Source organism: Danaus plexippus, chromosome 25, assembly GCF_018135715.1.
Source record: "Danaus plexippus chromosome 25, MEX_DaPlex, whole genome shotgun sequence".
NCBI lineage: Eukaryota > Metazoa > Arthropoda > Insecta > Lepidoptera > Nymphalidae > Danaus > Danaus plexippus.
In genome coordinates, this window is record NC_083553.1 from 4,593,050 (window position 1) to 4,665,138 (window position 72,089).

Consider the following 72,089-nt stretch of genomic DNA (forward strand, 5'->3'; position numbering starts at 1 on the left):
AACAAAGGTCTATATGACTTTAGAAAAATGTTGATTCTGTAGGTGGTAGAACCTAGCTGTAGTTCTACTTTACTAGTTTTGTAACTACAGATCGAACATGGGCTGGCTCGACCGGGGAAGTACCACCCTCTCACAGAAGATCGGCGTGAAGTAGCCTTGAATGGCTGCATTTCGTCCGATGACTGAGAGAGCCGGTGGCCCTTTCCCTATTCCCATCTTTTCCTGCCATTCCCGTATTCTCCCCTTTCCTATTCCTCAAAAACCAAGGTTGGCAATGGACATCCGCAAAAGAGATGTTGCAGATGTCCATGGGCGACGGTAGCTACTGCCCACTAAGTAGGCCGTCTGCTCGTTTGCCACCTTTAACATAAGAAAAAAAAAAACAAAATCATATTTACTATAAAATTCACAAGTACAACCATCGTATTGAATCATTACATGTGTGTAATATCCAAGGCGCTTATCAGTCAGTGATTTGCAAGTGATAAAAAAACAAATAAATTTTATTTTCGAGAGCACAACGTCCGTGATGTCTTTTTGATATGGGGCCAAATAAAACTTTTATTTTGCTCAATTTTGTATAAACATCTTATTTAAAACAAAAAAAAAATAAACAGCACTAAAATTCTTTGAAATAATTTGCTTCAACATTTTCTTATCTGCAGATATAAACTGTATTTAACATACCTAATATAACACTTAATAAAAGCACTACAGTTGTTTTTTTTTATCAATTGATTTATTATACTGGTCAATAAATAATTTGAAAAGTGCAAAGATACGTTTCAATAGGGTTTTTTACTCTGAAACGGAAACTTGATAGTTATTTATTGCTTTCAGATAAAAAAGCTTAAAATTTTAATGGTACACCATTTCATTTTGAAGCTATTGTAAAAAGTTATCTTTTCACAAAGGTCCAGCAGTAACGTTGTTAAATAAATTAATAGAGGACATAACTTTGAGGACTATACACCGGCCCTAAAGTACTGAATGATGATAGAAATAGATTATAACGAAAAACCCTAAATACCGTCTCATTTTCTGTTATTTTAAACAAAAGATTTTAAAATTGATTTAATATTATGACAATTTATAACAAAGAAAACTAATTACGAAACTCTAATGTTTATTTCAGTTTCTATTAAAATTAATTTGTTTGATTGTTAAAGATTTGTAATTACTATTTCACTCCCTCTGCTGTTTCATGCTTTTTAAAAAATAAGCCTTGAATAATTAATTATTTTATAAAATCGTTTCATTTTAAGCGGCAAAATATAATGATCAGTTCTGATCCCTCGCTTAAGTTTCTTTTTATTGTACATAAACAGTTCGGATAATGAAATTTACTGACTACGAACTCGCGAAATTCTTAGATCTCGTTAGGAATGAAGGACGGTGAGTTTGGGACCAAGTAGGCAAAGAGCGAATAAAACGAAAGACTTGTTAATCATAATTACGCACTTAATAAAATTCATATTTGCGTATATGAACAAAACCAAGACAAAAGTTTATACCTAGATCGCCACAATGAAAATACACTTGTCCTTCATCTGTGGTTGAATAAAGAACTTTATAGCGTATATATGGACCGCGTCCTTAAAAGCCTATTGAACTTATTGGCTTGAGAGCAATGACTCAAGCTAACACTGTTTCTATTCTTCAAGAAAGGAATATTTCTTACAAGCTATTTAAAAATAAATTTATAGAGTTAAGGGAAGTAATAACGTAAGTATAATTTCCTATTAATCAAATCAAAGAGGATAACGTTTACTGTGTGTATAATAATTGATAAAATATATAGTTGTCGTGATGGTTTGGAAGTTAAAGGCTCATCTCTTGTGCATGTGGGTGTGGATTCGAATCCTGGCAAGTACCAATGTGTTTTTTTTACCGAATCATATGTTCTTTATAAGAGTATTTAGACAGGGCTGAGAGGAGGTGAATCAAAATATCGTGAAAAATCCTGGATATATAATTTAAGTTTGAAATCGCCAATCCGTCCTGAGCAAACGTGGTGATTAATACTCTAACTTTCTCCATCTAAAAGAGGCCTTTGATAAGCAGTGGTCTCCGATAGGCTAATAATGGTCATGATAAAAGTAAAAACATTTTGTATTTTACTTGAGAAATCTGAATTAATAATCATATTTATATTTAGAATAATAGCTTTTATATTATAAAAGGATTAAATATTATATATATATTAACTGCCTTTCTCCATCAGATATTAATGCAGTTGCTAAACTCACAAGAGAGCACTTAATAACATAAATGCAATTCTTATTCTATTCCCATTTCCCACATCTCATTTTACACAATCATGAAATTCTACATGTGACTAAAATACGCTCACAAATATATTTGATACTTGTAGTAAATACTGCTTTTAATTTTATCTTATCTGTCTGTTCCGAGTTCGGAACAACTCACAACAGTAAACAACTTAGAATTATATCTGGTATTCATCATTCCTGCACAAAGTTATACGTTAAATAATAAAGTAAGTCTGTAAAATACGCTATGCTATGTCTGTAATTTACGCTATGCTATATTTAGGCATTCATTTATTTTAATATCTACGTACGTAAAGTAAAACATTTATGAAGTTTGGATGGTGAATAGAAATTTTACAAATAATTTGAAAGCTTGTAATAAATGTATCTGATGCCAATGACATGCAAATTTAGAGTCAGAAAATATTTTTTTTTAGTTAATAGAAATACGTACGTACGTGCGTAAATACGAATGTTAGATTTTAGTTTTGTTATTTACTGAGAATATTTTTATGCACATGTACATTTTATTTTATAATCGAATAAAATTATAAAGGTTACCATTACATAATATATATTTTGTCTCATGTATTTCATTATTATTTTTCATTCAGTGAGCTTTTGTTAATCACATCTTAAGAAGGTTAGACAGACATAATACATAAACTGTAAATTTGTTAAGAGTCGACTTTTACTTTAGAAAGCTACGTATATATGACCCAATTTCGTTTATAAGAAAATACAATAGTTGTTCATTTTTCTTTTTCGCTTTGTTTAGCAGTCTGTTACGTACGCGCTACATATTATAAAATAAATGAACATCGCCGGGGCAACATCGTTGTATGGATAAAATATCATATAACGAGTGACGCCGCTGACTCCGCGGAACGAACACCAAGCCGTGTGAACCAGAAGATTCCTGATACCACACAAGCTATGGAATGGCATTGCTGTCCTAGCATCGGGGCAATCATGTAGTCTTAGGTATAGGGTATAAGTTTTAATATGTAATTTTTATTATAATATACATATAAGTAAGTTTCGCCGTTTTCCTGGAACCTCCGGTTGCCACCTTATATAATTAGTCTGTAAATCAAATAAACAATATTTAAAATTAGGTACAAACACACTTTATCCTGATTAACAAGTTACATCTAGTAACAATAGTGATTTACTTTATTTGAACACGTCTTATTTTGTAGTGTCGGTAAATGATTATAAACATAAGTCGGATTTTTTTTTTTTAATTTAGAATATAACAATGTAACTCTTTACAAAATGAGACTAGTATTTCATGTGTAACAATAGTTCTCCATACCTAGGTTTTATGAGAATTGAAATACAGAACGATTCGGGCTAGATATCCATAACAATTAAAATGTTACTTTTTATAACCCATAGAATAATAATCCAATTGTTGACATGGCTTTGAGTCATAAAACGAACAAAAAGTTGGAAACCACATAATTCTTACATCAACAAAAGGTTCATGGGGTAAATATTACCATGAAAGCGTCGTAACAATACAGCATTTGCAATATTTTATATTCAAAACTATTTCTGGTAACAGTAGTAAACGTGTGAATAACGAAAGAACTTTAATAAAATAGTGATGTGCTATTTTCTCATTGTAGGCATGTTAATATTAAACAGTTAATTTGTTTTTAAGCGCCTATGTAATTTTTTTTTATTGATACATTTAGCCAAAATCCCGTTGTTTGTTTTATTTTTAAATATATTAGAATAGATCACTTATGTATTAATCTTGTCCTATATAAAATAGAAGGTAAAAATCTATTATGTATTTCTAAGAGATTTCCACCTATATATTGACTCGTCACTATATTTATGGAACCATAAGGCGTAGAGACTTGAAATTTGGTTTTAATATTCCTTTTTCTGAGTAGAGGTCAGCTAAGAATGGATTTTACGAAATTCCACCCACAAGAGCAGTCGTGGTTACGCTAAACGCTTATAGTTGCGGTAATGCTTACAGTACCTCGTTATGTGCACGAAAGAACTCAGGATACAATGACATATGGACGTCATCATAGATTGCTAGATTTATTTATGACATTCACGTGCAATCCTGTGGTCGGAAGGGGCCGTAAATAACGCAGATTTTAAGTGAAGGTCAACAGTCTCATGATGGACATGACATCGTAGTGAGGGTTTTTAATGTAAAAGTGAAACATATGATAAAACCTCTTACAGGAGGTAGTATTTTTGGTGACACGAGGTGTCACATGTACACCATCGTATGGCAAACACGTGGACTCCCTCATGTTTATATTCTTTTATGTTTAGATGAGAAATGAGACCAGAGTTTTTTGACCAAATTATTTGCGCTGAGTTGCCTGATTCAGACATAAATCCAGACCTTTATCAAGTTATCAAGACAACAATGGCTCACGGTCCATAAGGATATTTGAATTTAAATTCACCCCTGTTTGGTTGATGGTAAATATAATACCCCAAGACATTTAAAAAAAAACTCAAACAGAAGAAGATGGATATCCCAAGTATCGTAGACGACCCCCGGCAGGCGGAGAAAAAACTGTCAAATTTGACGGAGTTGAAAACGACAACCGACAGATAATGCTGTAAAAAGTTTACAGTGAAATATTAAATTCTATTATATCCGATTTTTGGCAGTTGTATTTCTTGATATGCCCCAGGTGGTACTGGAGAAACGTTTTTAATAAATTTGCTGCTTTTGAAGATCAGGAACGAAAAAAACATCGCTATAGCCGTTGTTTCTTCAGAAATTGCTGCGGCTTTGGTAGACGGAAGTAAAATAACTAACTCAGCTTTTAAATTACGTCTCCATTTAGGTTATTCTGAGACTCCAGTTTGTAACATATCCAAACGAAGTGATACGGCTTATATACTGTGAGAAGCCAAAATAGCTAACTGTGGATAAAGTACTGGAGGATAAAAAGTACTCCCATAATGTTGGTCTGCAATTAAAATTCACCAAAATTATGTAATGGTACCAGGCTTCAAGTCAAGGTCTTACACAAAATGTCATTGAAGCCATGATTTTCACCGGAAAATATTAAGGAGAAACTGTATTCATTCCAAGGATTCCTCTAATTCCATCAGATTACCATTTCGAATTTAAACGGCTGCAATTTCCTGTCAAAATTTGTTATGCCATGACGATTAATAAGGCAAAATGGCAGAGTTCAAATATGACTGGTATTGATTTAAGAAATGACTGTTTCTATTATGGCCAACTATACGTGTCATGCTCAAGAGTAAGTACACCTGACAGCTTGGGTATTCTTCAACCAATGGGAAAAACGAAGAACGTTGTATATAAAGAAGTTTTAAATATTTATTTTTTACTATATTCATAATTATTTCTTTTAATTGAATCCATAGGATCGAAATATAAACAGTAATGCAATCAATATATATTATAATTTAAATTATTTTTGTTGGAGCTACCGCTTAAGTGGTTTTTAATTCAATTATTTTAATTATTTTATCTATGTATATTATAATTCCCTTTTACTGTTACAAAAGATATGGTTATCAAGGTTTTAATTTTGTTCAGTGTTTATTGATTGGATAGAATTATAAACTAAAAAAGAATAGATATGATAAATAATATATTTTAATAATTTTCAGGTTTATTGTTTAGAGAAAACTATGAACAATGTGTTTTTTGAATTCTAATATACGTAGCTAATATACAAAATTAATGATCAAAAAAATTCTTAAACTGAAACTAATAACATTGTAAAAATAAAAACTATGCTAAAATAGAATTTGTTAGCATTGTGCTAAAAACTTCATAGTTTTAAATTTATAACCAATGTTTATTTAGAATTTGTTAAAAAAAAAAACGATTAGTCAAATTACTGTCTTTATCTTTAGCACGACAGAGTATTCATGCCTAGGTTTAAGTTGTTCATATCAGATCTATATTTATATGTATTTGATATGTGTAACAAATTCTAAACCTGATGGCATCGATACTCACGAGTCACGTCGACCCTTGGTGTAGGCCTTTAGGGATCCCGCCATGTAAAATAATGGGAAGGCATCGTACGACACAGTACCTCCATGGTGATGTGGAAAGCTCATTTATTGTTTCAACTCATGTAAATCGATAAAAAGCTAAGTATTTAAGGGTGTGTTAATTTCGTAGAATCTGTTAATGATAAATACTTAGGTAGCTAAATATCACAATTTACTATTTTTTTTATTTGGCTATGTATTGTATGCCACACGAACGGCTAGTATAAATGTATATAGAGGTATAAGTTTTAATATTTAATATGACGTATTAAATGCAAATAATATTGCTAATGTTAGAAATCGTTTGATTTTTTTATGTATAAGAAAGTGTAAATACAACAACAACAACAAGTTAACATGAAACTAAATTTTTCTATCAGCATTTTTACTATGACATTTTTAATAATATACAGGGTTACGTCACAAGGCGCCATCCATAAAGTACGTCACACGAATTTTATGATTTTTGAACCCCTGCCCCGTCCTTGTCTCAGGTTGTAACATTTTTATAACCCCCTTCTTAATTTGACGTCACAAATTATTTTTTACATTAGATTCGTTCGAACTTCCTTAAATCTATTTAAATCCTTACAATGGAAAATTCTCGTGAATATGAGTGTCTCAACGCCGCTCTAGAAGTTAAATGACGTTGCTTAGAAGATTATCTCATAGCGAGAATGCAAAGTTAAAAATAAATACAAATCAAGTTCGTAAATTTTTAAAATTTTCAATTCTAATCCAAACTTTGCGTTGTAATATTATAATTTTTTATAAGTGACGTCACAAAACTATAGGATGTCACACTTCTGTGATACCCTCCCTCCCATTAATGTGTGACGTACTTCATGGATGGCCCCCGAAACAAATCGTCATTTATATTTTTTTTATACAAATCAAAGAGTCTTAATAACTAGAGAGTTGGGAACAATTTAAAATTATAGACACAAAACAACAGACTGAATTATGAAATAAAGTTTCCGATAGTGCTTATTTTCTTCAAGCGTCTTTTCGATGTTTTTTTTTTTTTGTTTGTTTGCGGCAATGCTCATAAAGTGAAGAAATATAGCGGAGAACGTAAATTAGTTGACCTAGATGACTCAGAACAAAAATGCAAGCAACATTTTGTATTTCCAATATTAATCAATTCTTTGTTTAAATACAATTGAAGTTTGTCATAGTTAATAAAACTATAAAATACTTAAAAATGGTATCAACTTTATGTTAGTGTAATTTAAATATAGAGATAAACAATCTCAAAGCGAAACTTCGCGGTTTTAAAAATATATATCACGTTCCAGCGATTCTCGTGAGGTTTAAAAATGTTTTTTTCCTTTCTATATTTGTCTGTGCAGACATCATTACTAATACTATTAACAGTAGATTTTTTTTTCTCAATATAAGAGTACTCTAGTTTACATATATGTACTTTACAATATATTCATATATAACTTTACCATAAAACTGATTCTATAATTTTTTTTGAACATTTAAAACTATTAATGGAATCTAAGACTTTTTTTTGAATAGGCGAGCGTCAAAGGCAACAGTGTGTGAACACACAATGGACAAACCAGGCAACAACATTCGGTTCGATAAACCAAAGATCCTCACTCGTGAAGACAAGTACATAACAAGGTTAATCCGCGAAGCTTTTGAAATTAAAAAAAACATCCTAATTTCAATAGAGAAGATGGCTGGAATATAGCCAACACCTGGCACCCCTTCGTTTAAAATATAAAATCCCATGTCCGAGACCACACCACAGGAGTACTCGTAACACTGTAAGCGTATTCTGCCGGCATTCAGAGTGGTACGCCAGAAAATTAAGAAATGGTTGGTGGTAGATGACAAATAACAAGACCGACTGACAGACATTCACATCTCCTTTGCCCGTGATCACGGGCGAAACAAATCGTCGAGAGTATGTAGTTTTTAGAAATAATAAAATACGCCTAGTAATCCGATAATATTACTTTCATTTAAATTCAAAACATTTTTTTTTTAACTTGTCAAAACTTAAAAACTTTTTTCAACATTTCCAGCGAAATTTCTTTTATTATAACTTCAAAGTGTTACGTAAAGTAAACTATTATTAATTTGTAACTTTGTAAATGGGCAAAGTTGAAAATTTATTCTGTTACTTGAACACACTCATCTTTGATCTCTAGAAATGTATTTGAAAGCTAAATAATATATACCTTGAAAAATATGCTTTATGTTTATTACTAATACAGATACTACAAATTAAATATACCAATGATAAGTGTGATAGACATTTGTTATTGAAAGTTGTAGAGCCATCGATCATTTCTATTGAAAATTTTAAAACATACTTTCTAGATATTTTTTAAACTGTAACATAAATAATATTTTTTTTGGACTGTAGATATTAAGAACAAGTTTCAAAGAAGAATAGTTTTTGAATTAGTTATGAACCTTTTATGTTTATATCTAAAAAAACGATTTATCAATAGCGACCAAGACGAAATATCTCGCTTCATTTTACATGTAACCAAATTTTTATTAGCGGTTATGACAGAAAAACTATAATTATTTTGATAGTTACAGAAACTCTAATCACTTGCCATTCAACCACCACCTTGAGAAGCCTTACATACTTTTTTTGAAAGGAACGCAGATTTTATGTCATATAGACGTTTTCTGACAGCATCACACTTCAAACACCCTAAATATTTTACGATCACTTGCTGGTGGATACTGAAGTGAACTAAATGATCTTTATCAGTGCTAAAAAATACTGCAATGTTTGAATATCTTAGTCAGCTGCTGATTTGCCCTTACTGCTTTACTTTTCAACACAGTTGATGTTATTAAGATAATTATATTATAAGATAAATGCCTATCCTTACAACCGTTATAACAGTGGTGGAACAAGTCTGCAGACACTACCTAATGAGATGCTACATTTCTTTGCATCTCATCGTGGCTACAGGTTTATTTTACTACAGGATATTCGCCAATTTGCTCGGACACTACAATTATTTGGTTACTCAGATAACAGCACAGTTGCATAGAGGTATTAATCTAGGTCTCAAGCGAGCTGGAAAGAGAGGCTTTGGTGGAGAGTTTTATTTTACACTATAGACAGACAGTCTCCGAGTGGAACGATGATAAGTCTGTGAAATTCAATACCACCCAAACACAAGAGTGTCTTTTCACCGACATGAGGATACCATTTACTCTGACATTATCTTTTCAGAAAATATCCTTGGAAAACCTTGATTATTTTCAGCTATGTAACTTTGGTAACTTTGGTTACCTTAATTAACTCGGTGATTTAATTTGCTCGGTGACGTTGCAGAATTACGGCCGCACAACCCACGGCGACAACTTCTTTATTTCTAGAACGCACATGTCAATTTATGTGTAATACTATTGTCACATTTTGGCAGATGGTCCCAAATGTAATCTAACGATTTTGGTCTCCTTAGGGATACATGCAAGAAGGATTATTGGTGACCAAAATTAGATCTAAAACAATCTTGTTAGCATTGAAAATAGGCGTATAAGCAAAACTAGCTTTTTGGCACTTTCAAGAACGGACGGTCAGCAAGGACTTAATTACAAAATTTATCCCACCCCATCCCATTTTTACCCACGGAAAGCCAGAAGTACGAAAAACCTGTATCTATTCGATATAGAACTTCCAGAGATACAAATAACGTTACGCTTCCTTTTTCTCATGCACATAGCAAAAAAAATTAATTATTTTGCCTGGGCTTGTTTTCCTCTCACTTATAATTTGGAGGTCTTCAACGATGGAGTTAATAAGCAAAGGATAGTAGCCAAGTAACTTCTAATTCGAATATATAAATATACGTTTATAAAAGAACGCTATATGATGAGAATATGTGTTTGCAATAACGACCTACAAAGCAAACAGTTTTCAGTAGATTGTTATGAACATACGGCGGAATCTAACTGAAGCTGGAATATTTGAAAGTTCTACAAAATGCTTTTGTATATTTATTTTAGAAACTTGAAAATAATTTTTCCATATTCACTAACAGTGTTGACTTCCGGCTACGCTTTTGTGGACTCAATCTCAGTACTTTATTCCATATTACGTATTTTTGCCAAATTTAAATAACATATCTTTTATTCGTTTAGATTGTTTTATTTATGTAGTGTTTTATGATTAATTTACACTATTTAATATCTGCATATATATCTTAAAATTCAGTTATTTACTACCTCGATTTTCGGAATATTAAACTCGTTTTCAACTATTATGTGCAAATCAAAGTTTTTTGTTAGTATCTATTGGTGGTATGCATCTGACGTAATAAATGGAAATGACAATATTTAAAAGTATTTTTTAAATAGCAAAGTCTTTATTTACGATAGTGAAGAATTTTTTTAATTTATTTTTTTAAACAAATTATTATCAGAATATAATATTAAAATGTAATTGTATATTTTGAGAACCTTTTAAAATACATTATCGTTAAGACCTAAAAAACCTGATATATTAATAAGTTAAACTTTACAACGAAAATTTCAGGATACCTGATTACCGTAAAACTTAAGTGCAGCTGTTTGCAACTGAGCAATAAGCTGAAATTGCAGTCAGTTACACATTTCGCATAATGCAGTAACTAGATAACAGAACTAGACGTTGTTATAAAAACAGACATCACATCGTTTATTCAACAATTATTGAAAATATTAATATATTAAATAAGAAAATGCACACACTTGCAGCTTTTTATTAAATAATCATAAAGATCTATCACAGAAAGCATTTCGTTGTTATTTTTTATAACAAACCATTAAGGTTTTATATCAATTCGTTGTAAATTATGTTAATTAGAACATTTCTGAGAAATTTTCCAAAAAAATACGCCGTAAAATTACCAATAGTAATTGAAGCGGACCTTTTTACACTAGTCGCTGCACAACAAATCAAATATAAAATAATGACATCTAAGACTTTCGCGAGATTTATTCATTTAAATATTTTCGGATATGCTACGCGGATTTTATTATTCTAAAACTACATAATCCCGACGTTTCGGTTACTTTTCAGCAACCGTGATCACGGTTGCATTACGATAAAATAAGGTACATAAAATAAGATTACATATAAAAATAAGATTATATAGACATAAAATAAGATTACATATAAAATACCAAAGTCGCAAATTCAATTATAAAGAGGTGTACAAATTACATTCAGTGAAATTATGTTTTCAAGCAAACCTTTACGCCATTAGTGTACAGCAAGAGGACGTAAACACAATAACATGTTTGTCGGTTAATTTAATTATGTGAATAAAACGATGATAATGGTACAATAATTTTAATAACGCTTTAAAAATATATACTTTTATTGTATGTTACTAAACAAACATGTTGAAATTTTAAAGGAAACAATGAAATTATGTAAGCAGCAAACCTTACCTAACTATTTTGTCGGTTATAACTATATAGTGTAGAGTCTTAAAAGCCTTTGCATTTAACTGAATTAAGAACATCGTTGAAAGTTTCTTTAGATCTTGCACGAATCTTTTTTATGTACGAAGGTTATTGTAAGTAAAAAATGTATATTAACTTCAGCGTACCCCAAGATTCGATCCTAGGTTAAAAGATTTTTTTTTAAACGCAGAGGTAAAAATGATTACGAAATAATATCGTTGTTATTAAGATAATTGTATATTTATATTTTATATCTTTAGGGGATAAGTGCAAAAGAAAACAATAAAATAGTGTCTGTAATTTAGACATATAAATCATACGCAGTAAATTCTTTGCACGTTCTGATCCCCTGCACAAAGACGATTGGGTAACTAAAAGCACCGTTCCATCAGATATAGTGAGACCCCACATCGGATCAATATATTAATCACTTAGGAGAGACTCAATTAGATAAAACACAGTACCTCACTCTAGGAAGGCTTAGGCTTAGGCTCTAGGAAGCACCTAGGAATTTGACCAGCTCATTCTCTAATTCATGAGACGAAATGTACCTATAAAAAGATGAATCCAAATCAGTTCTAGCACTTGTTAAAAATTTTATAAAAAAAAATTAATCTTTCCACTCATATTCAATATTTCCGATGACGTCATGCAAAACGGCTGTTTTAAGTTTTGAGTATGTTTTAAAAAATGTTTTTTAAAAATGAAACTTAAAACGCCATTGTCCTGATTCAAAAACAAACCAAGCGCATTTTATTCAAAGAATTTTTAACGTAAGTTATCTATCTTTGTTTCTTCATTTCGTTTTGAACCCGAGGGAGTGATGAGAAAAGACTTCTATCAAAGTACAAAATTTATTTATAAATTATATTTACTTTATAAAACTACATTATTACTAACTTTAATCATTAATAACTTGCTTATATTAAATTTAAACATTGTATACAATGTTGTACTTGTTTAATGCACTTTTAACAGAGGTAATTTAAAAAACCAATGCGGAACATTGAGAAAAGCCGCTTCGAAACGATGTCTTAGCGCCAAGCTATAGAAAAAATTCTATTACAGCTCGTATTTAAGCTGTGCGTCAGCTTCTTTGCAGTTTCTGTCGTATATAAGCTATTGTATTTGCATAAATTCCTTTAGCACTAATATTCTAACGGCCATACCTACGCAACGTCGCTTACCCGTTACCACTATAAGCCACTATTACCACCAAATTTTATTATCTTTATTTTCCTATACATAGTTATTCTTTTTTTTTTATCACTCATAGAGTTTTCGAATTATGCTTGAACCAGCCGGCAACAAGCGACTCTGATCTCTCTTACGAGTTCCTATTTAAACGGTCACGCACTGCTCTAAAGCGTTCTGTCAATCACTTTAAACTTAAAAGTATGTATATATATATATAAATAAAGCGCATATAAGCAGAAGAATATTAATTTTCCATTCAATATTCACCGACAATAAATCTATGTACACATAATATAAATTGTCATCCGTCTGTATTAAGAAATATTTGGAGTCAAAAATGATTTATAAATAGAAAACTATAATACACTACCTCGTTAGTAATATAAAATGTTGGCAAACAAAAACAAATGCTCGTATAATTTTGTTAAATTATTATTAAGACGGAGTTATCAGTTTACAAGAAGTGGTTTTGAAATTCTGTCGCCGTTTAGACTGACATGAGGAAGTATTGACCATTGTTCGAGATACAGTTTCAGTCTTAATTTTTAATGTTCAGCGTTACTTCCCGTAATATCTTACAATATGGCTGAAGCCAGTATTTATAGTCTTCAAATAAAATTGACACTCAAATGTTGCCATTAAAAAATTACTTTGGTTCAGTATTATAATTAATTATAACGAGTCATAGAAAAAATTCTAAGGATTATAGTATATTATAATTAGTACGGCACAGATGGCGCCACTTGTAACACCATATCAAAATTCTGCTCCACAAAATTTCTACCGATTTAGAAAGATATAGAAGTGTTTTTTTTTTTTTTGAAAATGTTTTACTTTGGTAATTTAAAGTTTAAATAATTAATAAAATAGCAATGAAATGTTTGAGATCGAAACCTATTATACTAACATGCACTTATAAAACATTAACCAATAAAACAATTAATAAGATGCGTAACGATTTTAAAAGGGTATTTTTACATATTCATTTAGTGGAGAAATGAAAACTATTTGTATCATAACTGATAAATTCAAATCATCACCAATGTATTTTATCTGATGATTGTACTTTAATATTTAATAAGTATGTTGCCAGTACTTTCTGATGGATTATAATGACAGAAAGTGATGTTTTACAACCAAGTAACGGTCTTATCGGCTATAGACTTAATTTAGGTTCCGTACCCGAAGGTTGTTATCGGAAACTATGTTAACATCCGGCTTTCCCGTTCACCTTTGAGATATGTTACATAATTAATAAAAGGGCTTGGAAAAATTTAACTTATATAAAATAAAAGGACGTTTTCATATGGGAGAATTTTATTTTCTATTAGTTTTCAAATTTTAACCTTATTTCAATAAATATGATTCCAATGACTATGTTGAAGTTCATTTAAATAATAAGATCCAATTTTGATTTTTTCGGAATTAATATTTCCTAAAATATACTCATTAAACAAATAACATTTTAAAAACTGACAGATAACTTATTTCATACTAAAGAAATGGATGAAAAATAAAAATGATATCCATTGACTGATCATATGTTTAAAAAATCTGGAAATACTACGTAACTTCTTAAGCTGTACCAAAAAAATTTCTTCTCTGTAGGTATATCTGACTCGCGAGCCGGATCAAAATAAAATAGATTTTGTAACATTATATGAATTAAATTTATGACAACCTAACGACAGTTCAAAGAAGAAAACATCAGAAATCCACATTCATTGGCTGTATGTATCATTCATAATATTCGTTTCTTTTTAGTGTTTGAGATCCATCATACAAGTTCTCATGTTGACATGAAAATGTCCCTCGAGGTGCAGCCTCAGGTCATGCTAAGTTATTCATCAAGAGAGCATTGATGCGGAGAGCCGCGAGGAAAACTCTCACTGAAATAAAACCAACAAAAAAAATGATTCTTAGAACATCAAACACTCTCTTTGTTCTCACATAGTTTGAAACTTGAGCGGAATTTAAAGTTAGACTTCTGCCACGTACTGAAATTTATAGATACATTCAGTAAGCTTTAATTTCAAATTAATATTAAAAATAAAGTTTTCTTTTAACAACATTCTTTTTAATATGTATTATTTATAAATTAATATTTGCTTGTTTGACTTTTTCTAAATATCAAAATGATTATACGAATTAAATTCCAGGTCAATTCCAAAAAAGATGTGATCATAAATGGATTAATAATAATGAGATTTATCGATTAAAATTAATTTTAACATTTCAGCAATAATTCCAAAGAGGAAAGGCATATATAATAAAATAAAAATATAAGATCTCATAGCACCTCACTATTTTATTAACGTTCTTTCGTTATTCACACGTTTACTACTGTTACCAGAAATAGTTTTGAATATAAAATATTGCAAATGCTGTATTGTTACGACGCTTTCGTGGTAATATTTACCCCATGAACCTTTTGTTGATGTAAGAATTATGTGGTTTCCAACTTTTTGTTCGTTTTATGACTCAAAGCCATGGCAACAATTGGATTATTATTCTATGGGTTATAAAAAGTAACATTTTAATTGTTATGGATATCTAGCCCGAATCGTTCTGTATTTCAATTCTCATAAAACCTAGGTATGGAGAACTATTGTTACAGATGAAATACTGGTCTCATTTTGTAAAGAGTTACATTGTTATGTTCTAAATTTAAAAAAATCTGACTTATGTTTCTAATCATTTACCGACACTACAAAATAAGACGTGTTCAAATAAAGTAAATCACTATTTTTACTAGATGTAACTTGTTAATCAGAATAAAGTGTTACTTACCTTTAAAAATTGTTTATTTTATTAAGAGACTATTATCTGTGGAACAAAGCTAGGAAGAGAAATGAACAACAGTTGTATTTTTTTAAAACGGAAATGGCTCAAATGTATATTCATAGGGTATTCCTGTAGGACTTTCTAAAGCGGAACTCGACTATTAACTTTCAGCTTATATATTAATTCAATTTTTTACTTAATGTGCTTCATAAATATCAATGCTATATTATAATGAACTTATTATTTATCTTTGAAAATCTGCCCTAGCGATGAGGGATGAAGTTTTCGGGGAAAGACTGTTGATTTGCAACTTTCAACAAATACAAAGATTCAACTTAATTACAGTTACCTATCTCACCGAAGTCTTTTGTAGTTAAAATTAAAATATATTTTCTAGGGCACATCGAAAATGCTTTTTGTTCTAAAAATATAAGAAAAAGAGAGATGAAGTATAGAGCGTTGTGACATAGCAATTGACTTAAAACTATAAACATTCATTTCATTGTTAATTAAACTTTTTGAAGACGTAGTTAACGAAAACACAAGTAATAATACAGACTTAAAAATTATATAAAGTTAATTTAATGGGGTTCGGTATGACATGTGAAGACACATTATATATATATAATGTGTCTACTAACAAAAGTGTTTGGATGAAAGTGTTATAAAACCTCTGAGAAACTGTTTCTTTTTATAACTACTCCTGCAAAGACGCCAACAACACTGTGATTTATGCAATATTTTATCTTTATGTTCGAATACGTTGTATTTAAATGGAATTATTATTGTATATATCGGCGCAAGCAGCTTCAACGACGGATGCAACATGAAAATAACTGGCACCAATTATTATAACACCTTATTGGTCGTCGTTACTATTGTTAAAAGTAAAACGAAATCAAAGAGAATAGAACTATGTTTGAATTCTGGTTTAAATATGACGTCTGGACGCACGACGGGGGACTGCAGAGTTCAGCGAGTGCGGATCATCAAGAATGTGATTATGAAGAACCTTCGAGAAATACAAGAACATTTAGAAGAATTGAAGTTTCATTTTAAAATATCTGGAACGTACTGAAACAAGCGACATTAGAGACGTCAGCGAGGCTGGCGTCCTATCTTTAAAACAATGAATTTATAATAAAATCCGATATCAGAAGTGGGATCGCTCCTGTGATCAGTTACTGCCGGTCTTAGTGTATTTGTGAATCCTGATCCAGCTCAAGAAAATAATCATCCGGAGAACTTGCGTAATGAAGAACGCTCCTCAGTCTTTCATGCAAATGATGTCAACAATGCAGAGCGTGACCGAACGTTTGCTACTAAAAAAAAAAACAAGGGATACGATTAAAATTACTAACAAGATTTTTTGATCCCGGTGATAGTGTGTGTGTTCGGGATTGATTCAAACGCATCTTTACGGCTGTAAATACGTACCAAATCAGTAACTACGACATTCGAATTAAAGTCTTTTAAAGGAGCGAGCTAGAAAGTGTGCAGACGATTGGTTAGTTGCAACATCTACACAAGAGGCATTACGTGAGACCATAGCTAACATTTGTTATTATCCTTTGAGCTAACCTCGTGTCCATGATGTATTCTGAAGAGAACCATGAGATTCTGTAGGGAAGGCTTGTGGTACCGTGACAAGACAATTATACACCACAGATCTGGAGAGCGTGACCTCTGAGCTAATCGCGTGTTACCCTTGAGCTAACCACGGGTCCTTGATGTATCCATAAGAGAACCATGAGATTCCGTAGAGATGCCTTGTGGAGCCGTGAGAAGACAAGTCTACACCACAGATGTGGAGAGCGTACCTCTGAACTAATCGCGTGTTACTCTTGAGCCAACCACAGGTCCTTGCTGTATCCTTAAGAATACCATGAGATGACGTAGGGAGGCCTTGGGAAGACTTGAGTAGAAAGGTACTCACTCGATCTATAAGAACTTGCATGATTTTAATATCAAACTACTGAGATTATTGCTTTATTTAAAATTGACAATAGACATACTCTTCACAGTAATATTTGCAACATGTCTGGTTAACGGCAGTGCCTCTACAAAAATGATGCTGTAATTCAAACGAAAGCATACTCGACTCCAAAATCCTGATCAAATACATCTATTGCGAATATAACTAATTTCTGTTCCTTTTCTGCTAACCGTGGTCATGCGTTTGAATCGTGTTTCCGACGGGAATAAGGAGATCACGCCGAATTTTAATTTAATACCAACTGGTAAATGTACTCTTAAATAAAATGCAAGATCGCAGTGGTGCGTTATACAAGAATCAATTGCAAATGAAATCTCTGGGTGTAGAAAACAAATCGTAAACTATTTGCGTGGATTGAGATCGGACCTTACTATTTCAATGAATAGTTAAATAGTTATTAATGTAGAAATAATTTTCTATAGTTCCAAGTTTTGAAACGACTATTGATATATTAACCGGAGCAGATTTATTACGTGATAAGAAATACATGTGGAAAATTTAGTATCCTTGCCGATATTTTGCACATACGAACAAGTCAATTATGCTTTGACAGTTTAGATTACAATTCAACAATCAGTCCGTTTAAATCGAAGTAATGCACCAACACATTCAAAACAGGATGGTCGAGGCGGAGAGAAGATACAAAGCTAGGTTTTTGAGAGGTCGAGCTACGATTAAAAGATTCCAGAAGGGAGATATTGTAATAATAAAAATATACCCCAGATATCGGATATCCCTATATTTAAAATTTTGTGAACTATACAAAATCCAGAAAATAATTGAGAATGATTAATATCTTGTAAAGTGATTTTAGACAATGGATGACTTCGAAATGTGGCACATGATCAGCTACGAATGTGGCACATGACCAGCTACGATGAGACTTCACAGCATCTGAGGGACGACACAGAATTACTAAGCAAGCAGTTAGGTGGACGGTTTGCCTACCTAATAGTTATCCGGTGAGCGTATTTCATTTTGTTCAAATTGCTTCATTCAAACGCATTACCATTAATCATTGCTAGCAATGTGATTGTCTAACACTTAGTTTGAGATATATTACTATAAAAGATGCATTTGGCGTGCGGATCCGAACCATAACAAAAAAAAAAAATAAATAAATAAAAAAAAAATAATAATAATTAATAAAAAATAATATTGTAGACGGGTGGAGACGTCTTACGCCAAACAAATAAAGAAAGAAAAAAAAATTATGTAGACGGGTGGAGACGTCTTACAAAAAAAAAAAATAAAAAAAATAAAAAAATATTGTACTGGTGGAGACGTCTTACGCCAAACAAATAAAGAAAGAAAAAAAAAAAAAAAAAAAAAAGTTGTAGGCGGATGGAGACATCCTATGACATATGTTATGAATGTTCGTGTGACGCCCCAAAGCCATAAGTAGATTAAATAATTGGACCTGATATTATGATTTCGTCTCACGATGAGTCGTAATAAATAACGTAACCCATACGACAACAACAAATTTGTTAACCATAACTATAACAATATAAAGTTATCTAGGTTTACTGTGGAAGTACCTAGACTACATAAGTATCTCTCTGTTATCACAGAAAACAATGCAGAGCACGCATCAGTATAACCGTATCGGCATGACTTCGGACGATGAAGCATCAATTCTTGAACCTGGCCCATCTACTCTACGAGACCTGCAACGGGTACGAGAACATAACGAAAGCTAAGCAAGAGAGAACACATCACCAGGCAGGTGCAGAGCACGCACCGCCTGCCAGAATGGCCGTATCGGCGCAAGCAGCTTCAATGACGGATGCAACATGGAAATAACTGGCACCAATTATTATAACACCTTATTGTTCGTCGTTACTATTGTTAAAAGTAAAACGAAATCAAAGAGAATAGAACTATGTTTGAATTCTGGTTTAAATATGACGTCTGGACGCACGACGGGGGACGGCAGAGTTCAGCGAGTGCGGAGCATAAAGAACCTTCGAGAAATACAAGAACATTTAGAAGAATTGAAGTTTCATTCTAAAATATCTGGAACTTTCTGAAACAAGTGACATTAGAGACGTCAGCGAGGCTGGCGTCCTGTCTTTAAAACAATGAATTTATAATAAAATCCGATATATATCATTTATTTATCAAATCTAAACTGTCATATTTATCAAAGTACTTTCCATTAGTTGTTATCAAATATTTAAAAAAGAATTGGTAGAGAATACTTGTTTGAATACTGTACTAAAAGGCTATAGTGTTCTGCGGTCGGTTCAAAAGGTTTAACTCTCTTCAGCGCTTGTTATAGTGGAATAAAATTATTTTTATTGCACATAAAAATGTACGCATAAAAATAGAAAAACTGAATTAGATCAAAAACATTTTTGTATCAGTCATACGCTGGGTATTTGATATCATTTGAGTTATTTACAATTGGCTCTTGATTATTAATTATAATCAAACAAAAATGATTATTTGTAAAAATAGACCCACCACTTTTGCTTTCTAACCAGAACTACTGTAACCCTGTAGAAGTATGGCAGGAGTATATAAAATTGAACCCAAACTTCAATTATCTATTTGGTAACGTGTTTGAAGCTCTCCTTATTGTCTCCTAAACAGATACAATTAAGAACATTATCCAACATTCATACTAAAAAACAAACGCCTAAACAAAATTTATAATTATATCCCCAGCGTTTTATGCCTCTATATTGAAGTTTCAATGCTTCTTATTTATCTGAAGAAGAATATTGTCTATGCGTTTCAGTGACGTAATATAATAAAGTAAGTAAAGGTAAGTTCAAATAGTAGTTTCTTTATCAATATGGAAGTTATCACATTCACGCATTAAATCTCATGTGTTGTTCATATTTAGCTCTTGATACAATAACAAACATGTTTAATGTAGCAATTTGTTTTATGAACGTAATATACTGTACGAAAATATAAAATTGATATTTAAAATTAATAATAATATGGAATATTTAACATACACCATTTATTCCTGCTTGATTTTGCGACCAAGTTGTTGCAGTACCATTTAATGAAACACAATCACCACTAGGTCGTCGGGTCAGCGATGACTCACTTAATCTCAGTCAACATTATTACCTCTGAGATAATATATATATTCTCTGAGACATTTAGAGCGGTCACTATAACTTTTGCTATTACAGTAAATATTCAAGATAAGATATAACTGTCATGTATAAAACAGTATTTGGTTATTAATTATTACGTGCAAATTGAAATACTCTACTTGCGACAACTTTTTTGCATCAGTAACGATAAATTAAAGGAAGGGTAAAGCTACCTATAAATATATCGATCTATTCTTCTTTCTTTTTTAATTTTATATTACTCAATAATTTTACTAAAAATAATATGAGGCTCAGGTCAAGGCTCTTAAACGGACGCCAATTGAAGCCTTGGAAGAATAAGTCACAATGATGTACTCAATTATTGTATGTGTGTATAATATAAATAATTCTGAATGTATAGTCTTTTTTTATTATACCATGCAATAATTTAAAATTCATTGCGCATGTTAAAGCCTTATTGGAAATACGATCTATACTAATTTAAGGGAATTAATATTAAATTGTTGATATTAATATTAATTTCGAAATAATCGGAAAAAAAAGATATCAGGCATAATCGGAAAGAAAAGATTTAAATGTTCTCAAAAAAAGAAATCGATACAGAAATATAAATTCTCCAAAGTATACACTATAAAAGCATCGGTCAAAAACAATAATATGGCTTTTAAATTAAGTTATAATTTTGTTTATATTCAATAATTAAATATAAATCTGCCGATTTTTTTATTGTTATATATTTATCACTAACGTCTCGTTATACTCTTTATATTGATCGTATCTTTTATATAAACTTTTACGACCTCCCTGGGATCACTGTACCACGAAATATGTTTTATGAGCATTTCTTTGTGGCTGTTTTGCAAGGGCTATAATAATAACGACCCCTGTTTAATCCACCTCCTTTCGACATGGTCTATATTTTTTTTTCAATCTTAATGAAAATCTACATAAATTTATTCAACTAATGAATACTTGAGCTCACCATTACTTTTCTGTTCGACGCCTAGGGAAGTCTTGATTTGCTCTTCGAAATACATATAATAACCGTCAAAGCACCACGTCCGAGTTGATTAAAGAGCTGACCGTCAGCAATGCTGTCGTCACTAACACTATTTCCAACAGTCGGATTATGCATTTTCACAAATAAAGCACTCACACTCGCACTAATTTATTTCCAACTATAACTAACTTTTGTAATTTAATAAGCTTCCTCCTGGATAGCACTTAAACTGCTATATCTCCACCACAAACTTTTTCGAATATAAATTGCTAATTGCTTCGTGGAGTCATTACATTTACACTTTTAATTTAAAATAAAAAGTTACGCTGTATAATCGTGTAACGCTAAATAATTTTAAATTATTAAACCATCTAAACTTTATATTGTTGCTTAATATTTTATAGAAAACATAACTGTATAACATTGATTACGAAATGGTTACTGTTTAAGTTTTTGTTTTACTGAAACTTACAGAATAACTGAACTTCACATATCACAAATCGCGATACGAATTAGCATTTACTGCTATTTAATACAAAACACAATGATCTTTGGTACAAATAACTTTGTTAAAGAAATTACTAATGCCATGACATTGTTTATGACATATCTACCCTCTAAAGTAAAATAAATATCAAACAACCATCCCTTCTAATGGTTGTAAATGTCATTACGCCGACATAACATATAGAATATTATCATCGAATGTGTAAATTGTTTAATTACAAGGTTTAATATGGAAAAATTCCGGACTATAGGGGGTTAAGGCTATACTCTATAAGGTGATAAATTCAATAGTCCACACGTCCGTTTAAGAAGTTAGTCGGATTATTGGGAGTCCACCGCTATATTAAAATTATAAGCACAGTTTGTAACACTATTTATTTATTTATTAATAAAGTGATATTTTTTTATACATAATGGCTTTGAGAGTTGTTATTGTTTGCCATATATGGAATAAAAATTTCAAATTGCTTGTAAGGCCATGGATCACTAACTTCATTGCACTTTACGGGAGACTTTCGAATGAAGTTGCTGACTGAAGAGTAAAAAACTCAAAAAGATGCGTTTTCGTCAGTTTCAAAATTTTTTTAGATCCTCAATGGCTACCGAAAGCAAAACTCCTTTTAGAGAGGCTTCAGCTAGCTATTCAATGTATCAAATAAAGCTATTTATTTTTATAGAAACATCACTTATATAATTTTTAAAAGTAAATAAAGAAATACCTTGTCATAAAAATTCCCTTAATAAAAATCATGTTAAAATATCTTATTATATTTATTAGCACTAACTTAAGTGGTTATTCAAATTAATTCATTATTCGTGTGGACTAATGAAATTTACTACATTTACCAACATTTTGTATTATTACAAAGCTTTTATAGTCAAATTAACTTCATGGAATTTTTGTTGAACAAAAAAAAAACATTATTTAGGGTCACAGTTTTAGAGATAATAAATACTTTTTTATGGCAACAATGAAAAGTGGCGACAATAAATGTTATTCTTTTCACTAAAATATAAAATACACATCGAAACTGTTTTGCAAATACACTCTGAATTGTAGTCACTGTGTAATAAAAAAAAAACTAAGAAAAAACATATTTACAAATAAAACATGAGTGCAAAATTTTAAAAGGCATATTTTTTTTTTGTAGTTTGGTATCATTTTTCGCCTACTTACATGTTATATCTTAGATTAAATAAAAAATCTATTAAAATTATGTGTCTTTTTAAAATAATGTATATGGATATATTTTTATAAAAATACCAAACAGTAAGCGATTCACGTGTTGACTTAAAGAATATTAGAAGCTTAGCTTACAGATATTTCTTACTTGGCACAATGCAAATTCACGAATAGAGAGAAGGAACAAATTTATTAGAATGGAAGGGAAATAAAAGTGGCTTTTGGAATTCATACATTAATTAATTGTGTAATATTAAGTAGTTATCATCTAGTTATTTCTAAACTTATTTATTAAAAATAGAAATTACAATCAAAAGTCAACAAAAAATTAGGGTTTTGGACATTTTGGACGTTATTACCAATTAAAATTTAAACGTGTAACTAATAGACGGATTTCTTTAAAAATTTAACAAATGCAATCACACTTTAATCTCAGTGTAATTAATAACTTATAGCCTATAGGGCCACTATTATGTTCGAATTATTTCATTTAATCAATTCCTTGAAATAAATTAAAAAAATGTTTATCTATGAATGAATTATATTTAAAATATTGAATAGCAAATTAAAATAAATGCCTTAGTTATATCAACTTTATAACCTATATACTTGAAGCTGCATGATTGTCCAGATAGTAAGACTAGTACGTCTCTCGTGTGTTTCCAGAAATCATCCGGTTTATACAGCCTAGCCGTTTCTCGTAGCCAGCCACTCACCCGTCAACCGCGTCCGTCAAGGTTAGTTAATTGTATATATCGGCGCTATCAGCTTCAATAACGGATGCAACATGAAAATAACTCAAGGCTGTCATCAATGATTATAACAACTTATTGGTCGTCGTCACTATTGTTAAAAGTAAAACGAAATCAAAGACTGTTTGAAAGGAGAATAGAACTATGTTTGAATTCTGGTATTGATATGACGTCTGGGCGCACGACAGCGGACTGCAGAGTTCAGCGAGTGCGGATCATAAAGAATGTGATTATGAAGAACCTTCGAGAAATACAAGAACATTTAGAAGAATTGACGTTTCATTTTAAAATATCGGGAACGTACTGAAACAAGTGACATTTTAAAGAGAGGACGTCAGCGAGGCTGGCTAATAACGCGAAGGTCGCGGGTTCGATCCCCTCATGGGCCACAAATAATTTTATTTAGAGCTGTAATCTCGTAAATTTTTCTTGTTCTGTTATTCTCAAAGCTATGCATATTTTTAACCGCAAATGAAGCAAAAGAACCAGTAAAAAAGCTTAAAATTGGAATAAAATATTTTATACCGGCTATTGGATGAATGATTCTTAAAAGATTTTTTAAAAAATCAAGTTTGACTTGTGATAACAAGTTAATACCACTGGCTTAATAAATTTTAGGCAAGAATATCCGACGACATACTAAGCTGTATTTGCTAGTGAACAAACATATTGTACGTCCTTTCTTAAAATTTATGTTCATATAAGTATTAACAGCTATTTGAGATTATAATGTAAGAAAAAATTACATATTTCATTATTTTTATTTATTACAAAGAGTTCTCTCCGTTTGTATGCCATCTCTCTCCGTTCTCATTCTCTCCGTATGAACCTAAAAATTATTTTCTCTTATTATATGTATGTTGAAAAGCATCTGTGAAGAGTTTTAAAATAATTTTTAAGTTCACGAGTTTTAGTTCTTTCATTTTCAAAATTATTGAAGATGACATATAAAATGAAATTAAGAAGTGAAAACTAAAAACATTCAACTGTTGGTCTCAAAAAGCTGGAACTTTAAAAAAGAAAGAAAATACACAAAAGTGTCACCGATTTGGAAATAAAAGTGTAAATTTGTTTCGATTTAAGATCGGTATGCTGCTGTTGAAATTGTTGAATGATTAGATCTAAGATTTTCGCGAGTTTTATTCATTTAAATGAAACTAATATTTTTCGGATAAACTACGAGGATTTTTATTATTTTAAAAAACTACATAATCCCGAGTTTTCGGTTACTTTTCAGCAACCGTGATCACGGGCAGACGAGATTTGAACATCACATTCACTTATTATTATGTAGTTTTTTAAAATAATAAAAATCTACGTAGTTTATCCGAAAAATATTAGTTTCATTTAAATTGTTGAATGATTTTTTGGTACACGTTATGTCATGTTCTTTAATGTTTAAACACGTTTAAAAGAAGGACACTTTAATCATACCTAAGGTGATGTTCGCGAATAACTTAATAAATATAGTAATATATATAAATTGAAAACCGCAGATATTTTTATAAAATTTTTATATTATTATAAAATAGATAATAACTTCACAAACACGTTTTCGCCTAAAACATCTACGCACGTCTTTTACCCTTGTTGAAGTTTAAACGAAATCAAACATCTAACAATTTAGAGGTGTTTAAAAACAAAATTAATAAGTAAAAAAATTATACAAGCAGAAATGAGGGTAGCATGAAAAGTTTTGATCATCGTGAGATGACATTTGTTCACCATAATAATGATACATGTAAGGATACCCAAAGATATAGCGAATCACCTTCATTCGTCCACTCTTGTTTCGGCAACATTGAGTTTTATTTAACATCCAGTACTTAAGGATATTGGAAGTAGCATAAGAAATTTTAATACATTGCTTTGACTTATAGAATTTCTATTAGATGATTAAAAATTTTCTCATCAATACCAAAATTATTGTGATAACATTTTATGATATGACTTATGGACTTACAATTTTAGATAGAGAGTAGAGTCATTGCTATGCCAATATTGGTGCAAAAATCTCCTATGTGTAGCCACTCATTCTGCATTTCTAAGCTCATTTCACGGATCTCTGTATTTATTATTGAGCTTGAACCGATATCCCCATTTTGCCTGATTCTTCCGTATATTTATTAAAAGCTTAAGTTAATGTTATTCGGTATAAATCCATACAACCCGTCTTCCTCATAAAGTATTATTTTTGGGTTAAACTATAATTAGACTGGATGTGATTTTTTTTCCGTCTGCGTTCCAGACACATTCATTTAAATAAAATTTGAGAAGTAAAACATTAACGTTCCATTTTGTGATACATGTGGACGTAATGAAGACTGCTTACATATGCACATGGGACGTATCCTTAACGAGACGGACATGAGAATGTTATTTTTTTTAGAAAATGTAATATAAATAGAGTCGACGTATGTGGACGTATGTATGAAACAAAGTTTTGTTTGGCTTGTGTCTGCAGAAGTTGAAGCTTTGTATAGTATAATTAAGATTCGTTACTCGCAGATGAGAGAAGAAATAATAAATAAACATTACAGTATCATATTGATCACAAACTGCTAAGGATTTAGTGATAAAATGTAACGCGGTATACATTCAGCCTATTAACTCAGTCGGCTAGAGCTTCGTGGTAATAACACGAAAGTCGCAGGTTCGATCAGAAAGTCGCGGATTCCCTCGTGAGCCACAGTATCATTTTGCTAATTTGTTTTTGACACACACAACAATCGCCTGTTATAGACCCTTTTCTCTCTTTATACAGATACAGAGTACAATAACTATCTTAGGGTTTCTTATCAGCCATATAACTAGCGATGGGACCATAGACCGTAGACACTGTCGGCCCATTAGCTCAGTTGGTTAGAGCGTCGTGCTAATAACGCGAAGGTCGCGGGTTCGATCCCCTCATGGGCCACAAATATTTGTATTTTAGAGCAGTAACCTGGTAAATTTTTCTTGTTCTGTTATTCTAAAAGCTATGCATATTTTTAACCGATTGATGAAGCAAAAGAACCAGTAAAAAAGCTTAAAATTGGAATTAAATATTTTATACCAGTTATTGGATGAATGATTCTTAAAAGATTTTTTAAAAAATCAATTTTGACTTGTGATAACAATGAAACTAGTATTATTCGGATTTACTACGCGGATTTTATTATTTAAAAACTACATAATCCCGACGTTTCGGTTACTTTGCAGCAACCGTGATCACGGGCAGACGAGATTTGAACATCACATTCACTTATTATTATGTAGTTTTATAAAATAATAAAAATCTGCGTAGTTTATCCGAAAAATATTAGTTTCATTTAAATTGTTGAATGATTTTTTGGTACACGTTATGTCATGTTCTTTAATGTTTAAACAAGTTTAAAAGAAGGATACTTTAATAATACCTAAGGCGGTGTTCGCGAATAACTTAAAAAATATAGTAATATATATAAATTGAAAACCGTAGATATTGTTATAAAACTTAAAAATAGATAAAAACTTCACAAACACGTTTCCGCCTAAAACATCTACGCACGTCTTTTACCCTTGTTGAAGTTTAAACGAAATCCAACATCTAACAATTTAGAGGTGTTTAAAAACAAAATTAATAAGTAAAAAAATTATACAAGAAGACATGAGGGTAGCATGAAAAGTTTTGATCATCGTGAGATGACATTTGTTCACCATAATAATGATACATGTAAGGATACCCAAAGATATAGCGAATCACCTTCATTAGTCCACTCTTGTTTCGGCAACATTAAGTTTTATTTAACATCCAGTACTTAAGGGTATTGAACGTAGCATCAGAAATTCTGATACATTGCCTTGACTTATAGATTTTATATTAGATGATTAACAATCTTCTCATCAATACCAAAATTATTCTGATAACATTTTACTAAGATGTGACTTATGGACTTACAATTTTAGATAGAGAGTAGAGTCATTGCTATGCCAATATTTGTGCAAAAATCTCCTATGTGTAGCCACTCATTCTGCATTTCTAAGCTCATTGCACGGATCTGTGTATTTATTATTGAGCTTGAACCGATATCCCCATTTTGCCTGATTCTTCCGTATATTTATTAAAAGCTTAAGTTAATGGTATTTGGTATAAAACCATACAACCCGTCTTCCTCATAAAGTATTATTTTTGGGTTCAGCTATAATTAGACTGGATATGATTTTTTTTCCGTCTGCGTTCCAAACACATTCATTTAAATAAAATTTGAGAAGTAAAACATTAACGTTCCATTTTGTGATACATGTGGAAGTAATGAAGACTTCTTACATATGCACATGGGACGTATCCTTAGCGAGACGGACATGAGAATGTTATTTTTTTAGAAAATGTAATATAAATAGAGTCGACCTATGTGGAAGTATGTCTGAAACAAAGTATTGTTTGGCCGGTGTCTGCAGGAGGTGAAGCTCTGTATAGTATAATTAAGATTCGTTACTCGCAGATGAGAGAAGAAATGATAAATAAACATTACAGTATCATATTGATCACAAAATACTAAGGATTTAGTGATAAAATCTAACGCAGTATACATTCGGCCTATTAACTTAGTCGGTAAGAGCTTCGTGCTAATAACACGAAAGTCGCAGGTTCGATCAGAAAGTCGCGGATTCCCTCATGAGCCACAGTAGCATTTTGCTAATTTGTTTTTGACACACACAACAATCGCCTGTTATAGACCTTTTTCTCTCTTTATACAGATACAGAGTACAATAACTATCTTAGCGTTTCTTATCAGCCATATAACTAACGATGGGACCATAGACCGTAGACACTGTCGGCCCATTAGCTCAGTTGGTTAGAGCGTCGTGCTAATAACGCGAAGGTCGCGGGTTCGATCCCCTCATGGGCCACAAATATTTTTATTTTAGAGCTGTAACCTGATATCTTTTTCTTGTTCTGTTATTCTAAAAGCTATGCATATTTTTAACCGCAAATGAAGCAAAAGAACCAGTAAAAAAGCTTAAAATTGGAATAAAATATTTTATACCAGTTATTGGATGAATGATTCTTAAAAGATTTTTTAAGAAATCAATTTTGAATTGTGATAACAAGTTAATAATACCACTGGCTTAATAAATTTTAGGCAAGAATATCCGACGACATACTAAGCTGTATTTGCTAGTGAACAAACATATTGTACGTACTTTCTTAAAATTGTTGTCATATAATTATTAACAGCTGTTTGGGATTATAATGTAAAAAAAAATTACATATTTCATTATTTTTATTTATAACAAAGAGTTATCTCCGTTTGTATGCCATCTCTCTCCGTTCTCATTCTCTCCGTATGTACCTAAAATTATTTTATCTTATTATATGTATGTTGAACAGCATCTGTGAAGAGTTTTAAAATAATTTTTAAGTTCACGAGATTTAGTTCTTTTTTTTTTTGTGTGTACCATAAAGCGTTATTTACTTCCTTCAATATCAGCAAAAATTATTGAAGATGACATATAAAGTGAAATTAAGAAGTGAAAACTAAAAACATTCAACTGTTGGTATCAAAAAGCTGGAACTTAAAAAAAGAAATAAAATACACAAAAGTGTCACCGATTTGGAAATAAAAGTGTAAATTTGTTTCGATTTAAGATCGGTATGCTGCTGTTGAAATTTTTGAATGATTAGATCTAAGATTTTCGCGAGTTTTATTCATATAAATGAAACTAATATTTTTCGGATAAACTATGAGGATTTTTATTATTTTAAAAAACTACATAATCCCGACGTTTCGGTTACTTTTCAGCAACCGTGATCACGGGCAGACGAGATTTGAACATCACATTCACTTATTATTATGTAGTTAGATGACATTTGTTCACCATAATAATGATACATGTAAGGGTACCCAAAGATATAGCGAATCACCTTCATTTATCCACTCTTGTTTCGGCAACATTGAGTTTTATTTAACATCCAGTACTTAAGGATATTGGAAGTAGAATCAGAAATTTTAAAACATTGCTTTGACTTATAGAATTTCTATTAGATAATTAAAAATTTTCTCATCAATATCAAAATTATTCTGATAACATTTTACTAAGACGTGACTTATGGACTTACAATTTTAGATAGAGAGTAGAGTCATTGCTATGCCAATATTTGTGCAAAAATCTCCTATGTGTAGCCACTCATTCTGCATTTCTAAGCTCATTGCACGGATCTGTGTATTTATTATTGAGCTTGAATCGATGTCCCCATTTTGCCTGATTCTTCCGTATATTTATTAAAAACTTAATTTAATGGTATTTAGTATAAAACCATACAACCCGTCTTCCTCATAAAGTATTATTTTTGGGTTCAGCTATAATTAGACTGGATGTGATTTTTTTTCCGTCTGCGTTCCAGATACATTCATTTAAATAAAATTTGAGAAGTAAAACATTAACGTTCCATTTTGTGATACATGTGGAAGTAATGAAGACTTCTTACATATACACATGGGACGTATCCTTAGCGAGACGGAAATGAAAATGTTATTTTTTTAGAAAATGTAATATAAATAGAGTCGACGTATGTGGAAGTATGTATGAAACAAGTTTTGTTTGGCCGGTGTCTGCAGAAGGTGAAGCTTTGTATCGTATAATTAAGATTCGTTACTCGCAGATGAGAGAAGAAATGATAAATAAACATTACAGCATCATATTGATCACAAACTACTAAGGATTTAGAGATAAAATCTAACACGGTATACATTCGGCCTATTAACTCAGTCGGTACGAGCTTCGTGGTAATAACGCGAAAGTCGCAGGTTCGATCAGAAAGTCGCGGATCCCCTCATAAGCCACAGTATCATTTTGCTAATTTGTTTTTGACACACACAATAATCGCCTGTTATAGACCCTTTTCTCTCTTTATACAGATACAGAGTACAATAACTATCTTAGCGTTTCTTATCAGCCATATAACTAGCGATGCGACCATAGACCGTAGACACTATCGGCCCATTAGCTCAGTTGGTTAGAGCGTCGTGCTAATAACGCGAAGGTCGCGGGTTCGATCCCCTCATGGGCCACGGTATCATTTTGATAATTTGCTTATCACACAATAATAACTACCTTTTATCTACTTATCCCCCTCTTAATATGACTCGAAAAGATAAAGATAAAAAAAATATATTCGTAATAAGTTACTTAATTATTATCACAAACTTATTTCATTATTTTATAATTAAATAAAAATAAAAATCGAAACAATCTAACTATATTACAATTAATATAATACTGGATTTATAAACGACTCTACTGCACTCAGTGTGTATAATGTGTATACCTAAGAGAGGAACATCGTATTTAAGCCGCGATGGTTTGATATATATATATCGGCGCTAGCAGCTTCAATGACGGATGCAACATGAAAATAACTCAAGGCTGTCATCAATTATTATAACAAATTATTGGTCGTCGTTACTATTGTTAAAAGTAAAACGAAATCAAAGAGAATAGAACTATGTTTGAATTCTGGTATAAATATGACGTCTGGACGCACGAGAGCGGACTGCAGAGTTCAGCGAGTGTGGAGCATAAAGAATGTGATTATGAAGAACCTTCGAGAAATACAAGAACATTTAGAAGAATTGAAGTTTCATTTTGAAATATCTGGAACGTACTGAAACAAGTGACATTAATGACGTCAGCGAGGCTGGCGTCCTGTCTTTAACACAATGAATTCGTAATAAATCCGATATATATCACTCAAATAATTTCACTGATTTCAATGTGATTTTAAATATGTATTAAATCAGAAATATTATTCTCATGATATCATTTACAACTATGAGATGTGAAGAATTGTATTTCAACAGTTGGCTTTCTATTTCGAGTTACAAAAACTTTCTTTCGCATGTAGTTCACTTTAAACTGACTTACTTCGATATTGCATTATAATTTGATTTTAAAAACTACGAAAGATCCAATTAAAATTTTAAAAAAACTCAGTACTTTTTATTAAAAAGACATAACCCTCTCACAAGAACATAAGGTATTATTCATTAACAATGACAAAACTTATAATCAACATTTTTAGCGTAAAAATGTGTCTTTTCCTAAAAGAAGTATATTTGGGTGATTAATAAATATCTATCCAGCTATTTAAAAAATTTAATAAGTAAATAAATTACTTAGTCACTTAAAGTACCCTTAAAAACTTTGAGACTGTAGAAAACTTCTAAGTACCTTCGCATGTGATATTATAAAAAAGCCAATAATATTTTAAAAGTTTTGCACTTGTTATTAAAAGTTCAAAATTGTTCGTGTTAGATTTCCACACTATATTTTTAAGGATAAAAATGTTGAAATTATAATAGAAGGTAAATCAAAATCAAGAGAAGATACGATTTGTAGAGATACCTTAGGTTTAGCATTTGGTAAATTTAAGTAACTTTTTATAACAAAACACACTATTTTATTATAAATTATATACATAGGTGTATATATATATATCGGCGCAAGCAGGTTCAATGACGGATGCAACATGAAAATAACTGGCATCAATTATTATAACAAATTATTGGTCGTCGTTACTATTGTTAAAAGTAAAACGAAATCAAAGAGAATAGAAGTATGTTTGAATTCTGGTTTAAATATGACGTCTGGACGCACGACAGAGGACTGCAGAGTTCAGCGAGTGCGGATCATCAAGAATGTGATTATGAAGAACCTTCGAGAAATACAAGAACATTTAGAAGAATTGAAGTTTCATTTTAAAATATCTGGAACGTACTGAAACAAGTGACGTTAGTGACGTCAGCGAGGCTGGCGTCCTGTCTTTAAAATAATGAATTTGTAATAAAATCCGATATATATATCAACATATATATGTATGTCAAAGCACCATGTCATATTTGATTTTTAAAAAGTCCGACGTCAGCAATGCCGCAGTCACTGTCAATATTTTCAACAGTAAGCTTATCCATTTTCCATTTTACTAATAACACACTCACAAACACTTGCACTACTCTCTTTCAGACTTAAACTTGCACTTGTAATTAGATAATCTTCATCCTGGATGGCTCTCACACTGCTGTGTCATTTACTTTTTAATTTTATATATTTTGTTATGATGAATAATCTCAGTCATCAAATAAACACAAAACGTTGCATAATTTTTGGTAATTAACTATTAAGCCATCCAAATTTTACATTGCAATTTAATACTTTATATAAAACATAATCGATCAACATTGATTACAAATTTGTTACTATTTACGTTTTCATTTAACAAAGACTAACATGATGACTAATCTTCAATAATTACAAATCACAATACGAATTAACATTTACTGTTTTTTTAATACAAATCATACAATGATCTGTAAAACAAACAATTTTGTTGATGATATCACTTAGGCCATGAAATTCATTACGTCACATCTACCCTCTAAAGTAATATACTTATCGAACAACAATCCATTATAATGGCTTTAAATGATTTTGGGCCGAAATATATATTCACATCTGTAGAACCTATTGTATTTAAAAAAACACGTAGTTTAAAAAGGACACCAGATAAATGTACAAAGATAAAAATATATGCATATGTGACAATTTTGTTTTTTTTTTTAATCTTATGAGATATAAACAATAAATGGATTGATAATACAAAACACACAAATAATGATGTAGCGTCACAGTGGGACGAAAAGTACTATCGGCCCATTAGCTCAGTTGGTTAGAGCGTCGTGCTAATAACGCGAAGGTCGCGGGTTCGATCCCCTCATGGGCCACAACATTATTTTTATATTTTGCTTGTCACACATTAGATAACCGTATCCTATAAACTTTTGTTCCCCTATTTGCAGGAAGAGTACAATAAAAAAATTTACGTAATAAGCTTTTCAATTTACAATACATACATATTTTTTTACAGTATTAACACAACACTTAGCTGTCGGATAGTTAAAAGATGAGAGAGGTAAATTACGGTCTATTGGATAGACTTAGAGAACGCGTTCGGGTCGATACAACATGATTTAATGCTATTGACGCTGAGATAGTACAACTCTCCACCCCTAGTTAGTGATATGATCGCGTCATATTACTCAAAATAAAAGTTTTCCATAAAAACTAAAGAAGGCCCTTCAAAAACTTTGAGTTACAATGTAGGATTATTTCAAGGTTGTTGTTTATCTTTAATAGTATATAATATTGTAATACTTCAATAATAAATACACAGAACCCGTTTTAGCCTTCACTGACGATTTCGCAATACGACACGTAACCCCAAACACTGTCAGGTACGATTAGATGAAGTGGATAAATTCTGTTAGTGGACAAATGGATTGAGGACAAAACCAAGTTAATGTCACTGTCTGTGTCTCGATACGCGGAATACAAGATATACCTCATCCGTGACTATCGTTAGGCGGCCAATGCGTTCCTACGGTTACGGAAAATACACCATTTAGATTTCTTGGTCGTAAGATTGATAATATAGGTCGTATCGTCTTTCTTCGTCTATGATTTTAATAAAGCCCTTTTGTCAAGGTAGATGCAAGCGTCATAAAGGTGTTGAAGTTGTGGCTCGGGCTCGCTCTATCGGCTGATTCGTCAGCGTTATTCAGGGATCTCAATAATTTTGGGATGAATTTAAAAAGGCCATTGGAGCTCTATAAACACCTACGAGTTTCCAAGACATATATCCTGGGGAAATCCCATGGTGACGTTGTTACATCGCTCCCAAAAGACAAAGATGCCCCAGGGCTAGAGTCAAGACTTCAAGTCCATAAGCAGTTTATGATAGGAACACAAAGTAAGAGAGTAGGGTTACCACCTTAATTCATGTGTGTCGTCCTCCTGACCAGACATATTTATCTAGTCGCGAATTTTAAAGCGCGTTGTCATAATAGAGCTTACAGTTCCATGGGAAACCAACATCCCCGAAGACCTGTTACCATATTATCATGGTCAATAAATAATGAGATATAAGATTTTCGCGAGTTTTATTCATTTAAATGAAACTAGTATTATTCGGATATACTACGCGGATTTTATTATTTAAAAACTACATAATCCCGACGTTTCGGTTACTTTGCAGCAACCGTGATCACGGGCAGACGAGATCAAACGTCGGGATTATGTAGTTTTTAAATAATAAAATCCGCGTAGTATATCCGAATAATACTAGTTTCGTTTAAATGGTCAATAAATATTACGAGTTCATAAACGAACTCGCTCGAAATAGGTTCTTTCTACAACCAAGTAAAAATCTTGGGCCTGTCCAGAACTAATATCAATTCATTTTTGAAACGTATTTCGAAAGCAGGCCTAGTAAGTTCTTTTCAAATTTAGTTAGATAGAGAGAGGAGCTCTGACAGTGGAGGTGAGTGTTTAGCGCTTGTTAGATAGGGGCCCCTTAAACCAACACCTGGGTCGCAAGTCCCAGGCACTGTTGAAGCTCTACTCCCTGCAACGCGATGGACCCGGCACCCGCACGGTGAATCCATTGAATGGTAAGAGGTGTCATCTCACAATAATAAAATATTGTAAGATTCTCCAAACAAACTATTTTTTTTTTTGCCTTAATGTAATATTTGATTTAAATACGACTCTACTGTATAATAAGATACTACTATATGGCAGTATATATATACCATAAGGGCTTTAATACGATATCCTTCTTACAGTTCTTCTTACAGTTCTTCCAACAAAGTGATCGACTTTGTATTCTTAGACAACCTTATAAAACGCTAACATAATAAGGCTCAATATTATGAATTCAATCAATTCTTATGAAACATGCAATACTTTCCCGTTAGGCATTAATGTACTTGTCCCTTGTGTCCAAGTGTCCTTCGTAAAGCTATATACAGACTGCAACACAGTCAATATTGAAATCTAAAAAACAAAATTGAGGTTAGTGAAAAACCCATAATGAAAATCAGTTTCTAGCAGTTATGACGTAATACAAAATTTAATAATAAATATTTTGGGAAAACTTACATAAATAATAATTATTTTTGGGATTGCCTATATTATCATACAGCTATAGTAATATATTCTTAGCACATATTTATAATGTCCTCATAAAACACTTACAAAATAATGCAAGTTTTAATTTACAATATTAAAAATATTTATGGGGAAACATAGACACAGATATAAATATTTCGCTTACTATGCTTAATGAACATTAATTGACACTTACTGAAACTACAAAAGTAATTCTTGTTTCAATTTATAGCAAGCTTTGTTCTCTGTTTTGTATTTTACGTTCATACAGCTTATGTTTTTAAATGACCACATTTATAATATTTTACGGTCATAATATTTTCAAATAAAGCTATTTTCATATATTGATTTAAATATCAGAAGCAATTTCAATTATATTTTAGTTTCCATCTCTTCATTTCGAAGAAACAGTGTAACTCATTCGAAAAAACATCTGAATATATATATATATATATTGTTTAATTCATTCATTCAATAAGACCCCAATTAATTAGCAAAGGTAACAGACAATTGTCGATTAATAAAGATGAATCAATAAATTTTAACTTAATTAAAGCCTTGTTACCTACTGTAAATACTTTACGAACTTTATACAACGTTATAACTAAGTGCTGATAAACTCTTACAGAACATTAGTGAGCTAATTAAAACTTGAAACATTATATATTTCAAAAAATTAATATATGACGTATTAATGTTAAGTAAACCATTAATTGACTTGCCCTATTGGTATGTTATAGTATGTGACAAATCATGTGAGTTTATTTAGAACCACTTCCATTCATTAGATTATGTTTAAATATAGTTTTCTTATGTAAATTTGGTGACGATAATATGGTACCTCGACCATGGGTCTCATTATGGCTGAAGTTCTCTGTAGGAACTCCTAACCTAAATAAAATAAAACCGTCGAGTTTAGCCTCCTTTCAATAGTTTTACCAAGCACTCTTTCGTTACGTAATATTCAGGATACCAGATTATGAAGTCCCAAGAACTCTTTTCGGGTTGCGGAATTTTGTAGAGATAGTTGAGATAGGTGTGGATAGCATTGGTCAGCAACCTGTCCAGGGGAAGGAAAACTCCTAAGTCAAACCTGGAATCGAATTTCCGTCAGACGCAAATAAGGTGCATCAATAAGTGACGGTATGAATATAACCGAAGTGAAGGTAAAGTTGTGTTAATAAACGGAACGATAGTAGGGGATCAAATAATATATTGCCGTGAACATACAACCTTTAGTAACTAAAGAGCAGCCTCGTGTAATAAAGCCCTTGATCTTCTGTTCTTGGACTCTATTAAACTTGAATTTAAATGCTCTAAAACGAAGAATACAAATCTTGGATGTACTCAAACCCACCACTTTATTGAATTATGAAATGTATATTCATTTAATATAAGCTTGACGTGAGACTTCAAACTATCTATCTATTAAGTAATATTTAATTTCAACATAAGACAAACCGTTTTAATTATGTGCTAAAAATTAAAGTTCGTTTATTCTAATCAGCGACGTAGTGATTCAATCTGACAAAACTACTATCGGCCCATTAGCTCAGTTGGTTAGAGCGTCGTGCTAATAACGCGAAGGTCGCGGGTTCGATCCCCTCATGGGCCACGGTAATCATTTTGATAATTTGTTTGAATCAACACTCAACAATCGCCTGTTATAGACCTTTTTTCCTCTTTACACAGTTACAGAGTATAAAACCATGATAAGTTTTTATATCAAATAGTATCTGTAAATTACTTTTTAAATCATTTAAATCGGGCGTACCATTTGAAAGTAATCATAACATAAGTTTAATCATTCTCAAAACTAAATAGGCTATTTCATATTTTTTGTAAAGAACCCGTGCGAAGCAGGGCCTGGTTCCTAGTATACTATAAAATATAAAATTGTAACAAAAATTTCCCAAATTGTTTATATCAATGTAATATATGATTAAGAACGAACGCAGCCATTCAAGACTACTTCACGCCGATCTTCTGCGAGAGGGTGGTATTGGTATTTCTCCGGTCAAGACAGCCCGTGTTTGAGCTGTAGAGACTGATCACAGCTAGGCTCTAGGCTTTTCAATATTTTGTCAATATAGTAAGAATTAGATAATAGTGTTGATTAAATAATCCCTACAATAGTGGACTTATAAAATTTTCCGTGTAATAACGTACTAATGTGATTAACAATGGACTGGTTACCAAACCGTATCTATTATTATATATTTTATATCGTCATTTTACAGTATAATTGTTTAAAAAGTTTCACTTAGGCAAGAAAAGAGAATAAAAAGTACGTGTCTTAAAGATAAAGTAAGAGATAGCTTTTCTGCTTGTTCAGTTAACAATATTCAATCACCAGTTCAGATTAATTTAAAAAATCATTGTTATTAGTTGGTAATGTTAAATAAATAGAAATAAAAAGATATTTAAGAAAATTAATGAGCTTGGTACGATGAGTTCCTTTTTTACAAAACTGTGCAATATCAAGATCCCAAAGTCCATAACAAAACATAAAAACCAGAAGGAAAAAAAAAAAAACAAACAAAGAATAATCTTTCAAAATTATTCGTTAATCTCTCAATTAAATTAAATTAAAATCACTGAGATACATATGTAAATCTTAATTGATACAAAACATATTATAAGTTTAGATAACGAGCAGGTTGTACTTATGTCCAAATATTGTCATACTCACAAGATCAGCAAAAGTTCCTGATATTTGTAATAAATTATCAACAAAACTTCTCAAATATATCCATTACAATCAACTGAGCAACGTTTTTATATATATTTCGAAATAAAAACGCAATGCTGATGTGAACATTACGTCTGTATGTACATCTTGAAAAAGAATATTGGTAAAAAGCCAAATTCTATAAATATAAATGAAGAAGTGTTTGTACACAATATATTTGCTAGAAATTGAACAGAAATTAAATTAATTTGTAGTAAACATTCAAACAAAATTCAAAAACAAATAAGTTTTTTCAAATAAAACAAAGTAAAAAAGCACATTTCACGGTTTATCGCTGTATTGTCTTTTAGTGGTGACAATACGCTTCCGAAAACTTTAATATATAAACTATATCAATCTCAACTTTTACTAATATCAAACTCACAAACAACATAAATCGGAACTAATAAACCGTTTGAATAAGATATTTCATTAGTGGAAGCTCGAGTCACTGTAAATAAGTTCTCTAGCTATCTCTCTTATAATATAATTAAATAATAAGTTAGCATTGTGACCCGCTATCGTTGTTTCAAAGTCTTAGTAGAAGCAGCTCTAGCTGAAGTGCAAGTACGATTCAGGAAAGAAACATTTTATTCTCTACAGCAATTGTTAATCGAATTATCCTTGTCAGCCATTTTAGTGTATTGTTACAAAATATCTTTTATTGTATCTTTTGTTGCCTTTTCTTTAGTTTTTCATATATGAAAACATATATAGAAAAAATAAATAGAGTAGGTACTAACATTAAAAAAAAGTTAATACATAATTATTTATTTTTAAACAACTAACAAAAAAAAACTATATACGTAATGTTATGTAATTTATGTGAAAGAAGTAGACGAATAATATTATTTACATTAATTTTAAGGTACATTTTACTACTTATACTTTATATACTTAAAATGAATTTAATATTTTTAAGCATCAAAATATTCTTATTTCTTTTCACGACATTATATCTCGTTATTTAATTTACAGTTCACCGAACAGGAATTATTATACTTACGTTTAAATTGCTGTAAATTTATACGATAATTAAAAAAGTATCTCTGCCTACTTCTATACTGCTTCTATGAAATAAAAGTCTATGAAATAAAATTTTCTGTCGAAATCACAAAATCATACGGACCCCATTCGTTTAAGTGAGACAAACTTTTGCAAGTGTTCTAACTCACTCTACGGTGTAATTGCTCTTGAGCACCTGACACCTTATATTGTAAAGAGTTAAACGTTCCCGAACACGAAGTATCAAACTATTAGTTTTGATTGTGATTTTATTGCTCGTAGTTTTATCAGCTATTACTTTAATTCAAATAAATTTATAAATTAAAACGGATTTTATTTTTTTTTTCAATAATCGTTTGATAATTTCTTTTTGTTCTCGGAGATTGGATTAGATAAGGGAGGGTATTAATTTGAGGTCTTAACAGTCGTTTTTTCTTTGCAACAGACCAAATATAAAATTATAAAAAAAAATTAAAATACACGATTTCTTAATCCAGAGCGGTTTTTTTTATTATATTATACAGAATTTCACTAAATATTATGGTACCCTGACATTTTAGTTTGTTACAAATTAAGTAATACTTAGAGGGTGAAAATAAAAAAATTTCTCCGCAGTTAAGAAATGTAAGCGTCTTAGGAAAACCGCTTTTGTATCAAAAAGCCAGATAATCACAAACTGTAATTTAAGATAACACCTAATTCCAGAAATTGTTTTTCGTTTATTATATAATATTAACATTGCCTTCAATAAAAACTTATCCACATATCTTCAAAATAAATTAAAAAATATGTTACCAAATCAATTATAATATAAATATAACTCAAATAACATTTATATAATAACATATGTTATATATGTATTTCTTAACGTAAGCAACATTATTTCTACCCGTCATAGTCACAACCTTAGCTTCTGGCTAGAATTTTTCCTTATAAAAAGGTCGTTTGGAAGGTAAAGCCCTTGGACGATAGGACCGCCCATTGTACAATATCTGTGTTGGTCTAACTTTTTCATCTAATATTTTCGATACTTAGCTAATAATTTTATTTGGGTTGTTTTTCCGAGATGCTTTATTGTTTCGTTAACACATTTAACATTTAAAGGTTTTATAAGGATAAGGAAATAAATTTTATCTGAAATAAATAAAAAATATGTGATTAATAATAATTTCGTACTATTTATAAAGAGTATATAGCGTCATTAAGGATTTTAATAAAAAGGGTTCTAGATTATCGTTAAATGTTTATATAATAAAAACCAAAAACATAAATCTATACACAAAAAAAAAATTGAGAATATGACAAAATTGTATTTTCGTTTTATTGATTAACTGAAGTTCACAAATGCGAGGACTTGAATCACTTGTATATTTTAAATTTATTTATTTGTGTGTTTGTATTAATGAATGCATGATATATATTTTAAAGTAACTGAGGGGAGACATATTATATGACATATTTTAAATTCGATATTTTGCGATACAAAACCATTCTTTTTAAAACAACATGCAGTCCACAAAAAAAGAATTGATTTAATTATATGACTGAACTAGACTGTGTATTTAGAATTTACCAACTTACCCGCTTCATTTTAACCGATTTTCGGTAACCGTGACTATCAGAAAGCAAGATAAATTTATGTAACACAGTTGATTTAATCTTAAATGTCTTCTAGAAAATATTGTATATAAAATATATGATTTTTCATGAATTAAGTAATATATATATATGGATGGATGGATCATGTTTATACATATATATATATATATATGTATAAACATGATCCATCTATAAGAACGTCTGTCACATGCGGTTAATATTTAAAACTTTTTAAGCAAAAATATATCTAGGTTTAAAGGTTTTATCAGTTATTTATAACTTAGTAAATTTTAATAATCACGAGCAATTCTATATAAACTTTTGTCAAATTAATATAATATATACATACACAGAAAAACCTTTAAGTCCTATCTTTTGATATTTTGTAAATGAAAATTGTTTATTTTTAAAAAATATGTAAAAAAATTGTACGTATATGTTTTTGAAATACAAAAACAGTAACACAGAAACGCCGCTTAAGTGTCCATTTTAATTTTTCTATAACAAGGAATTATTATACATATATTTGTAAATATAACTACATATATTTTAACGTTTGTATGTGTGTAAAATTTAATATATGTTAATAAAACATTCAATCATTATAATATGCCGAAATAAAGAATTATATTTAAAAAAAAAACTTCAATATCAATTATTCAAATTAAATTTGCTATCAGCACTCCAATAACTGTTCACGAAGATACAGAAAATGTATTTGCTCTCTGTTATAATAACGTTTAATGAAAGTTAATCACCACCAGGTCCTAGAGTCAGCAATGAATGTCTTAATCTCAATTAACATTACCTCTTGGATAATAAATATCTCCACCGAGACATTCACTGGGATAACTATTACAGTAAATATTCAAGATAAGGGCAAGCAGGAAATACCATATAGCCTATAAAAAGCCTCTGTAAATTAAAATACCGAGTAACCTAATAATATATTTTTCGAATATACATAAACTATAAAATATTAAAGTTTATTCTTAGTGTGTATTCGGTTTTTATGTTGGTGTTTTGTCTTATTTTTTTAATTTTACTTACCTTATTAAATACCAGTATACAATATTAATCATAATGGAAATGTAATATTATTAGAAATGTTTTTTCTTAAATTTTACTTATTTATTCACATAAAATTGGAAACGAAACGTCATACAATATTATGAATGACCTTTTTTTATAAAAACTGATTAGTAATTGTCTTATTCCACCGGATGGTTAATAAAAATGTAACCTTTGGCTAAGAGAACAATAGTGCCCCAGAGACTAATAAGATAGTTCAATAATAGCCTTTTAGGTGTCTCTTTAAAGATCTCCAAATAAGTAAAGACAATTTAAAATATTTTTATGAAACACTGTTTAAAATAATTTCACTATTAAAAATTAATTCAACATGACTAACTTACAAAAATCTTTTATAGAATAAAGTTTTTAAATATCAATTATATTTCAAGAATAATGAAGGTTCTATCAAAGCTCAATCCAGACCATAACAATACATTTTTCACATCGTCTAGCTGAAATAAGTGCCTAGGTTTTCGTTTCAGATGTTGGAGAAAAATTTAACCAGGAAGTAAAAATTGCAACGCTTAATAACGGACTTTGGTGTGTTACTAATTTATGTACTTTATATGGTAGTCTCATGGTTGTCATTGTCAGAACTGGACCGAGCGAAAAGCACCAGCTTTCATATAAAAGAAATCATTAAAATCGCTTCACCCAATATAAAATTATAACGTAACTAAAAAAAATACAGACTAATTGAGAATGCCTTTCTTTTTGCAGTCGGTTGTAAAGACGGGTAGTATCCGAAAAACACTCGTTTCATTTAAATGTGTACACGTAAAAATCTAAGATGTTATAACTTGTTTTTATAATTAAGAATAGTAATTGTCATAAGTGTAAAAAATGATTGGAAATGAAGGTATATTAATTAATAAAATCTGTTTGATAATTTTTCTTCAAACTATTCTTATACCAATATATATTTGGCTTTGTTTACTCAATTTTTTCTGCACTACTGGTTTTAGACATTTCAGATCGCCCGTAGGCTCGGGTCTCAGGCTTGACCTAGCGGGCATAGTTATTTACACGAACAGCAAAAACCACTTGCTGAAAGTGGCTTCAATAACAAAATGGAAGTTTACAAGATTTCGTTTGGGGTAATTACCAAAATGTTTTTATTAAAAGGTTTTGGTATAAAAGATAAGATTAATTTCATTTAAACAAAATAACTGTAGACAATTAGCAATCTCGTAACTTAAGTCGTACAATGGTCTTCACGAGAGCTCTTAAAACATTCTAAGTTTATTTATCACTGACAGATAGTGCTTCACTAACATTTCACCTAAACGGAATTGGGCATGGAGGCATAAACGGCAAACACACTATAAATAATACTCACATTACACTAACCTTGTTAATAAATTGAACGCATAAGTAATTGCTCACTGTGAAAAAGTGACCTTAATAGTCATTAAATTAAAAAAAAAATCAGTTTAAACGTTCCTCATTAATGCTGCTTCTATAACAGATAACCGGAATTATCCAATGCAAGTTCCGTGGATTTGCACTATCCCCGACAATATATTGAAACGATATAACATATTTCTAAAGTATTGTTTAAAAGGAGAAATTAAAGTGATTACTGTAATAAATTGTTTATTTGATACAAATTTTACACGATATTAATTATTAATATTCTAAAATTGTGATATCCATAAATATACAGTTACGATAAAATGTTGAGAAGTGATCTAAATGTTACATTAGTGAATTTAATTTTTTACAGGAAATAAATTTTTTAAAATCTTGAAATCGTTGGTAGCAACGTTGCTTGCGGTTTCAGGATCATCAATAAAGAAAACTGGTAGCTTTGATTGTTCAATATATCGAGTGAATTCATGGTCTTCTCGTTTCTTCCTCAGGTAGTTAAAGCAGCAGGAGCGGAATCGCCTCGTGCCACAAGCTGGAGCACACTCGGCGCCGCAGGAGTTACAGGACAGATTGATGCAAACTGCACTCACTGAAAAGATGAGATCCAATCAAGCAATCGTGTTTAAGACGAAAATGGGGATACATATACATATATATCGGCGCAAGCAGCTTCAACGACGGATGCAACATGAAAATAACTGGCATCAATTATTATAACACCTTATTGGTCGTCGTTACTATTGTTAAAAGTAAAACGAAATCAAAGAGAATAGAACTATGTTTGAATTCTGGTTTAAATATGACGTCTGGACGCACGACAGCGAACTGCAGAGTTCAGCGAGTGCGGAGCATAAAGAATGTGATTATAAAGAACCTTCGAGAAATACAAGAACATTTAGAAGAATTGAAGTTTCATTTTAAAATATCTGGAACGTACTGAAACAAGTGACATTAGAGACGCCAGCGAGGCTGGCGTCCTGTCTTTAAAACAATGAATTTGTAATAAAATCCGATATCAGAAGTGGGATCGCTCCTGTGATCAGTTACTGCCGGTCTTAGTGTATTTGTAAATCCTGATCCAGCTCAAGAAAATAATCATCCGGAGAACTTGCGTAATGAAGAACGCTCCTCAGTCTTTCATGCAAATGATGTCAACAATGCAGAGCGTGACCGAACGTTTGCTACTAAAAAAAAACAAGGGATACGATTAAAATTACTAACAAGATTTTTTGATCCCGGTGATAGTGTGTGTGTTCGGGATTGATTCAAACGCATCTTTACGGCTGTAAATACGTACCAAATCAGTAACTACGACATTCGAATTAAAGTCTTTTAAAGGAGCGAGCTAGAAAGTGTGCAGACGATTGGTTAGTTGCAACATCTACACAAGAGGCATTACGTGAGACCATAGCTAACATTTGTTATTATCCTTTGAGCTAACCTCGTGTCCATGATGTATTCTGAAGAGAACCATGAGATTCTGTAGGGAAGGCTTGTGGTACCGTGACAAGACAATTATACACCACAGATCTGGAGAGCGTGACCTCTGAGCTAATCGCGTGTTACCCTTGAGCTAACCACGGGTCCTTGATGTATCCATAAGAGAACCATGAGATTCCGTAGGGATGCCTTGTGGAGCCGTGAGAAGACAAGTCTACACCACAGATGTGGAGAGCGTACCTCTGAACTAATCGCGTGTTACTCTTGAGCCAACCACAGGTCCTTGCTGTATCCTTAAGAATACCATGAGATGACGTAGGGAGGCCTTGGGAAGACTTGAGTAGAAAGGTACTCACTCGATCTATAAGAACTTGCATGATTTTAATATGGTACTCACTCGATCTATAAGAACTTGCATGATTTTTATATCAAACTACTAAGACCATTGCTTTATTTAAATACGACAATAGACATACTCTTCACAGTAATATTTGCAACATGTCTGGTTAACACACGGCAGTGCCTCTACAAAAACGATGCTGTAATTCAAACGAAAGCATACTCGACTCCAAAATCCTGATCAAATACATCAATTGCGAATATAACTAATTTCTCTTCCTTTTCTGCTAACCGTGGTCATGCGTTTGAATCGTGTTTCCGACGGGAATAAGGAGATCACGCCGAATTTTAATTTAATACCAACTGGTAAATGTACTCTTAAATAAAATGCAAGATCGCAGTGGTGCGTTATACAAGAATCAATTGCAAATGAAATCTCTGGGTGTAGAAAACAAATCGTAAACTATTTGCGTGGATTGAGATCGGACCTTACTATTTCAATGAATAGTTAAATAGTTATTAATGTAGAAATAATTTTCTATAGTTCCAGGTTTTGAAACGACTACTGATATATTAACCGGAGCAGATTTATTACGTGATAAGAATACATGTGGAAAATTTAGTATCCTTGCCGATGTTTTGCACATACGAACAAGTCAATTATGCTTTGACAGTTTAGATTACAATTCAACAATCAGTCCGTTTAAATCGAAGTAATGCACCAACACATTCAAAACAGGATGGTCGAGGCGGAGAGAAGATACAAAGCTAGGTTTTTGAGAGGTCGAGCTACGATTAAACGATTCCAGAAGGGAGATATTGTAATAATAAAAATATAACCCCAGAAATCGGATATCCCTATATTTAAAATTTTATGAACTATACAAAATCCAGAAAATAATTGAGAATGATTAATATCTTGTAAAGTGATTTTAGACAATGGATGACTTCGAAATGTGGCACATGACCAGCTACGAATGTGACACATGACCAGCAACGATGAAACTTCACAGCATCTGAGGGACGACACAGAATTACTAAGCAAGCAGTTAGGTGGACGGTTCGCCTACCTAATAGTTATCCGGTGAGCGTATTTCATTTTGTTCAAATTGCTTCATTCAAACGCATTACCATTAATCATTGCTAGCAATGTGATTGTCTAACACTTAGTTTGAGATATATTACTATAAAAGATGCATTTGGCGTGCGGACCCGAACCATAACAAAAAAAAAAATAATAAAAAAAAAAATAATAATTTATAAAAAAATAATATGTTGACGGGTGGAGACGTCTTACAAAAAAAAATAAAAAAAAAAAAAAAAAAAAAAATAATAATTTATAAAAAAATAATATGTTGACGGGTGGAGACGTCTTACAAAAAAAAAAAAAAAAAAAAAAATATTGTACACGGGTGGAGACGTCTTACGCCAAACAAATAAAAAAAAAATATGTAGACGGGTGGAGACGTCTTACGAAAAAAAAAAAAATAAATAAAAAAAATATTGTACACGGGTGGAGACGTCTTACGCCAAACAAATAAAGAAAGAAAAAAAAAATGTTGTAGGCGGATGGAGACGTCCTATGACATATGTTATGAATGTTCGTGTGACGCCCCAAAGCCATAAGTAGATTAAATAATTGGACCTGATATTATGATTTCGTCTCACGATGAGTCGTAATAAACAACGTAACCCAAACGACCACAACAAATTTGTTAACCATAACTATAACAATATAAAGTTATCTAGGTTTACTGTGGAAGTACCTAGACTACATAAGTATCTCTCTGTTATCACAGAAAACAATGCAGAGCACGCATCAGTATAACCGTATCGGCATGACTTCGGACGATGAAGCATCAATTCTTGAACCTGGCCCATCTACTCTACGAGACCTGCAACGGGTACGAGAACATAACGAAAGCTAACCAAGAGAGAACACATCACCAGGCAGGTGCAGAGCACGCACCGCCTGCCAGAATGGCCGTATCGGCGCAAGCAGCTTCAACGACGGATGCAACATGAAAATAACTGGCATCAATTATTATAACACCTTATTGGTCGTCGTTACTATTGTTAAAAGTAAAACGAAATCAAAGAGAATAGAACTATGTTTGAATTCTGGTTTAAATATGACGTCTGGACGCACGACAGCGAACTGCAGAGTTCAGCGAGTGCGGAGCATAAAGAATGTGATTATAAAGAACCTTCGAGAAATACAAGAACATTTAGAAGAATTGAAGTTTCATTTTAAAATATCTGGAACGTACTGAAACAAGTGACATTAGAGACGCCAGCGAGGCTGGCGTCCTGTCTTTAAAACAATGAATTTATAATAAAATCCGATATATATATATATATGTATATGTATATATATATATTTCTTATTTAAATATCAACGTAATATCTTTGACCTGTTACCTAAAACACTTCTGAAGTGACTTAATATGAAAACGAATGAATGAACGGAAAATAATGAACGTGGACTAGAATTATCATGGCATTGTTCTAGGTCGTAATTTTTGTGAGATGAGGATATTTATGTATATAACGAGATCTAAGACTTTCGCGGTTATTCATTTAAATGGAACAAAAATTTTTCGGATTATACTACGCGTATTTTATTATTTTAATAACTACATATCCAAAACGTTTCGGTTACTTTGGGGCAGACGAGATCTCGTCTCCTTGATATTATCCGAAAAATATTAGTTTCATTTATTTTAGTATTTGTTTTTGAGTGAAATTTATAATAAATAAGATAAGTTGCATCGAAAAATTATTTAAGTGACCCTAAAGTACTAAATAAATGGAGGATAAACGACCGTCCTACCGATCAGTATAAAACAAACGATAACTGTTCCTCTCAACATTTTTATCCAAATATAAATAGCTATTTATGTATACTAGTTGATTCTTAGTAGACACTGGAATGACTGAATTTTATAACGGCTTCTCTTTATATAAATCCAGCGTTTCTTTATGCATATATGTCTAAGTGGAAAATCGCGTTTGTATTGAATAAGTACTTAGGTATCATCTTACCCCTATGTTAATGTGTTTGTAAATTAAATAAAAATACTTTTACGTTGACATACTTAACATAGACGGTTACGTAGTTTCTCTTTATTAATATCAAAGTGTTCTTACAACATATGGAGACAAGTTTCCGTGGTGGTAAATATGCCTATTGATAGCCATAATTTAAGTTCCTTTTTTTTAATGCGGAGATAATATAAAACGAAAAGAAGAACAAAATGATTGGAGGATTCCAATAACTCATTACATTAATTCAAAACCTTCTCGAAAGAACTGCAGATGAAATTGTCTGTTTAAAACTAAAACAGAAACTTCAATTCCACTAAATGACCTGATATTTCTAGAAGGTTCTATATTCTTCAACATTCACACTCAATTTACACTCAATGAACTGTCTTCGACACATATATATATATATATATCATAACTTAATCCTAACATAATAATTTTTTTATTAAATATTTTTTCTATTTATTTTAGAATTAATCTTCAGAATTTTATAGTTATTTGAAATGATGTATCTTTATTTAGAATAACTGCTTCAACAAACATTAATATCTGATGTAATCAATAAGCTTATATTAAGCTGAACATAGTGTTTATGTACACGTAGTGTATGTACACTATATTAAGGTAAATAATATAATAAAATTAATAATAATAATATAATAGTGTAATAAATAATAAATCCGCAATCTTAATTATATATATATCATGATAATTAATTCGATTAACAGGTGCCAGGTATATATAATATTAACGTTTCGTTTAACAAATTATAACAAGAAGGAAACTCAAACGCAGGCAAACTGTTCCCATCCCTTCCTGCCCGCATAAGAAGGAAGAAAGCGTATCGCTTCGTCAGGATGTGAGTGTGAGGAAGGTCTACAAAAGGATGGAGGCCCACCGTGCGTCTGGTGGTCAGGTGATAGAAAGGGGATGCGGGAATCAAACTGCGAAATTCCTGAGCCCTCCTCCAAAACGTAGTTTACACGATCCCGAGAGGCTGGCTACTTTTTCCCTGTGCGCAAGGCTGACTAGATTTTAGCCAAGTTGCGGTCTCTTTAACCTTTTTGCAGAGAGAGAGAGAGTCCAACTCCAGAGAGTCCAAAACAGGCAGCGCCTAACTAAATATAAGAACAGTATTCTACACATGATCAAAAACTATGCGTTGTATAGACAATGAAGCTATCCCGCCTTAAAGTAATTGCACACTTTTTCAAGCTTACGGTTTTTGCTTCTAGTTGTCTTAGTTTAGGCCTCAATGATACTACCTAATTCATTTTTCGAGGATAGTTAGAAAATGAATGTGGTTAGAATACTCCCAGGATACCGATTTCAGTGAAACCCGTATAGTTAATTACTGATATGAACTTTGTATTCTAGATATACCAAGAGGATTACAAAATTATTACATTTACTGAGAAGACATTGTGATATGTCAAACGTAAATCTGTATTTCAACTTGTTCGCAGGTGTGGAAGCATCGTTAGGGGATTAGGACTATTTTGCCTGTGTCTACGACAATACAAAGTACTAACAGAATTATTGCTGTAGGAACAAATATATATAAGTACGCTGGTTTCAGCTGTTTGTATTGTAAATTTTAAAAAGGATTCATAATATTTTCTTATAAAAATAAATAAAGACGAGTAATAAAAGTTATATTTCTATAATAAAAAACATACAAAAGTTATTACACGATTGTTAATAATTTATTATAATTCACATAATAAAACCGCTTACTAGTTTGAATTAACGCATTACACACTGTTTTATAATTATTACGTAACATTAAAATAAAGTTAAGGCAATTCCAATCCAGATACAAAATAAGCAATGAAATATTCATTAACACGAGCGGCTTCTATCTGCTTTTAAATTATGTAATCTTTATTTCCAATTTCGATTGTAATACTTTAATAAAATGTTACTTTTTTTTATGAAAATTTAAAACGCTCGGAAATTTCTAAAATATTAAAACCGATGTATGATCTGAATGCATTTTTTATGTACTCGTAAATTATAGTTCTTTAAATTTACATCTATAAATCTTAAGACTTAAGTCTTAAGATTGTGTATTTATTATTTATTACACTTTTATATTATTTTTGTTAATTACACTAATATAGTGTCAAATTCACTAGGTTTACATAAACATTATGTTCAGCTTAATATAACCAGTTTAGTTTATTTCGCAATTTGATTCCCGCATCCCTTTTCTATCACCGGACAACCAGACGCAAGGTGGGCCTCCGTCCTTTCGTTGTACACCTTCCTCACATCCTGACGAAGCGATACGCTTTCTTCCTTCTTATGCGGCCAGAAAGGGATGGGAACAGTTTGCCTGCGTTTGAGTTTCCTTCTTGTTATAATTTGTTAAACAAAACGTTAATATTATATTTCCCTGGCACTTGTTAATCGAATTAATTATCATTTTATATATATTTGAGTTGTATTTTTTATATTTTAATGTAAAAAATTAAATCCAGTAAACCCTTTCAATTACTAAGGTTGTCAGAGAAATAATCTTAAACATATAGAAAATATAATTTTAGCGTGACTTACTATCCTCGTGTGTATATATGAAGATGCCCTATTATGTAACTTGGGGGAAAAGTGTATTAATTTACTTCAATATAGCTAAACGGATACAAATTTTGACTGAAATCTGCTTTTTGTGAGCGAATTAATAAATGCCAGTCATAAAAAAACTTTTAGCTTTAAATAATTGTTAGCTTTATTACAATATGACCTGTATTATAATAAAACATTTTCAACTATATTGATGACTTTTCTTCTAATAATAAAGATAGAATTGAAATAATGAACCAGATATAAAATTTTAATTGTGTTGTTTTTCGAATGTAAACGGCTGCCGATGTTTTGATGACAAGGGCGGCGAGCCATGTAATAAAAGTTTCTGACACTAATGCCCTTTGAACCTGTATAAATCTCGTGCTCATGTGCTACTCGGACCTCTCTGTTGAAAAGGGTCCAAGATGAACTTAATGGATTGTATTTCTTTCTTAACAGTTATGATCGGTAACTTTTTATGGAAAAGGAACTGACTTTATCCATTTATCCATGTTATAGTATAAGATGTACTCGTACATACATTGCAATACATGGAACAGGGTTTTCATCACGTTTATTACATAATTATATATATTTATATATATGTTTATATATAGCAAATAAAGTTCAACAAACAAGATATAAATAATTATCAAGAAAAAGGGAAGTAAATAAGTAGAGATAAATAATTTAACTATTTGTTCGTTTTAGACCCCTTGCTTTCATGAAGGTAATGTTGAAACAGATTAAATAGTCCAGAGTCTGGACATCTTCCGGCTTATATATCAGAACATCTTTGTATTCATCTGTAGCTTTGTCTAGATTTTTACTTTATGAATGGTTAATGTAGAATGCGAGAAAAATATATATATATTGTTCTCGTAATTTACAATTCCTAAATTAATATGCCAATACTTGCTTTTTTATTACACATTGAGATTTGAAAGGCAACTTATGATATATATTTCACGTCACACTTCATGAGCCCGCACTGCTTAGAATATGTTCGTGCTAGTGAAAAAAATTTTTACAGAACCCATCGATAATTTTTTCCTTTTACTTATTTATAGATTATGACGTTGAAATTTGAATTTAACATTTATACTTTAAACATTCGTTGTAAGTCCGTCGTGTTAAGTAACTTTTGAGTCTGCATTTTTTGAAATATCGGTAGCGTAGTTAGACTAATTCCTCTATATATTATGTCCATTAAGTATTTTTGATTTTCACATTTCACTGTATTTAAGCCGGTCTCTCTGATATTTATATTATTATTATTTTGGATAAACTAAATCTTATTGAATTTTCAAGAACTATTAGTTTCGTTAAGATATTAAATTCTTTACGGTTCTTGTATTTCTGTAGCAATCTACCTTGTTTTTATCTATATATTAACTTGTTAATTTATTTTCCAACATATGTATGTATATTCGAAAACAAATTGTCAAATTTTTGTTATTTTTTATCTGTGATCGATGTTTTTCATATCTCTTCTAATATAGAATATAATCCTGACTGCGGATCAATCTACGGGCTTCTGTGAAGAACTTTCAGTTACTTTGTGCTGCTTGTGAAGCCTGTTGATCGAGTAGACACGTATCAAAGGTCGACGTGCCTTTGTGTCCGCTGTGTGTGACGTACCCATTTCGTAACTCGTGTTTCGTGATTGAAACCCTCCGTCCCTCAAAATATATCAAGTCTTAAAAATCTTCTATTATTCTAAATACAGTTTTCTTAAAATAAAATAAAAAACACAGTGAACAATTTAAGATCTTCTTCGAGACACGTGGCCTGGTATGGATAACGAAGATTCAGGTTTGTGTATCCTCCTCTTTATAATTGTAATGTCAGTAGCGGCTTATTGTTATATATCTGAGTTGTTTCTACTTCGGCTAAATCCAGGTGAAGTCAACCTCTACAGAAGCTCACCAGATATTAGCAATTACTCTTGAAAGAAACAGAAGCAGCAATCTCTTCAATCTCCTGTCTTTTCTTTTCATTCCAATTAAACCATTAATTTTCTTTTCTCCGGTAAAGTGTATTGTCCCTATGCGACGAAAATTTTGAAGCTAGAGGTAAATCTTTCCATGGCGATGGCGCCAGTTAACTTTAAGGTTGAATGTTTACTTACTTTCTCTTTATATCTTAAAAAAAATCATAAAAGATAAGTTCTATAAACTCAAGAGTTTTTATTCAATTCACAAAGAATTTATTTAAAAAGGTGTAAAATGATACGAAAGTACTTACTCAGTACAAACGCTGTCTTCCACTTAACATATTTAAACAAATTCTGGATTTATATAAAAAGGAGTCGTTTTCGCTGACAGTTATTCCACTACTGGGGATCGACTAGCACACAAGAGTTATTTAATTCTCTCCTAAAATGTTAAGAGCCGCCATCATAGTAACTTTAATGCTTATTGGTAAGGGCTTATCTACGATTCTTTAAGTGATATTATATAACCATAATGAATCATGGGTCCATTCAACTGTATTATATATTTCAAAATAAGTCCATAGAATTGATGTGTTTTCTACAAATAACAAAGTATTAAAACAAAATGATGATTAAAAATATCTTAATTGAAAGTTTTAATAAAGTAGGTTTTTGACAAACAATAAAATATGACGATTTAATAAATACTTTTCAAAATCTAGCATAATTGACGTAAAATAAAGAGTCAGAAGTAAACTTAGTATTGTTTATTCTAACAAAGGTTGTATATTTAATTATTTTGTATGATAATTTAATTAAATTGATAAATATTGTAATTTTCCTATTGCAACTTGATTGCTTTACACAATTTGATTCCAATCTTTTCAGTGAGTGCTGTATGCATCAATCTGTCCTGTAACTCCTGCGGCGCCGAGTGTGCTCCAGCTTGTGGCACGAGGCGATTCCGCTCCTGCTGCTTTAACTACCTGAGAAAGAAACGAGAAGACCATGAATTCACTCCAAATATTGAACAATCAAAGCTACCAGTTTACTCCATTGATTATCCCGAGACTTGGAGCGGACCCGAACTCAATGGTTTCAAGATTGTCCCAAATGATTATCGTGTAGAAAATGAATTTCATAGAATGTAGTTGATGACTTCGGAAATATTATGAAAACTGTTTATTTATTGGGTTCTATATTTTGAAGCATTCATGATCTGATGTGTAATAGTTTTAAATAAACACAATCGCAAGAAGAAGATATTGTTTTATTCTATTTTTTTAATGTGAATTATGAATTTTAGTAATAGAAAAAAAATGTAAACGGATTTATAACTTCTGCGTTAAATTTTCTGGAAGATACGAGGATAGTCGTCGTCCTACTAGATTATTTTTATTTTCAAATTTTCTACAAGTAATAACATATTATATATTAGTACGAAAGATTAATTTACTTCACTATAATTTAAAATGTTTTTAAAACACATCTTCTTAATATAATGAAGACCATGTATAGAAGACAAGTATGTCATGAAAATATCTTTGTAATTTGAATATGAGATGTTTATTAAAATAACTTAATAATACTATGAGACATATAATATCAGTTTTTTTTTTTTTTTAGTTTAATTAAACTCATGTAAAAAGTAAAAGAATACAAATATGTATTTTATTTAATGAAAAACATGGAAATTGTAAAGCGAGTCTTAGGAAAAAAAATATTAAAAATTATTTAAGTTTATCCAAACTATGATCAAGGATCAAAAGTAAATACGTATTACAATAGGTCTGACAACTCATTTATTAAGATATGCATATATTATATTATACATGCTCGAACCTTACAAATTACTAAGTTTTCAGCATTGAAATGAAAATTAAAGATCCTGATGACCTCCTTAAAAGCAGCTTTGTTCTTTGATTGCATAAATACAAATCTTACAGCTTTTATCATAAATAATAAAGGATTTAAGCCACCTAAACTGTACGACAAAACTGTATTTATATGCATAGATGTATGAATAATTATCTAAACCAGGAACATAAATATCCTTTTTAGATGAATAAAAATTATCAATACTTCATAGCTCATTAAGGAGAAATTCCCTAATCTTTTATATACGTCAAAATCGTATTTATAAGTTGTAAATACTGTATATTTTGTCAGCTTATCTGTAACGACTGCTCTGAGTTCTGAACAATAACATACTCGTAGAGTAAACATCTAAGCAATATCTTGGGTATCGATAATTCTTGTATGTATTCATTGAGTCTTCAGACTACGTCTCTTTTAACTAGGTATAATTCATTAATATATATTTTATTGTAGAGTTTTTTGAATAGGAATTTTAGAGCTTTTAAATCCATGTTTTGCAAGGATATGGCCAATATACCTTAATCTATGTCACAAAAATATTTCTCTTTGAATACTCGTTAAGCGTATGTGTGTAAAAGATAATACGCTTACGGATGACTTAGAACATTTTACGAATAAAAAAAATATCAGCATTAATAATACAGAAAAACGACGTCATTATTTTTAACTCATTGTCTTTTTTCAATGAAACAATTCTTCGATTGGTCGAAACAGTGTACATATTTATTAAGAGCTAAGAATTTGGTTTTATCATTAATAAAACACATTTTTTTCTTATTTAATGAAGCTAAAATCGAAAAAAAATATGTTTACATTAATTAATTAAAATTCTTTTACTTAGAACGTCTATTAATTTCAGCCAACTTCGGATTTAAACACAGCGATGTCTTAGCCAATTAGGTTCATATAAAGAGCAAGGAAATCATTTTGTCCGTGTCTGCTGATTATTTTAAATCTTGTTTTTAATCCTTTAGTTTGTTTGTTTTGGTTTATAATAAAAAAACCTTGGTTTATTATGACTATAAGATTTCCATTTGAATACACTTAATGTTTCTGGAAGCTTTTATTTATTGTGCAATACATGTTTGTTGTTACATGTTGTGCAATGGACCAGATATCTTCTTTCGTTCTGTGGTCTTTTAAAATAGTGGTACCGAATTAAATGTTTTCTTAAGAATAACACTGGAATGAAAGCTGGTTTTGACTTCTTTTAATTTCCATCAATTGGTAGATGATGTAATATTTTGCTGAATTAGTACATTATTTTTTATAGTGTTTATTTTTCTTCCAAGAAAAAAAAATCTAATGTAGAATAAATCTATTGTGCGTGGAGTCCCTCCTCGCGGAAGAAGTGAAACTTCCTAATGTTGGAATGAAAACAGGAAGGGGTAGAAATAGATTTTTAAGTTTAAAGTCATTGAATATTATTATCATAATTTCATCTTTCTGCATTTTTTAATAATAATGTTCATGGTATTATAACATAATAGCTTTACACGAATGCCAAATAATGTACAAAGAATTGTTTAAATATAGAAGACACGACAGACAAAACCTCTTACCATTCTATAGATTCATCGTATGGTTGCCGGGTCCATCGCGTTGCAGGGAGAGGAGCTTCAACAGTGCCAGTGACTTGCGACCCAGGTCTAGATTTAAGGGGGCCCTATCTAAAGCGCGTTAAACGCTCACTCAAACTGTCCAAGCACCTCTCTTTACCTAACCAAATTTCAAAAGAACCTACTAGAGCTGCTTTCGAAGTACATTCCAAGAATTAATAAATATTAGTTTAAGTATTCAAAGAAATTTAACGATATCATTTGGGATGAAAAAAAATATATTCCCTGGCATTTCTTATTTGAATCACGATATATTATTTTTACACTTATTTTCGTTAGTTATATTTTAAGATTTAAAGCAGATTTCTTCAGTTGTTTTGTTCATTTATTTGTTTTTGATGTTCAACAATTTTTTAATATTTTTATTTTTCAACATATAAAAAAAACACATTTTCATCAAGGCGCTATTGTTGTACTTCGATGTTTTATGTCATATTTATACCTTATACATGTTCAAGGAATAAAAAATTCTAATTTATTTAAGTATTGTATGTAAATAAATAAAATATTTCTTTTAAGTCGGTCAGTTCTTGTGGATGGATGGATGTAATTTTTACTTCCTTTTGTTGTTATCTAAAGGGAAATTTTGTTATTTTGTCAAATTCATACATGCGGCTGGTGAATTAAATCAAATCAAAAAACCACAAAAAAGAGGCAATTAGTTTTACAATAAATTATTATTTTTTCTATCACAAGTACAAAAGTTTTAGACGCTAATGTCGTTTGAACCGATATAAATATTGTGCTCATATGTTACTCAGATCTCTCCATTGAAAAGGGACGAAGACGTACTCAGTAGATTGTATTTCTTTCTTTATAGTTATGATAGGTAACATTTTGTACAGTCTCGCTCGAGCCGTTGCAGGGTACGGACGTCGTTTTTCGTTTCTGCTTTTCGTTTGCTTTCGTGTTTGTTAGAAGTTGTTGTGAGTGTGGTTGAGATGATGAGTGAGAGAGAGTATGATGGTGGGGGGGTTCCGGGGGGAAATACCGGGTAAGGAGATGAAGGAGAGTGTGTTTGCGGATGACTCAATGTCATCGCGCCCGGAATCGGTGTTAGGAGCCAAACGGCTGTTCTCGGACGTATCTGGTTCCGACACCGAGACCGGGGGTGGGATGTTTCGGGGTCCGGTAGTGTCGGGAAGGCGGGGCCGCGGCCGTACGCTGGCGAGAGCCCGCAAATTTTTAAGGGAAAGGAAGGAGGAGGAGTCGGAGGCTGCCTTCGACTCCTGCCTCGAAAAGAGGCTCCGAAAGGAGAGTGACGGGGGTGGGAAGGCGAAGGGGAAGGGGGGGAGGTTCCTTTGGACCTGCAAGCAATGGGGGCGGAGGCGATAAAGGTCGAGGCCGAGAAAAGCCTCGACCTTATCAAAGAGTTGGTGGGAAAGAGTAGAAACCTCAAAGGGGGCTACTCGTCCCGAATTATGAAGGCCTCTGCCTTCCTGAGGGAGTCCCTGGATGCGCTCGTATCGCGCACCGAGGCTGAAGAGACCCACCGCCTCAGAGCCGACATTGGTCGGCTCCAGAGGGAGAACGCGGGTCTCAAAGAAGAGGTACGCGCTCACCGTCTCCAATACGAGGAGATGATGAGGGAGAGGGCGGCGGCGGTTAAGGCAGGTGGGCCGGTCGGCCAGGACCAGCTTCAGGCGCTTGAAGCAAACATCGCCAGGTTGGTGGGCAACCTGGTGGATGGACGGCTGACCGCGTTGGAGTCCCGGCTTAGGCGGGAAGAGGTCGCCCGCCCTCCCCTGGCGGGAGATAACTCGGCCGTCGCCGTGGCTGCCAAAGCGGCGATCCGCCAGGCGGCCATACAAAGAGGGGCCAAATCCTCAGCCCCTTTACCGGCGTCACCGGCACCGGTAATATTAGTGTCAGAGGATGATTTCCCTTCCCTCCCTGCGCCCTCCAAGGGGAAGGCCAAGAAATCAAAGGGGGGGAAGGAGGTTGCCTGGACCGCCTTCGGTCCATCCACCTCCGGTGGAAGGACTGAGGCGATAACTGCCGGGGCCGGGGCCGTTGCGGCGGGGTGGACGGAGGTGGTCCGCCGCAAGGCCCTCAAAAAGAAGGAAGTGGTGCCGGTACCCAAAACACCGGCGCCACAACCAAAAAAGAAGGCGGGCCCTAAGGAGGGCCCCAAGAAAGTGGCGCTCCCACGCTCACAGGCCGTAATGTTGAAGTTACGGCCTGAAGCAGCGGCTAAGGGGGCGACCTACTTGTCGGTCCTCTTAAGGGCCGAGAGGGAGGTAAATACGAAGGAGCTGGGTATCGGGCCCCTGAAAATCCGTTCATCGGCAACAGGGGCCCGCATCATCGAGGTGCCCGGCTCAGCCAGCGCGGACAAAGCCGACACTTTGGCCGCTAAGCTGAAGTCTGTGCTGGCGGAGGAGGCGGAGGTGTCGAGGCCCGTGAAATTCACGGACGTAAGAGTAACGGGCCTCAACGACGCGACGACCGCGGACCGGCTGATAGCCGCGGTCGCGCAGGAGGGGGGCTGCACCGAGGCCCAGGTCAGGGTTCGTAGCGTGCGACCTGGGCCTCGCGGCACAGGCTCCGCCCTGGTGGAGGTGCCGGCTGCGGCGGCTAAAAAGCTGCTGCAGCTGGGCAGCCTGTCAGTCGGGTGGAGCCAGGTGCGGCTCTCGCACATGGAGGCGCGACCCAAGCACTGCTTCAAGTGCTTGGGAACGGGGCACGTCGCGGCCGCGTGCCCCAGTCCAAAAGACCGCAGCGGTTTGTGCTACCGCTGCGGCAAGGAGGGCCACAAGTCCGCCCAGTGCTCCGCGTCACCGCGCTGCGCTGTGTGCGCTGACGCGAGCAAGCCGGCGGATCATGTTATGGGGGGTCATTCGTGCCGCCCCCCATCCACCCGTGGGAAACTCCCGGCCCAGCCACAAAGGGCGGGGGTTTCGAGGCGGGCGTCGGGAGCTGAGATGTCCGAATAATGGCTGGACATCTCAGTTTCCTGCAGGCCAACGGGAACCACTCCGCCGGGGCTCAGGACCTCTTCCTGCAGTCTATGGTGGAGTGGGCCGTTGACGTGGCGGTCATAGCGGAGCCGTACTATGTCCCTGCCCTACCTCATTGGGCGGGGGACAGGGGCGGCTCCGTGGCGATCGTCACGCGGCCGGGCGCCGTGCCCCCCCTCGCAGTCAAGGCGAGGGGCCACGGGTATGTGGCGGCGGTTCGGGGGGAGATTGCCATAGTCGGGGTATATTTCTCTCCGAACCGCGACCTGCCGGCCTTTGAGAGATTTCTCGACTCTCTCGGGCCGGTGGTAGGGCAGTTAGCGCCTCTCCAGGTGGTTGTGATGGGGGACCTCAACGCCAAGTCCACGGCGTGGGGAAATCCCCTCACAACACCCAGAGGGAGGGAGCTGGAGGAATGGGCGCTAACTGCCGGGCTGTCCCTACTCAACACGGGGACAGTCCAGACGTGCGTGCGACGGTTGGGAGGTTCAGTGGTGGACGTCTCGTTCGCCACTCCGACCATCGCACGCAGAGTGGAGGGATGGAGGGTTGAGGCAGGAGTGGAGACGCTTTCGGACCACCGCTACATACGGTTCGAAGTGTCTGCCACTCCTGCCGGTCGCCGGAGTCCAGCGTCGAGTACCTCGTCGTCCCGGGAGAGAAGTCGGTTCCCGCGTTGGGCCCTGTCAAGGCTCAACCGGGAGCTGGCTGAGGAAGCGGCCGTTGTCGGCCGCTGGAGTCTCCCGGGGAGTGAAGAGTTGGGGGTGGACGAGGGGGCTAGTCGCTTTGGGGACGTTCTCAATAACATCTGCAGAGCGGCGATGCCCCCCGTTGGACGTCCACCCCCGCGGGGTGCGGTGTACTGGTGGTCGGAACACATTTCCGACCTCCGGGTCGCCTGCAACGGGGCCAGGAGGGCATATACCCGGAGCAGGCGACGCCGCCCCCAGGACGAGGAGCGTGATGGCCGGCTGTACAGGGTCTACGTGGCGAAAAAGTTGATCCTGCAGCAGGCCATCTGCCGAGCCAAAGAGGCAGCCTGGCTGGAGCTGGTGGAGGGGCTCGATCGAGACCCCTGGGGCCGACCGTACAAGCGGGCGCGGAACAAAATCTGCGCCCAGTCGGCCCCCATCACGGAGGTGCTCCAGCCGGCTGTTCTGAGGGGGATCGTCGGGGAACTCTTCCCCGACGCCCCGGCGGGATTCACTCCCCCCAGAATGGCTCGGCAGACGCTGGAAGAGGGCGACCGCGTTCCGCCCACCGCCACGGAGGCTGAAATGGAGGCGATTCTGGCTCGCCTCCAGAGTAAGAAGAGCGCACCGGGTCCGGACGGGGTGCACGGGAGGGTTCTGGCCCTCTCCCTGGTGCACCTCGGAGGAGCCCTCAGGGAACTGTTCGACCTCTGTCTGAGGTCCGAGCAGTTCCCGAGGGCCTGGAAGGAAGGCCGGCTATGCCTACTTCCGAAAGGCAGCCGGCCTCCGGACTCGGCTTCGGCGGTGCGACCGGTGGTTATGCTGAACGAGGCGGGGAAGGCTTTTGAGAAGATTATAGCCACCCGTCTCGTTCGGCACCTGGAGGAAGGCTCGGGACCGGGACTTTCAGAGTCCCAGTTCGGGTTCCGAGCCCACCGGTCGACCGTTGATGCCCTCAAACGCCTGAGGGCGGTGACGGAAGAGGCGGAACGCAGAGGAGAGGTAGTGTTGGCGGTGTCGTTGGACATCGCCAACGCTTTCAACAGCCTCCCACACAGCGCGATACAGGCGGCACTCGTATACTTCGGAGTGCCCCTGTATCTGAGGAGGCTGTTAGGCAGCTACCTCTCCCAGAGGAGGGTGGCAGTCGAGAACCGGAGGGGGTCCATAGAGTGGTGGACAGTCGACAACGGCGTTCCACAGGGTTCGGTATTGGGACCTGTCCTGTGGAACGTCGGGTATGACTGGGTCCTGCGGAGCCGCCTCCTCCCCGGGATGGGTGTCATATGCTACGCTGATGACACCCTCGTCTTATCCCGGGGACGGAGCTACAAGGAGGCGGCGCGGCTGGCCGAGGTCGGAACTGCTCTCGTGGTCAGCCGCATAGAGAGGTTGGGGCTTCGGGTCAGAATCGACAAGACCGAAGCCCTCCTCTTCCGCGGGACTGGGCGGAAAGGACCCCCGCCGGGTGCCACCCTCCTCATAGGAGGAGGGAGGGTCAGGGTGAGCCCTACCATGAAATATCTGGGGCTCACCCTTGACGGAGGGTGGACCTTCGTGCCCCATTTCAGAGAGTTGGTGCCGAAGGTCATGAGGACGGCAGGTGCGCTGGGGAAATTCCTCCCGAACCTCGGAGGTCCCAGCGCAGCTTGCAGGCGGCTATACTCTGGGGTCTGTCGGAGTATAGCCACGTACGGTGCTCCCGTTTGGGCTGATCGCCCGATAAGCCGCGGGGTCAAGGCCCTTCTGCGCTCCGCGCAAAGGGCGCCCGCGGTGAGGGTGGTTAGGGGGTACCGTACGGTCTCCTGGGCCGCAGCGACGGCTCTTGCCGGCGATCCGCCTTGGGATCTTGTGGCGTCGGTTCTCGCCGAGGTGTTCTCTTACGTCTCGGGTAGGAGGGCTCTCGGAGAGAACCCTTCGACAGAGGAGATCCGGGCGGTTCGCCGGCAGGGGGAGTCGCGCCTTATGCGGGAGTGGGGGGAGGACCTGGCGGGGCAGCCGTACGGTAAACGTACAACGGCTGCGCTCCGTCCGGTCCTAGAGCGTTGGATGAGGCGGAAACGCAAGCCTCTCACTTTCCGTCTGACGCAGGTTTTCACCGGGCACGGCTGCTTCGGTGACTACTTGTGTCGGGTGGCCAGGAGAGAGCCGGAAGGAGGCTGCCATGAGTGCGGCGCTGCGGTGGACACAGCCCAGCACACCCTCGAGGTGTGCCCGAGATGGGCTGCGCAGCGCCAAGACCTTGTGGCGGCACTCGGCGGAGTGGACTTGTCGCTTTCGAGTGTCGCGGAGAAGATGCTCGAGAGTGACAGGTCCTGGATGGCGGTGTCCTCCTTCTGTGAGACGGTCATGTCCACGAAGGAGGCATCTGAGCGGGAACGGGAGGTTGCGGCTGATGCACCCTCCCTCCGCAGACGACGGACGGGGGCGCGCCGGGGGCGATATCAACGCCTCCTCCAATAGCGCCCCTGCGCCCCGGGCTGGGGTCGGGCTGGTAACCCGGCTCCTGTGAAAGCCCGGCGTCGTCGGGGCGGTCCTAATTGCCGGGATCGCCCCCTTTCTCCGAGGGAGTAAGTCCGGTCTTTGCCAGGACCGGCCAGTCGCTGGTGTGCCCTGTCGCTGACAGATCCGGGGTGCACCAACATAGCGGCCGATGGCTTTCGCAGTGGTTTTAGTGAGTAGGGACCTGCCCAGGTCGAGTCTCACACATCCTCTCCGGCCCCACCAAGGCCGGTGAGACGGCTCGTAAAAAGAGTTTCCCTGCGTCATCAAAAAAAAAAAAAAGGTAACATTTTGTACAATAGGAACTGACCATAATCTATAAATTCGTGTAAATAGTATAAGATGTATAAATATAACAATACGAGTATATGTAGCAGATACTCTGATGATTTTCTTACACAAAAATTAAATAAAATATAAACATTCAAATTGTCATATGGAATGAAATTGTTATCGTTGTCCCAATTTAAAGACGAAGGGCCAAGAGACCGCAAATCAGAGAATGGTAAGCACATAGATTTGTTAAAATATCTACTCTTATATTATCCTCCTTAAAAGCCGAGGTACCACTTTCCTTATGCGTATATACATGTATAGTTTCTAACTTTACTTTTAAATTAATTATTGTATCTTTTATACTAAATCTAGATAGTCTCACATCAATATCACAGTTGAGTTTCATTTATTAAGTGTCGAATATCTTAAGCTGTCCCTCTGTTCCTTTCGTCCTAATTATAAAGATTCTTGAGAGAAAAAAAATGTAATCAAACACTCAATTATTCATGCCCGACTGTGCATATTTGAGTTTATGACGTATAAATTTATTTTATTCAAATGTGTTCTTCATTCAGTTCACAAGAATAACATTAAAAATATAGTAAAATGATACTAAAGTACTTACTTAGGACAAACACAATCTTCCACTTAGTACATTCAAATAAACTGTCGCTTTATATAAAAATGGTTTGATTTCAATAGAGTCATTCCACTCTGTACAGGGGATCAACTCACATAGTTACAGAGTTGTTTAGTTCTGAGGTAAAATGTTGAGGGCAGTAGTCATCGTTACTTTTATGCTTATCGGTAAGGAGATCAAGGATAATTTTTTTCATTATTTCCAAGTGTTATATAAATATGCCTTCCAAAACAAATATTCAGTATTAAGAAAAAAAATAACAAAAAAATAAATCCAGGATTCCTTGTCTCAAATAATACATTATTGATATTACATACTTAAGCTAATATTTTAATGATTATTTTATGCCAATCCAATAGCGAAACCTCATCAAATCAGTATATTTTATGATATGCTAAAATGATTATTTTGACAACATCTATTTCCTTCTAAAACGCTCAAATCCTTTTTAATTTACATCCCATCTTTTCAGTGAGTGCTGTATGCATCAATCTGTCCTGTAACTCCTGCGGCGCCGAGTGTGCTCCAGCTTGTGGCACGAGGCGATTCCGCTCCTGCTGCTTTAACTACCTGAGGAAGAAACGAGAAGACCATGAATTCACTCAAAATATTGAACAATCAAAGCTACCAGATTACTCCATTGATGATCGCGAGACTTGGAGCGTACCTGAACTCAATGGTTTCAAGATTGTCCCAAATGATTTTCGTGTAGAAAATGAATTTCGTAAAATGTAGTTAGTATATCAACTCGGAAAATTTACGGCAACTTCGTATTTATTGAATTCACTATATTAAATCGTTTTTATTTTATTGTGTAATAGTTTAAAATAAACAAGATTACAGAAAAAAAATATTTTCATTGTGTGAATTCTAGACTAGTATCTTAGTAACAGAATATATCTGTATGAATGGATTTAGAAATATTGAGTTCCTTTTCTTGAAGATGTACGACATATTCTTGATAAAATTTGTTTTATTGGAAAATTTTGATAAATTTCAATATTGTATTATTCGGTATATTAGTTTATTTCACTGTAATATACAGGTGGGTTGAAACTTTATCTATGTTTAATTATGATCTGCAATTAAAATAAGTATAAACAATGATTTTATTAAAGAATATTATTAACTATTGTATATAAAAAAAAAATAATATATATTTCATGGACGATGACTACATCGTATTTTAAAGTGTTCAACAAATAAAAATGCATATCTCTTAAAATGTTAACTCTGTCGGGTAAAGTCATAGGACTTTTTTCACTTCTATTTCAATTTAGAAACATGGGCCGGATGAATTTTTTTTTTTGTAATCGTTTAAACAATATACCATGGGTTTGTCACATGGCAACACGCATGTATCAACGATAGGGCAATTTGAAGAGGATTGCATAAAAAATTGAGATGGAATTGTTTTCCGTAGTCATGCGCTTATTTCTAATGGACTATTGGGATGATGTGACCATGGACGGACTGCTTAAATTCTTGACTCTATCAACTCTTGGCCATACAATAATAAAGTGACTTTTTTAACTTCAAGAATACTGTGCCGTTTCCGACCTTGATAACATAAGCTACTTTAAATTTATTTGATATAAATGCGTTGGGATTACCCTATTACCCTACTATTAAGTCAACGGGGTAATCTTACTCATCTATCAATGTCAATTGAGAAGTTTAAGTAAGTAATGTTTGCTTCTATTTATATTAACAAAAAAATACATGCATTTAAAATTCTTGTAGCTATTCAGTGATTAAAAATTGAGTTAATATGAATAACTTATAAAATAAACGTATTAAACATATATATTTTGTATCATAACGGCAAAAATTACATTCTCGTGTAGCGAGTTAGTTTCAATCACGATTTTCGCATTACTAGCGTATTTCGCATTCAAATGAGGTATAAATTCAATCAAAATACACACAAAAATGTTTACAAAAATATAATTCTAAACATTTTAATTAAATTAACTAATTAACATTTCAATATAAGTCTTTCTTTCTAGTTTTTCTGTTAAACCTCCTACAATTAAAAATGGAGAAATTGTTCTTGGCAAAAATTTTAGCCGGTAAGAAAATAATTTTAGTTTTTTCTTGTAGCCATGGCTTCTTGTTTTATAGGACTAAAAGATACTTTATTGCGAAGCTTTTCGCTGTAATTGATTAAAACAGGCTGTTTGTCACAGCTCATTACTTTAAACTCTAAAACACGTAATATATAATATGTATATATGTAATATATAATATGTACGTAATAGATATATTAAAATGTGTTACATAGTTGAAACAATTGTTTTTTTTTACGTAGAGCACAACGAATATATTTCACCAGAGAAATGTATTTCGGAATATTTACATATTTAAAATGAAATATTTTTAGTAATTGCTTAAACAATTTTTTTATAAAAACTATATGTTTCTATAACTGTCATTTCATTCTTCACCATAATACGGATTCCATTACAGTTTTATAAACAATTCACTTTCCTTCCCATATTGCACCCTAAGGACATAAAAATTTCTCATTCTTGAACCTTTATTATGTTATCGACAGCATCTAAAGTATTTGAGTGAGATAACAAGTACATTCCATTACATGTTGTTTGAATACGGAAAAATATTTCGCGTTACGATATTAATGACTTGTAATGTGTTTTTCCTTTTTTTAAGCCCCCATTAAAAACGAGTTTTTTTTTTCATCAAAGCAAGATTTTTTTCTCTATACAAAATAAAAAAAAGTTTTTTTAAACTTAACTTCACAAGAAGAAACAATATAATATAATTGTATGTAATATATCTGTTTAAATTATATGAACCTGAATTAGCTCGGAAAAAAAATATGTATCACGAAATTGTTTATTTTGTTTCCAACAAACCTTCCCTAGCTAGCCGTAACAATATTTATATCAATAAAATTTTATGACATTTGTTTTTGTGCAAATTGTTATGATATGCCATAACAGTACCTAGGTGTTATATAGGTGGTAATAGTTTTATAGGTGGTAGAGCCTAGCTGTAGTCATGTAACTGCGGATCGCACTTGGGCTAGCTCGACCGGGGAAGCACCACTCTTACAGAAGATCGGCGTGAAATAGCTTTTATAGGCTTAGTTTCGTCCGATGAGTGGGAGGATGTGTGGCAGTGTCATTTACGACTTAGCAGCTTATTTAGGACTTATATATACGTAAATAAGATTTTTTCCTTCCCAGCGGGATTTTCACCAATTCTGGCTTAAATAGCTTTACCATTGTAGTTCTAAAATCACGAAGCAGTTCCAATCATTTCTGGTTTTCGACAAATGAAGTGTTGATACGACAATATACGAATATATGGTTGATGAAAAGCTTTTGAAGCGCCTGGAATATGTCCGACAGCTTCATACCCACTATGTGCAAGGTGATCACTGTAATCCTATTTAATAATGATCACGAAAAGCTAAGCAAAACAGAGCATAACCAAAAAAAATTTATTAAAATAATTTATAAAATTCTAAATAATTAAAAAGTTAAAAAAAATATATAATAATAATGGTTTTAATATAACAGTATTCATGGCCAGACTGGATAGATAATCTGATTTTTTTTTGCAAATTTAAATGTCTTACTGAATGAAATTACAGCGTTTACTCGTTTGCTCAACGGCGGGATTAGATTGAACGATACGCGTAGTATCCAGGAGTTATTGTTGTTATGGTTATTTTATCCATCACACGTGGCTTAAGATCTTTTGAAGTAAAATATTAATTATATACCAAATTTTTTTTATCTCAATATATATCTTTTTCACAATATCTCAAGGGTCAGAGGCAGGTTATTGTCTTAAATAACATCATCACTGAGAATATGTTAGAAGATCTTTTTTTTCTTTTTACTTCACTCTTTCTTTTATTAGATCTACCAAATTAAAATATTCAAAAATATTAAAAGATTTGTGAGTTTTTAAGAGGGGTGAATAAAGTCAATCGAAGGGCACACTGCAATCATGCTGAATGTCCTTTGTTCTTTATTTTGAGATAAATGGGTTTTATGTTTATAAACGGAGAAAAACACTGACTGAGATATAAACAATATAGTTATATTTTAGCTGACGTATTCGTTCTTTGGCAAATAATTATTCTGAGGTAACTTGAACTAATTAAAAATTAGTTATTCTGAGATAAGTCTTAAGAATTAAGGACAATAACGATCGATGTCCATACTGTGCTAATGACAATAATGATAGTTGTCTGTATTCAAGAAAATGCATAAAGTTAAAATTGTTTTAATTAACACGAGGAAGCTTATCATAGTAGTTTTTGGTTTCAGACCTGCTGAATTTTTCCCAAAACTGCAGGTCCTCGTATTTTTTTTTGAACATAACCTGTCTTTATAAGCAAAACATGGTATTTTCAATTCTCTCTCTTTAATACCCTCCTTCATAGAGCGAAGAGAAGCTGGTGTGCTAGCCACATTTGACTTCCATGAACTATTACTAAACTTTCTATGAAACATAAGCCATGGATGTTCTTTTTGGACTCTAAATTCACTTAAAAATAATAAAGCATAATTTCGATTGATAGTTGATTATAATGAAACATTACACAGAGTCAATAAACAAATCATAAACATATACAAAATATGCCATCGAATAAAACATTTTCATATTGCTTTCAGAACTTTACGTACTTCTGATATATTGAATTATCTATCAACTTCTCATAATTTACAAACCAAGGAAATTATTATGCCTTTTACATACATACATTAAAAGTGTCGAATAAACATCTCACAAATATTTGACACTCTTCAGATTTCAACTAATAACAAATTGTAATACGCGAGGCGTAAGTTGAGCTTTGCGTTTGTGCGAGTGAAAGTAAAAGTAAACTTTTAGAATTTTTTTTTTTATAACGGATTCTCGAACGGATGACACAGTCATTTACAACCATCTCTTTTTTAAAAATTTCAATTTATCGAACGTCAAAATTGGAAACTATTTTGAGCATTTTTTTTTTTGCAGTAGCGCTCGTTGTTTTAACTTTATATTTTTATATCTACATTGTTATACGAACGTGCATTATTTGTCTTCTTCATCAGTGCCTACAAATTCTCTAATATCTGTTAATCTTGCTTTATATCACATATAGATGTGATTACTGTAATGAAGATAAACATAGCAACTGCATCGAAAATAAAAGTTCTGAAATAACAATTCCTCAATTTGTGTAATAAAAAATAAATCTTTCAAATCAACGTAAATTTTATAAATATAAGCAGGCAGAAATAATATGTATTTTTATGCGTATCTCTAGCAAATAAACGATTGGTATCCACAACTTATACCATGGGCAAGTTTAGATTTTTGTGATCTTACAAGTTCGTGTATAGTTCAAAAGTTCACGTAATAAGTGGTATGAAGGTTTTTATTTCAATGTTATTTTTAATTTAGTAGTATTGCCAAAAAACCACTAAAACTGTCACAATAAATAAAGTAAAACAATGCGAATGGTGATACATATAGATTTATAAAAAACTGAACTTTGATAACATGACAAATGTGTTAATGAAAATTTCTATATAAAATTATTTTTATCTTTAATATCATGCTTATTAGTTCAATAATTTTATTAACACTTTAAGATTGATGTATGCCGTAAACATTATTTTATCTAAGTATAATGATTTCATTGTATAGATAATATTTTAAACGATGGATTTCGTTTCATTCGGTAGATACTTCAAATACAACATTATAACTTATATATGTGAGAGCGAGGGGATCCTCGTAGAACCTTGGCCAAGACCCTAGTCCTTTAAAAGGATTTGGAGTCTGGGCGTTAAGTACCGATGACGATGGACAGGCTTCCATTTTGAAGCAAAGATAGTCTTTACTCAAAATGATACTTGTTTATTGCTAACAAATTCCTACAATGAATGTCAAGAATTGTGTAGCACAGATTCTACCACTGTGGCTCCTAAGAGCGACCAATGTAGAATGAGTTCAGTACGATTATGTGTGGACTTTTATATGGTAAATTCTGTATTACAATTGTGGGTACTTGGAAAAAACTAATCACCTGATGTATTAATAAAATTATTAAGTTTGTAATTTGAAAACAATTATAATGAACGAATACACGAAAAGGAATATTTTCGATACGAGAAGGCTGTCGGCGCGACATATATATATATAATGTTTAAGAAGGATAGTAGTCATTCCATGTGATAGCCGTTTGTTAATGAAATCAGTAACGCTGACCCATTGTGACGATCGGATCCTTGACACTCGGATCGGATCCTCGGAACTGTAGTTTATTTCGTTTAGCTTTTTACTGTGATTACATCCAGAGGGTGTCCTACTAAGTATTTTTCCGATATTTAGCCTTGGGCATACGGGTACGCGACCCCGGATCCTCGAGCCACCACTTTCATACCTCTATCCTCAGTCCATGAAGGTGGTGTCCTGTACCTCCCCTCATTCCCCTTCCTAACCTCTTTCCCCCCTTCTCTCTCTTTTCCTTTCCTGGTTTTACCCGTAAAACGGGGTTTTGGAGGTCAGACGGCAGTCGCTCCGTTAAAACCACTCCCGCCACTCTTATGGTTGCAAAAGATTATGGACTGGGTACGGCTAGGGCGTCGCCGATAAACGACGCGCAGGCACATCGCCCTACACCTGCGATAAGTGGGCAAGGGCTACCGTGTCAAGTACGGGCACGGCTAAAGACGTTAGTACCCCAAAGGAAACTCCGCTTTGCAACGTGGAATATTGGCTCTCTAACCGGACGATGCAGAGAACTCGCAGATGTACTCATGAGACGTCGGGTCCAGTGCGCGTTCCTCCAGGAAACTCGCTGGAAGGGCAATAAGTCTCGGAACATCGGACAGGGTTACCGGCTGATATACACTGGGTCGCCTTCAGGTAAAGCTGGTGTAGCGGTAGTGCTATCTGAAGAGCTTCGGAATGGTCTTCTTGAAGTTGATCGTCGCTGCGACCGCCTGATGCGGGTGCGGGTACTGATCGAGGGAGTGATTACTAACTTGATCAGTGCTTATACTCCTCAGGCTGGATGTAGCGGGTCCGAAAAAGAGTCATTCTGGGAGCAATTTGAAGAGGTTCTACGTGCTATACCAGCTGCTGAAGTAATCATAGTTGGGGGGGACTTAAATGGCCACGTAGGTAGGGCTGCGGAAACGTTTCATCGTGTACACGGTGGTTTTGGTTATGGTCGCCGCAATGCAGAGGGAGAAAATATTCTCAGAACCTGTATTGCGTCTGACTTAGCCGTCGTGAACACGTTCTTCCAAAAGACTCCACAGCACCTTATCACGTATAAGAGCGGGTCCCACTCAAAACAAATAGATTATCTGCTGACCAGACGGTGTCATATGGGCAAGGTTACTAACTGTAAAGTCATTCCTGGTGAAAGCCTGACGGCCCAACATCGACTTCTTGTCATGGACTATGTCGTTACCCCGAAAAAGAAAGTGGCCGAGAAACGTAAGCCTCGTATCAGGTGGTGGTTGCTGAATGGAACGATGCAGACCAGCTTTCGGGCAGAGGTTGAGAGTCAAAATCTGTCGACTAATACCGAAACTGCTCAGGAAGTTTGGGATCGAGCCCAGTCAGCAATTATCACAGCAGGTAAACGAGTTCTAGGCCTTTCTAAGGGAGGACGGGTCATTGACAAGGAGACATGGTGGTGGAATGACGAAGTGCAGGAGGTGATTCGTGAAAAGAAGACTGCCTTTAAGAAGTGGCAGCAATCAAACTCTCCTGAAGACAGACTAGAGTACATAGCAGCAAAACGTGCCAGTAAAAGGGCTGTTGCCAGAGCCCGCAGTGATAGGTTATCACCATTATATGATACACTTGAAACTGCGGAGGGGCAGAAGCTCATTTACAAATTGGCACGAGCTCGGGATAAGGCGACGCAAGATATCGCAAAATGTCTTAGCGTCAGAGATTCCCAAGGCACGTTGCTGTGTAATCATGCCTCTGTGAAGGAGAGATGGAGATGCTACTTCAAGGAGTTGCTAAATACTCAGCACCCGTGCAGTCTTCCAACTGAAATACCTCCTAATCTTGGACTTATTGCCCCGATAACACCTGACGAAACTCGGAATTGTCTTCGACGCATGAAGAATCGGAAAGCGGTGGGACCTGACGATATTCCGATCGAGGCGTGGAAATCATTGGGCTCTCTTGGTGTGCTCATACTGACG

General features: G+C 34.0%; 1 long non-coding RNA gene and 5 other non-coding genes across 6 annotated transcripts; all 6 read left to right on the plus strand.

Moving 5' to 3' along the window:
* Positions 1-18,206: 18,206 nt before the first annotated feature.
* On the plus strand, positions 18,207-47,012 carry LOC133319562 (uncharacterized). The gene is made up of 3 exons (XR_009753125.1): positions 18,207-18,418; positions 18,524-18,680; positions 46,703-47,012. It is a non-coding gene; the product is annotated as an uncharacterized LOC133319562 (long non-coding RNA).
* On the plus strand, positions 27,084-27,157 carry Trnai-aau (transfer RNA isoleucine (anticodon AAU)). Its single transcript has one exon. It is a non-coding gene; the product is annotated as a tRNA-Ile (tRNA).
* On the plus strand, positions 29,039-29,112 carry Trnai-aau (transfer RNA isoleucine (anticodon AAU)). The gene has a single exon. It is a non-coding gene; the product is annotated as a tRNA-Ile (tRNA).
* On the plus strand, positions 31,201-31,274 carry Trnai-aau (transfer RNA isoleucine (anticodon AAU)). The gene has a single exon. It is a non-coding gene; the product is annotated as a tRNA-Ile (tRNA).
* Positions 33,910-33,983, plus strand: Trnai-aau (transfer RNA isoleucine (anticodon AAU)). The gene has a single exon. It is a non-coding gene; the product is annotated as a tRNA-Ile (tRNA).
* On the plus strand, positions 37,749-37,822 carry Trnai-aau (transfer RNA isoleucine (anticodon AAU)). Its single transcript has one exon. It is a non-coding gene; the product is annotated as a tRNA-Ile (tRNA).
* Positions 47,013-72,089: the final 25,077 nt, after the last annotated feature.